Source organism: Delphinapterus leucas, chromosome 11 (genome assembly GCF_059928025.1).
Source record: "Delphinapterus leucas isolate spDelLeu-1000000601 "Yukka" chromosome 11, BTC_Dleu_Yukka2, whole genome shotgun sequence".
Lineage (NCBI taxonomy): Eukaryota > Metazoa > Chordata > Mammalia > Artiodactyla > Monodontidae > Delphinapterus > Delphinapterus leucas.
Genome location: NC_143139.1, coordinates 60,544,974 through 60,617,062, shown reverse-complemented (window position 1 = coordinate 60,617,062; position 72,089 = coordinate 60,544,974). Strand labels below are relative to the sequence as shown.

The 72,089-nt window shown below is 38.4% G+C and overlaps 1 protein-coding gene across 5 annotated transcripts; it reads left to right on the top strand.

Annotated features, from left to right (window-relative positions):
- Positions 1 to 34,592: 34,592 nt before the first annotated feature.
- On the top strand, positions 34,593 to 67,110 carry NAP1L1 (nucleosome assembly protein 1 like 1). Of its 5 annotated transcripts, none has more exons than XM_022559870.2 (16): positions 34,594 to 34,703; positions 44,941 to 44,977; positions 49,252 to 49,337; positions 51,063 to 51,165; positions 57,907 to 58,048; positions 58,298 to 58,378; positions 59,114 to 59,242; positions 60,524 to 60,595; positions 61,416 to 61,555; positions 61,985 to 62,130; positions 62,224 to 62,243; positions 63,733 to 63,855; positions 64,620 to 64,649; positions 65,160 to 65,210; positions 66,221 to 66,264; positions 66,983 to 67,110. In XM_022559870.2, the coding sequence occupies exons 2-15, from the start codon at positions 44,961 to 44,963 to the stop codon at positions 66,254 to 66,256; spliced, it is 1,176 nt and encodes a 391-aa protein (XP_022415578.2). In that variant the 5' UTR covers positions 34,594 to 34,703; positions 44,941 to 44,960; the 3' UTR covers positions 66,257 to 66,264; positions 66,983 to 67,110. The 5 variants fall into 5 exon arrangements, with proteins under 5 accessions (XP_089777182.1, XP_022415578.2, XP_022415580.1 ...); XM_022559872.3 differs by having other exon boundaries at positions 66,221 to 66,292; XM_089921055.1 differs by having other exon boundaries at positions 34,595 to 34,703; positions 66,221 to 67,110.
- The last annotated feature ends 4,979 nt before the right edge of the window (positions 67,111 to 72,089 follow it).

Genomic DNA, 72,089 nt, shown 5'->3' with positions numbered 1-72,089 from the left:
TATAATCACAATACTTTGTTTAAAAAAATCTTTTTTTTTTACTGCACTGCACTGCTTGTGGGATCTTAGTTCCCTTGAACTCAGGCCCACAGCAGTGAAAACCCCAAGTCCTAACCACTGGGCCGCCAGGGAATTCCCTGTTTAAAGAAAATCTTCATCCCAACGGGGGTTGATCCAGATTTTGGGGGCCCTGAAGCTTATACAATATGGTGGAGAAATCCTCTTTAAGAAAAATACAAAATCACAAATCTAAAATTATATATGAAAGCATATATTTATTTAAAACGAGATAAGAAATCATAACAAATTGCAATTTTTAAAAGGTGACAAATACCGCAAAACTCAGAAAAACAGCAACATTATTTATATTAATTACCTCTATAACTTTTTCCCTACATTTTTGGCTGTATGCCCATTGATTGTTTCTTTATCTGACAATAGTTTTGTTCTATCACTTTCTGTAGAAAAATAATTCAGTCTTATTTTGGCATGTTTTTCCTAATTTACCCACATCCTTCCAGTGCTGGTCACTTAGGGAAATGTCCTTATTGTGAGAGACCTCTAGCTTTGTGCCTTTTTATGGTGCTGATAAGTCAGGATAATGGGCAATTAGAATACTTCTGGAAGTCATTTCTACACCAGAAATGCTAGCCATGGTTTCCCTACACACGGAAGTGATGAGACTTACAAAAACATGTCCCAAACACCATGTATTACTACCTGTACTTTCCTTACTCAAGTCCTCAGAATACCTGCAGTTACTACGATAAACCGATTAGACATGAGGGAAAGTGACAAGAGGAGAAGTTGCAACGGAAAGAGAAAATGGTCTTAGCCAATTATGGTGAAAATATCTTTTACGAATTTTGTAAAGTCCATTTGACCATGTGAATACATCAGAAGGGTCCCTCCCAGTGCCTTGGAAGGAGATATTCAGGAGATGGGCCCCAAGACTAAAACCTGCCTCTTAACTATTGCAAGTGAAAGAGAAAAATCACTTATTCTCCAATCCTCCAATGGAAATGAGAATAACAAAGGCTGCTGGTAAAGAATGTAGTTAAAACTCAAAGGTCTATTTTGTATTATTAAGAAAATAGCCCTGTCTAATTCCCAGTAGATGTGAAGAGGAAGGGAGTGAGTAATGGAAAGAACATTGCTTTGCACAAAAATGCAACTTCCCAAACTTACGGATTCTGGAGAAAAAGGTGACTTGTAAATTAGGTAACGGTTGGAAAAATATGTTCTCCTTCCTACAGGTTTATATGACTTTAGTCTAGGAGTCATAAACTGGTAAAATGTAGGTCATGTTTAACCTGAAAGCAGGTTTTATTTACTCCACAAAGTGTCTTTAATTTTTTAAAAAATGAGCCAAACACAAACAAATCTGACTTCAAAATACAGCATTTTGGCCACACGGACCTTCATCTCTCTGTGGCAACATTCAGCCAGGCTGGACAAGGATTGCCCCTTTTAGCTATAATGCCTGATCCCCAGCTTGCACAGTTCTCACTACTTACGCATACACATGAAGGCTTTTATTTCAGCCCACTTTAGTTCTTCCTTAGACCTGACTGTTCTGTCTTTATCCTTCAGGCTATCTGTGTTTGATCCAACCAGCATGCCTACACTTCACACTTGTGAGGAGACCAGGAAGGGCCCAATTTTATTTGGAGTGACTGGGCATGTCAGAGATGGCATCACAAGACTAGGAGAGACCCTTCCATGGGAGGGGGACCCCTAGTAGACCACACTGTGCTGGTAACAGGCTACCTCCCAGGACATTGTCCCAGACTGCATGAGTCAGACTCAGGAAAACTGATGGCTGACAAGAGAGTGGGGAGATCCTGCTGGGGACGCGGACGTGCAGTGCCAATAACTGGGGTATGGAGTTGTTTAAAGGCAGGGGGAGATTCATACAGGGAAACCTAGAAAGAGGAAAAGCTTTGGGAGAAAGATGAAAACTTGAAGACAGAAGAAGCAACTTAGAACAATGGGGAAATTCAAACAGGATCAGGGGAACTTCTTTTCTGTTTCATTTTGATTTTGTTATTTTTTAAATTAATTTTTATTGGCATATAGTTGTATTACAATGTTGTGTTAGTTTCTACTGTACAGTAAAATGAATCAGCTATACATACATATATCCCCTTTTTTTGGATTTCCTCCCCATTTAGGTCACCAAAGAGCATTGAGTAGAGTTCCCTGTGATATACAGTATGTTCTCATTAGCTATATACAGGTGAACATTTTAAATGATCAGATCAGAATGATAAAATTTCACATGATTTTAATTCTTAATTTATCTATGTTTTCTAATTTTTTGAAATGCCACATGTATCATTTAATTTTTATAAATACAGGAAAATTTTAAAAGATGAAGTTTTTGGGGTTTTTTTGCAGTACGCGGGCCCTCTCACTGTTGTGGCCTCTCCCGTTGCGAAGCACAGGCTCTGGACGCGCAGGCTCAGCGGCCATGGCTCACGGGCCTAGCCGCCCCGCGGCATGTGGGATCTTCCCGGACCAGGGCGCGAACCCGTGTCCCCTGTATCGGCAGGCAGACGCTCAACCACTGCGCCATCAGGGAAGCCCAAGATGAACATTTTTTAATTGAGAAGATGACTATTTAAAAAAATAAATGAAGAGACTTCCCTGGTGGTCCAGTGGCTAAGACTCCATGCTCCCAATGCAGGGGTCCCAGGTTCGATCCCTGGTCAGAGAACTAGATCCCACATGCTGCAACTAAGAGTTTGCGTGCTGCAACTAAAAATCCCCGCACACCGCAACTAAAGATCCTGCGTGCTGCAACTAAGACCCGGCACAGGTAAATAAATAAGTAAATACACTAATATTTTTTAAATAAATTTTTTAAATAAATAACTAAATAAATGAAGATCCAAATTGGCTATCACAAGGGTATTGGAAAAATGTACAGAAGTAAAAAGTTTTCTTACTCTTGGAAAAACAAATTAAAGAATAAAAGACCTCAGACTAAAAAAATTGATAAAGAAAAATATATTACAAAGAAAAGGACAATTAGATACAGTTTAATAATATCATCAAGTGAAAAGGCATTTAAAGAATCTGTTTATGATAATAATCACATTGTTTAAAATTATTTACACTTATAAAAATTTCTTTTTAAGTTTTTACAACTTACAAGGAAATAGTTACAGATGATAAATTAATGAATAAACACACACAAATTCATAAATTAAAAATAGAAGTTATTATGGACTCTGGATCCTTATATTTTGTAAAGAAATTTATCCCGACTTTTCAACATCAGCCTGTCTTTCAATCATTGTAGTTTCGTTAAAGAGAGAAAAAGGAAATTATTACTCAGAGATGAATAATTGTTCAGGGAAATGAATCCCTCTGAAGGAATGTTTAGAAGGCATTTGCTTAGTACAGAATTTTAAGTTGCTAAAAGTCCAACATGCTGGGAGGAAAAGGCGGCCACTGGCCAGGCATTGTTTCATCTCTTCACGCAGTCACCTTAAATCCATGATACAACAAATCTTATAAGCATCCACTCTAAGATGCAGAGTGCAGCATTAATAAACAAATGAGTAGAATTGAAATCACCTTATTATGTCTTCAAACAAGTTTTGAGCATCTGCTGCACTATGCTGATCACTAAGAAAGAAACAAAAAATGTGAGGCCCAAGAGAAGCTCTCAGATCCAGGGGGAGATGGGGCAGGCAGATGAAAAAAATGGTTAACAATATCTGTGGTATCATCTGAGGGACAAAGGAATGGGCCAGGTAGTTAAGACTCAGGACAGAAGGATCTGGAAGCTGGTTTTATGGTGATATGGACTTACTTGGGCCTTGAAGGAAGAGTTGTCAACAGAGTCACAGACTAAGAGAGAAAAATTGTTGAAGCCATACACATGGGTTGTGTAGACAGCGCTGGGAAGGCTCAGGTGTAAGTGCAAGAACACTTTGTAATAGCAAATCCAGTCACACAAGTTAAGTAACTTTATGATTACATTTATGTCCACCCAAAAATATTAGACTGCAATTCAAAAGACTGTAATCTGACCTAGCCTGGGGTTTTGGATAAATTTTTTCCTTTCTATATCTTGTAAAAACTCTTTGCACTATTTTTGGTTATACAACCAATATATGCTCAACATAAAAAAAAAAATAAGCAAAAATAAGAAAATAAAAATTAGAGAAAATTTCAACTCTGAAGTTATCACTATTAATATTTTCATAGATGATATTGCTAGATTGCTCTCCAAAAAAGTTATATCAATGTATACTATCACCATGGATATTATTTTTATGGAAAAATATATACAATTTAAATTTTTTATATTATTTTTTTAAAAAAATAAAATGATTTGTCACAGTCATTTGGTTAATTCCAAATTAGGTGTGGTTAAAATCATAGTCTTCTGAATTGCCATCTAGTATTATTATGCAAATATAGTAGAAGCAGTGATCCCTAGACTAGATAGAGGAGGAAATATAACTCGTGGTGATATATTCTTATTCCTTCCTAGGGTCATGATTGGGAGAAATGCCCTTTATAAACAAAATGCTGATGGATATGGCTACTACAAAAGTTAACTTTGCCAAAATTTTTACTTTAAAATTATGACCAGGGAGGGGAGTAGAACACGGAAAAATAATTTAACTGATTCAAGCAATTTTATATTTTGGAATCAGTGTTAAATGTAAATTATTCCATGATTCATAGACCTTGAAGCATCTTCAGGAGATGTTTGAAGGGCTGGGATTTCCAGGAACTTAACAAAAAAAATTTTTTTATCTTAAAAAAAAGAAAATTGGGGGATGAGAAAGAAGGAAAGGCTGTCGATGAAAGGAGAACTGCATCTGGATAGGCTAGGTTTCTTTCGGAGAAAAGGGGGCATCTATTTGTCTATTCATTTTTAGCTGAGGGACCAGGAGGACAATGAAAAGAGATGGCATAACAATTGTCCTTGTTTGTGTTTGAGTCTCTGGGTTGAAAGGAAAGAAAACCAAAAACTGATGAAAGTGATTCCTTGATACTCAGAGAGATTATGGGCAAGATCTGAGGGCCCAGAACTGGTGGAACTAATGCTTCTTGACACTCTGAGGCTCTGGCCTAAAAGGAACTGCTCTCATTCCTGGTGGCAGTGTAGCGTGAAGTTAGAGAGGAGGCCACTCAAACTGATGGAAACCAGAGAGTCTGGTTGGAATTTCCGGATAGAAGTCAGCACCCCTCAATGCCTGGATGGCCAGCGGAGGCCACACCAGACCCTGACCTTGGTGCTCTCACCACTAACACTGTCAGGAGGGCCAGTGGTGAGGCTTCTCTGAGTCAGATCCGGGGGAGGTTTTAACCCCCCAAATTATGGCAACTTTGTAACCCTCGTTTTGCATAAATTGAGAAAAGATAATTATCATTTAGTTAATTTTTAACCTATATTGTCCCTTACAGGATTCCATAAAGATATGCACATGATCCACACATTCAGTCTTGATGGTCTGGTACCTTCAGACTAATTTCTACTCTACTTCTCTGACAAGCCACTTGTTCACTACAGATCAAATCTACTCAAATCCCCTTTGGGGATTCCCAGAAATATCTGGGGGATACTTTGAGAGGGAGCTGATTTCCTTCTGGGTAAGGTGGACAGGGGTATAGGTAGGGAGGGCAGGTGGTTGAATAAGGGCTCAGGCTGCTGAATCAGGAATAAAGGCAAGTGTGACCAAGTTTTGTAGTCAGGCCAGTGAGGCCTGCTTGTCTGAGCTGCGTGTAAATATGCCTGAATTCCATTACTTTGTCCTCAATGACTTTGGGGGAGTTTCTTCCTATAAAATACTGTTTTCCCTCCCATTTAAAACCACTAATCTTGTTTCCTTCAACACAGTCATTTTCAATGACTGTGTACTTTTGTAACAGATGGTTCTAGCACATTTGATTCTATGCTCTGCATTATTGTTGGACACTTAAGCCATTTTGTTTTCTGCTGTAATAATTTATGATACGATGAGCACTCTTCTTGATACAGTTTTGAGTACAGCTCTTATTATTTCCTTAGAATAAAGTCTCAGAAGGGAGATTTCTAGGTCAAAGAATACACAGATTTTTAGGTTTTTAATAGCACTACAAATTATCCTCCAGAGAGTTGTGCCCATTTATGCGCTCACTGGGAGGGCATAGGTGTTTGCCCACATCCATTTTAACAATTGGGTACAAATATGTTAAAAACTTTTTACACATTGAAAGAATATTGATGAATGAATATTTCATATTGGTGAATATTGATGTCTTGATTTTTAGCATATGTTTGATTATTATTAGTGAGGTTAGATATGCTTTGCCTTATTGGCCATTTGTATTCCTTTCTAAAAAACACTTTTTAAAAATTTCATAGACTTTTAATGTGTGAAGGACAAAAAGAGGTAATAAGCCTTAAATTAGAAGAGAATATTCAACATAAATTTTGGTGCGCCTTTTTTTTTTTTGCGGTACGCGGGCCTCTCACTGCGGTGGCCTCTCCCGTTGTGGAGCACAGGCTCCGGACGCGCAGGCTCAGTGGCCATGGCTCACGGGCCCAGCCGTTCCGCGGCATGTGGGATCTTCCCAGACCGGGGCACAAACCCGTGTCCCCTGCATCGGCAGGTGGACTCTCAACCACTGCGCCACCAGGGAAGCCCTAGTGTGCCTTTTTTATGTAGAAAAAAAGAAAGGAAGGAAGGAAGTAAAGGAGGAAGGGAGGAAGGAAGGAAAACTGATGGCCCAAGAATTGTCCTTCCACTGCAAAAATTATATTTCTTTAAGGATTTCTGCTTCCTCCTGAAACCATACCCTGGCGTGTGTGTATGTGTGTGTGTGTGTACATGTGTACATGTGTACACACAGACACACACACATATATATATCCTTTTGCCCTGGGTTTTGGTCAGTAATGCCCAGAACTGGCCTTCAGACCAGTCACCCTGTGACACAGTGCCCCAGAATATACTCTTTGTTAACAAGAAAGTGCTGTGTTGATACTTAAATTCTCTGCCTGTCATGTTTGCAAATGTAATATGTTGGGCTACAAATATAGCCTCTGTTGGTGTGTATACAAAAGTTTCTAGTGATTTGAATAATCCATGCCTACAGTTTGTTGCCTTGAGGCTAGGCAGGGGTGTTGCCCGAGGAGAGAGTGTTTGTCTGCCTTTCTCATATATCAGTAAGGGAAGGAAAGGGACTAACCATTAACTGAGCACCTATTATTTATTCCTTACAATTGCCTTGAGAGGTTTGTGTTTCTCATCCAAGCATTTTGTAGTTGAGGATCATGAGGTTCAGAGAAAGTAAGTAAAAATCACTGTAGGTTCCCTGGGGCAGTACTGGAGTACTGGAGGGGCTCTAAAACCAGTGCTCTTTTCTAAGCAAACAGCTCCTAAATGTCAGCCATTCAGGCATCAATTTCAGAAACTGCTATAGCTGAACACCATAGTAATAAGCATTTTAACTTAAATTAATTCACTTTAAAATTTTTAATGTTTATTTAAAAAGAAAATAGGGCTTCCCTGGTGGCGCAGTGGTTAAGAGTCCGCCTGCCGATGCAGGGGACACGGGTTCGTGCCCCGGTCCGGGAAGATCCCACATGCCACGGAGCGGCTGGGCCCGTGAGCCATGGCCGCTGAGCCTGCGCGTCCGGAGCCTGTGCTCCGCAACGGGAGAGGCCACAACAGTGAGAGGCCCGCGTACCGCAAAAAAAGAAAAAAAAAGAAAAGAAAAGAATATTGCTACTGTAAATGGAATCTAGTATCAATGGTCATAAACAGAAGTTATAAAAATCTCTGTGGGCAAAAACGCTTGGCTTTCAGCTCATCCTGAACCTATTTCCACCTCACTGTGATCTTAAAATTTCTGTCTTGTGGCCCTGTGAGGTCTTGGTCAACCCCTATTTACCACCCTGCCCCAGTCCTTCTCTCCGAGAACTGAAGGCTGCATATCAAATAAATGTGAAGGCCATCTGTCTCCAAGCTTGGCCTCAGAGGCCCTCCCTGTCCCACCTCCAGGACTATAATGCTCGTCCTCTTATGTACAGTCAATAAGCATACATACTTTGGGAAACTCTGAAACAAACAGCTTCCTATCCTTCCCTTCTAAGAAAAAATACTAAATGCAGATACTGCTGAGGGATCAAAATACAAATAAAGACTGCAGTTCTGGGCATATGAATTGCCCTAGTCATTCAGTAATGACTTTGGAAAAACACAAAGGGCTAATGTATCCTTTTTAGTAGATAACATTGCTCTTCTAAAGCTCTCCTTGGTGGTATTTATTTATTTTGAGTCTTGTGGGTAGCAAACTAGACTGGGGCATGACTGATCTATTCATTTATGCTGTCTTTCATGTTGAAGGCAGTTGTTACCATTAAATCAATTCTGTCATGAACCAAGCTAGTAGTTATGGCCACCAACACAAATGGCCTAGTGGTGCCTTGGGCTTTTATTTTGTAGGCAGTCATCATCTCTCTCTGATTCATTCAGAATCTGAAAGGAAACATTCTTTGTAGCTGAAAGGAATTTTCTTTGGAACATAAGTGGTTAAGTGTTGATTTTCTGAAAGCTTCTTCAGGTGATGACATTTTGGTTGCTAGGTATAGCCTGTTCCGTTTGGATATGCAGGTCCCTAATTCCTGTTCTATGTGTACACATGTGCCCTTATTAAGGAGTTACTAGATTGTATCCCAGTGGAATCTACCCTTCAGGACAGCCAAGATTCCAAGTTTCTTGTGTTTTGCATAGCATCTTTTCTCTGTTTTCCTTATGTGGAATCTTGTTAGGTTAAATAAAAAGATCCTTTGCAATTAAAAACAAAAAACAGGAAGCAACGAGAACAAGACTCTAAGTAAAAAAGCCCCCTACGTATAAGGAGCCCCCAACCTACATAGTAATCCATTCCCAAAGTATAGACATTGATAGTTTGGAAAACTGTAGGGGAGGGAAAAAAATCTCTTTCCCTCTACCCTCCTAGGTTCTCTGGTTAGAGCCCTGTAAATTAGACTGACAAAAAAACAGATTAACAAGAGGAAACCTGGGACTTCTCTTGTGGTCCGGTGGTTAAGAATCTATCTTGCAATACAGGGGACGAGGGTTTGAAATCTGGTCAGGGAACTAAGATCTCACATGCCTCAGGGCACCTGCATCCAAAACTAGAGAGAACAGTGCACCACAACAAAAGATCCCACGTGCTGCAACTAAGACCCAACACAGCCAATAAATAAATAAATAAATAATTTTTTAAAAAGAGGAAAGCTTACATATTTATTTAATATAAGTTTTGCATGACATAGTAGCCTTCATAAGGAAATGAAGACCTGGGAAACAGTTAAGTCTGAGTGTTTTGTTTTGTTTAAAGAAGATGTTGGGGGTAGGAGTTTATTAATGTATTTATTTTTGCTGTATTGAGTCTTCGTTTCTGTGCGAGGGCTTTCTCTAGTTGTGGCAAGCGGGGGCCACTCTTCATCGTGGTGCGCGGGCCTCTCACTATCGCAGCCTCTCTTGTTGCAGAGCTCAGGCTGCAGACGCGCAGGCTCAGTAGTTGTGGCTCATGGGCCTAGTTGCTCCGCGGCATGTGGGATCCTCCCAGACCAGGGCTCGAACCCGTGTCCCCTGCATTAGCGGGCAGACTCTCAACCACTGCGCCACCAGGGAAGCCCTAAGTCTGAGTGTTTTTAAACTAGGTTTGATGAAGAGTGGAAAGTCATGGAAAAATGTGATAGAACAGAAGGGTATGAGCTAAGGGTAGTAAACTGGGGAAATTTAGCAAGACCTGTTCACCAGGTTCCTCTGTCCATCTTAGAGACAGGGATGCTCCTTTCTTCTGGGTGTAGGAAGGCACCTCTCACAGGAGGGTCTTATGACCTGCTTCAGAGGAAGGTCAGAGAGTCCTTCCTGTACCTGACGTTTCTCAAATTCCTTTAGCGTACAATATTCAAAATGCCAAGGTGCCATATTGTGGGGTAGCGTGTTCTGAACCTCATCACTACTAAACACTTTTTTGCTTAAACAAAGGTTCATTAAGAGCCTACTGTCCTCTAAACATCTTTTCCATTGAAACAATAGAGTGAATACTGCTTGGGTTCCAGGGCTGGCTCACTAAAGCCTTTTCACCTAACTTGGAATGAAACTGTACCATGAGCTGTGCAAGTCATATCTCTGAGCCCTGGGAACAGCAGGCCATGTGATAAGACGGAGGAAGGGAGGAGGAGAGAGAATGGCACTTTCTGTTGTGGGAACTGACTAGCCCTAGGACCAATGATTAGTAAATACTTATTATTTTCATATCATTTGGGGCTAGCACTATTCCAAATGCTTTATGTAAAATAACTCATTTAAGCAGATATGTTTTGGTTTGCGCTGTCACCCACTTTCCTTCTGTACCCCTTCTCCACTCCGAGAGCACCTCTCTCCACATGACCAGGGCACATGTTGCTGTCCTGTGCTCTCTGCTCTGGCTCTTGCCCTGGCCAGATGGACACTCCACAGTGCTCCATGCTCTAAAATCCTCTCTTCTCCAACCCCTACTCATCAAAATTACCATTATTTCAGTGCAGCTGATCTTAGGTGCTAAGAAGAATCTTTCCAGAGATGCTTTTATTTGCAAAGAGGATACCTCAGAAGTCAAAGGCATTTCTGGTGGTGTTTCAGGCAGGTGGGTCTGGCAGTGAGGAGTAGACACGTATGGGTTCCAGGTTACTGAGTGGAAGGGCTTGCCCTTCTGAAGGGACAGTTGGTGGAGACCACACCTCAGAGCTGTTTCTGTTTTGACAGTATATTCCTTTCTCCACTTCTGAACACGAGGAAAGCACAGGGGAAAAGTACCAGCAGAGATAAACTGGCACACTCAGCTTCTCTTAAATTCTACAGAACATACCAAGACGGGGGAAGCGAAGGCAATGCTGTGAAATAAAATAAGAGTCTTTGGCTTCAGCTTTTCTATCATTGCTGTTAATGTGCTAACACCTGTTACCTAGGGATCACTGGCTGACCTACGTGAAAATTAATTCACACTTACCCCTTTTCAGGCAAGTTCTGAGTAGAAAAGAAAGTCTTAAAATTAACTTCTAAAACTCGTAGCCCATGATGCTATTTTGTTTGTTTGTTTGTTCATTTTTAAATATTGATTTATTTATTCGGTTGCGCAGGGTCTTAGTTGCAGCACGCGAGACCTTCGTTGCTGCATGCAGGATCTTTAGTTGTGGCATGCGAACTCTTAGTTGCGGCATGTGGGATCTAGTTCCCTGACCAGGGATCGAACCTGGGCCCCCTGCATTGGGAATGCAGAGTCTTAGCCCCTGGACCACCAGGGAAGCCCCCTGTGATGGTGTTTTTTTACCTCCATTCTTAATGATGATGGTGGACTAAAGCCTTCAAAGGCAGGAGATGCAGGAGATGCTGGTTTTCCTTAGTCATCTTTTGGGTATAACTTTCTGAAGTAAGAATTAATTATTTCACAAAGGCATGATCTTTGCTTGTTTCTAAGGCATGATCTTTGCTTCTAAACAGAAGGTTAGGACTCTATTAGTCTCTGTCTTCTCCAAATTAATAATGCAGAGGTTAAAAGCAATGACATCATTTCAACTCAATTTCCATTTTTATTATAGTAAAATTGTTTTATATACTTTCCAAAAGAATTTTAAAAACCGGAGTTCTACTGAAAGAAAAATAAATGTGAGAATAATTATAAGGTACTTCCTGATAAGTAAAAGGGACATTTATGCCTCTTATTTATTTTTGTTTTTTCTAATGAATTGATTATCAAATTATGTACAATGAAATATCAGTGTATAATAGAATTGCTGACTAATGATCACAAAGTTTACTGGCAGGGACTTTTTTTTTTTTTTTTTTTTTTTGTGGTACACTGGCCTTTCACTGTTGTGGCCTCTCCCGTTGCGGAGCACAGGCTCCGGACGCGCAGGCTCAGCGGCCATGGCTCACGGGCCCAGCCGCTCCACGGCCTGTGGTATCTTCCCGGACCGGGGCACGAACCCGCGTCCCCTGCATCGGCAGGCGGACTCTCAACCACTGCACCACCAGGGGAGCCCAGGGACTTTTCTTATTAACTGGCCCATGAAGCCAGGACTATTGCCTGGCCAGGTTATGCCATCATTTATTTACCTTTTGTGGCTGTAGTCACAATTATTAATTAATTATTTGTGTTATTCTTTATATAATCTCTTTTTTCCCTATTCAACTGTGGGCTGCCTGAGGAAATTTCTGTCATGTTCACCACCATATTTTGCATCCCAGCTGTGAACATAGCCCCCAGTACATAATAGGCCTCATAAATACTTTATATTTACATAAATATAAATAATCGTATGTTGAGTAAACAAATAATAACACTAAGCACGTGGGGTAGGTTCATTGTGACAGTTCAGCGATGAATTTGGCCAAGTTTCTTGGCAGTTAAGACCCAAGTCAAAACATATTGGGCTTTTGTTCTAATGGAAAATAACATGTACACGAAGAGACACTTTTCTTTGAACTGAACTCAGAGGCACCAAGTAACAGAGATGACCACATCTGTGGTTTTGCAGAACAACCAAATGCTATTCTAATGTATTATCTTACCAATGCTCCCTAAACATTTATATTTTACCAATAAGAATATTTTTGTAGATAACAGATTACATGGCCCAGGTACATTGATACCAGTTAATCAAAGCAGAATATAGTTTGGTGTTTAATTGCTCAAACTTTGGAGTCAGAAGGATCTGGGTATGCACACTGGCTGTACATACAAGCTGTGTGATCTGGGCAATATACTCCCTCTGAGCCTTGGTTTCCATATTGTATTAAAATGTAACACTAATCCCTACTCATAAATTTGTTGTGTGAATTAAATGAGATAACTTATGTAATCCTTCTGACAAAGAGTCAATGCTCAATAAACGAGAGCAAGTATTATTAGCTAACAATACTGAAGCAAAACTAGGGGAATCTAAAAAAGTTAATAGCAATCATAACGGTAAAAGTTTCTTCCAATCTCAGGGGCTTAAGTAAATATTATGAATTGCATATCGCAATCAATTATTGAGTGAATTTTTCTAGTAAGTGTAGGAAATGAAGCTATTTTATGTGGACGGTTAAAGGGAGTCATCTTTTAGATACCAGGTTGTAGAAAGCAAATTTGTTCTGCTGAGAATGAAAAGATCCCAAACCTGGTATTCTGACCCAGACAGAATTTCCACTCAGTTGATCAGAAGTGCAGACGGGAAGGGTGCTTGTAAATATAGTCAAACTCTTTTATCAAAAATTTAATTAAGTACTTGATTGAGGTTCCCAAGTTCTATACCACATAAAAAGAAAGGGCAGCAGAACACTATGTGATCCTGGACTGCAGGATGAGTCAGGTAAAAGTGGCACCTCCCATGCTGCTGAATGAATTGAGGTACCTTTGGTGTCTGCCTACGGGTTCTGTTAAAATGTTGCAAACTGCCACATTTTTATAGGCATAACTCTTTGAGTTTGGGGGTAGAGGCCACCAAGACCTTTAACATCAACTAGCCAATCGGTCTGATCGATTCTTAGCACAACTTTTTCTGCATGAAGCGTAAGAATGTGAACAACACAGAGGAGTCCTCACCCTCCTGTTTTCTATAGCAGGAAAGCATTTATTCCAATCACCTATTAATCATCAGAATGAAATGGCTCTATGACATAGCTTTTATTCCTAGCTGTATTCTCAATATGGTAGGATAAAGCATTATAGTGATAATACAATAATAAATGTTTCTGAAATTTGTAAACAGATTATGCAAGAAAGCTGACGTAGTTCAAAACACTAACTGATCCACGATTTAGGGATGAGAACAGATTGCACCGTCATTCCACCTAGGCTATTCCTGTATGGCTCATTAGAGTAAATAGTTAAGCAATTTTATTTCCTATCCGGCATTTAGGACAGGAAATTTTAAAATTATAATGCCTAGAGATTTTTCTGGGGTGTTTTCTTCAGATGTAAGTAATTGATTAGATTATCTAGAGCAGCGGTCCCCCACCTTTTTGGCACCAGGGACCGGTTTCATGGAAGACCATTTTTCCACGGCAAGGGCGCACGTGGCTGGGTGTGCGGGAGAAGAGTTCAGGCAATAATGCGGTTGATGGGGATCGGCAGGCGAAGCTTCACTCACTCCCTGCCGCTCACCTCCTGTTGTGCGGCCCGGTTCCTAACAGGCCAAGGCCTGCTGGGAGACCCCAGAGCTCTAGAGCTCTGCTGTCTAATTTGGTAGTCACCAGCCACATGTGGCTATCTAAATTAAAATTAATTAAAATTAAAGTATCAGTTCCTCAGTCACAGCAGCCACATTTCAGGCGCTCAAGAGCTGTAATGGGGCTAGTGGCCACCGTATTACACAGTACAGATACTGAATGCTTCAATCATTGCAGAAAGTTTTATTGGACGGTTCTGTTCTAGAATGACTAAAATCACTGGCTGCCAATTTGGGGTGGCTCCTAGGACCTTACAAAATACCAAGATCATTCTAAGCTGAATTGAGGCAAGTAATTTGTCCAACTATCGGTGGAAATCTATACTTTTGTAATTCCTCTTGTAAATGTCATGCCCTAAGTAATTCTGTCCTGACAGCTGAGAACAGTTTCTCATCCCAACGATAATGCTATGTTACCAGGTCTCTACTAAGCACAGGTTTTTTCATTAAATCTACACAATATTTCTGTGAGGAAGGTATCGTTATTTTCAAAATGCAGACGAGGAAAGTAAAGCTCAGAGTGATAAATTTACTTGTCCCAAATCATTCAGTTGGTAAAGGGACAATAGGAATTTAAACCCTATACTGTCTTAAGTCCTGAGCCCTATGTATTATTCACCACACTCTCCAGTCTCTCTATCAGAGAAAATTGTAATAGTACCTCCTGTATATGAGCCCCTTTAGATCTTTAGATTCTTAAGTCAGATTCTCACACTTAATAGTTGTGTTACCTTGAGCAAACAATTTAACTACTCTGTGCCTCGGTTTCCTCATCTGGAAAATGGGAATGATAACAGTAGCTACTTCAGAGGGTTGTGGAAGTTAGGTAGGCATATGTGAAGCATTTGGAACAGTGCCTGGCACTGGGAAGAGCTCAATAAGTGCTAGTATTATCTCACTCAGTGTTTTCTTTTTAAAAGGAGATTGAGAAAGAGCTTTTGGTACTTTCAAGTGCTAATTATTTATAGGTCTGGAAAACTCTTTTCAAGCAGTATGTTTTTCAAGATATCAAACAAAGAGATTGGAAGACATACCTTTCCTCATCTCCACCCCCAAAAGTTGGCTGATTTTGGCCAATCTACTAAGGTGTCAAGAAAAAGAGAAGCTTCTCCAAAAAGCCTGAGCACTACAGCAGAAAATCCTCAGAGTGCAGAAGGTTTAACCAAAGCCTAAACAGAGCCTATTTTCACTCAACTTTTTTTTTTTTTTTTGAGAATGTAAGAAAGGGACATAGGATTCGGAACTTTGGGTGGAAAGAATATTATCAGAAAGGGACCATGTAAGGATTGCCATCAAATGCAGGCCTTACTTAGGACCTTTCATTTTGCAGTTCTGCATCTAGAAGACTCTAGGAGAGCCTTTCTTACTGGCACCTGGGAGGTAGGATTCAGAGTTCATAAACATAGAAAACCTGATGGGTTTCTGGGGCAATATTTTTCATGAACTGGGGCAGAAAAACAGAATGTCAAAGCTGAGCAGCCATTTACTATCCGGGACAGAAGACTCTGCATTTTATGCCTAGAAAGAAGGTTGGGAGAAACTATGCCTGCTAGCGTAAGGTTATAATAGCGATGGCCATCCACTCCACATACACAGGCAACAGCAATAGCCCCAGCCTCAGGGAAGAGGGTTCTGAACCATTTAACTAGAAATAGGAAACAAATCAAGTTCCAATAGAAGGAAAACGAACACCAAAAAAACCCCAAAACACACACAACAAAATAAATATCCAGGCCTCTTCCTTTCCTTCTCCTTAGAAGTTGTGTGGTCGTAACCTTCTGGAGTCAATTACATTGTCCAACTCTTAGGATAATTCTAGGGAAAGGGGATGATGGTGGATTTCAGGCCCCTGTAGAAATGGAATAGCCCCTCACAGTAGGCCAGAGACGGAGAAGGAGAATTTCAGAAAGTGGGAATCTTTTGGCAAATCTAAAGCAGCATTTCATTTTCAAGTAGGGTTAGTTCTCATCATGTCATCCCTTCTGCAGACTTAGGCATTTCAGGCAGGAGGACAGGAAGACGAATCAGAAGCACCAGCCAAAGGAACCAAAACCACAGCCTCATTTAATGGATTGTCAGACACAATTTAGAAACAAAAAACAAATTAGAATACATTTCCTCCTTATTGCTTTTCCAGTTTTCTCCAAACCGCCCATTATTTTTAAAAATTAAGGTCATTTCTACTTCTTTCTCCCTAAAACAGTCAGTATTTTATAAAAGAAAACAATAATAACCTTCTAAATGCCTGATATGTGCCAGGAACTGTGCAAGCCACTGAAGCATGATTTCATCTCATCGTCACAAACCTTGAGCAGGATTGCTAGAAAGTGGCAGAACCAGGATCACGAACCCACACCTCAGCACCCTTTAACCAGGACACTGTTCTGTCCTATGTAGAATGTAGGACACCTCACAAATACATTAGCGAAGAGTGCATCTGCCACCCCGCCTTCCCCACCCCATTACCAGCCACTTGAGGCCCTCGATTCTAAAGAATAGAAAGTTTGCTTTTGAAGGTTTTCCTTTTGAACTGTTTGTCAGCGTGGGGTCCCTCCCTATCATTTTCAGTTCAAAGGGGACTCACACCACTGTCTCACACACACACACACACACACACACACACTTTGATGTTGGTCTCCACCTAAAATTCCTTGAAAGGGTACAGCTGCTCCTACATAAATGCCGGCAGAAGGACAAATGGGGGTGTGGGTGGGGCTGGTCTCACCTTCTCTATTTTCCTCACTTTATTTTCCCCTACATCCCACTGAAGCCTATATAGTTGTTTCAGGCTTTCCCTAAAGCTGGGGTTACTAAAAGAAATGATAGGGTTCACAGGAAAATAATTTTAAACTGAATGCTAAATATCACTTCTCCCATAGTCTAGACCAGAGGTTAGCAAACTTTTTCTGTAAATGGTCATACAGTAAATAGTTCAGGCTTTGAATAGTTTGTGTCTTTTGCAACAGTTCAACTCTGCCATTATAGGGAAAACAGCCATAGACAATATGCAAACAAATATACTTGGCCGTGTTCCAATAAAATTTTATTTACAAAAATAGGCATTGGGCTGGGTATGGCCTGTGGGTTAAAGTTTTCTGACCCCTGGTCTAGTCCAGTGATGTCAAAAGATATGTAATGCAAGCCACAAATGTGATTTAAAAATTTTTTATAGCCACATTTTAAAGAAGTAAAAAGTAATGGGTGAAATTGATTTTAGTGATATATTTTATTTAACCCAATATATCCAAACTATTATCATTTCAACATGTAATTAATATTAAAAATCATTAATGGGACTTCCCTGGTGGTCCAGTGGTTAAGAATCCGCCTTCCAATGCAAGGGACACTGGTTTGATCCCTGGTCGGGGAACTAAGATCCCACATGCCACAGGGCAACTAAGACCACGTGCTGCAACTAAAGAACCTGCGCGCCTCAACGAAAGATCCTGCACGCGGCAATGAAGATCCTGCCTGCTGCAACTAAGACCAGACACAGCCAAATAAATAAATAAATAAATATTTTTAATAATCATTAATGAAATATCTTAAATTCTTTCTTTGTTCTGTCTTTGGAATCTGATGTGTATTTTACGCTTAGAGCACATCTTAATTCAGACCAGCCACATTTCAGCACTCAATAGCTACACATGGGTAGTGGCTATTGCATTGGGTTGGACCACTCTAGACTCTTTGCAGGTATCTCTAGTTCCTCATCTGGTTCCCCTCTTCTTAGGTTTACCTGTCTGCTTACTCATTCTCTACACACAGAGCCTGTACCAGGATCCTCAGTCTTTTCCCTGAGTTTGAGTTGTTCTGCATAGAATAGCATTCTAGGATGCTGCTAATGGTCACTCCAAGTCCCATAGAACAGTGTGTATGTCTGCGGAGTGGGCTTGGTGATGTCTTAGTTCATTCAGGCTGATATAACAAAAATACTATATACTGTGTGGATTAAACAGCAAACATTTATTTCTGACAGTTCTGGAGACTAAGGAGCCCAAGATAAGGGGTCAGAAGATTCAGTGTCTGGTGAGAACTGGCTTCCTGATTCATGGATGGCCATCTTCTTGCTGTGTCCTCACATGGCACAAGGGATGAAGGAGCTTTCCGGGGTCTCCTTCATAAGGGCACTAATCCCATTCATGAGGGATCCACCCTCATGACCTAATCACCTCACAAAGGCCCCATCTCCAAATACCATCACACTGGGGTTAGGTTTCAGCATATGAATTCTGGGGGGACATAAACATTCAGTCTATGGTGGTGTCCCAGGAGAATCACCCAGCAATCCAAGTTCTGAAGGACAGCCAAAATATGTGTGCATATCCCTGTGTGATACCTTTTGAGGTTTCTCCACCAGAATGAATTTTAGACCCTCCTCTTTATTTTTTTGTCCCATTATCCAGAGAGTAACTATTGGATCTGGATTCTCTCTGACTCTCCTGTCCCTCTCTCTGTCTCTCTCTATTTCTCTCTCTCTATCCTGGTCTCACAGTATCTCTGCCTCTGTGTCTCTGTCTCTCTCTGTCTCACACACACACATAAATACTGCTAGCTTCCACCTCACCCTACACACACACATGTGAAGGGAAAATATTAGTTCTTGAAGAATATACCACGTAGTAAATTTGCAAGTCAGAAGAGAAACACATTTTTTCCCCCTACTTGTCCCGTAATTAGCAATGCTACCTCACTTACTTTGGACTCAATGCTTCACCACAGCTTAAAAGAATAGTATTCATTCCTTTCCTTCATCTTTTTACCTCCCGGTTTCCAGTTTTATCTGTTTAGGGCTGCCAGAAATAAGAAGTCAACTCATCACTGAGCCACTTACTTCTTATGGCCATACTCCTAGTTACACTAAGACACATCTGAAAGATGTAAGCCCAGCTGAATCCTTCGACCACAGCTGTATTGGCTTGGATGAGACCAAACCACTATAACAGAGGCACAACACTACAGAAGCTTAAAGAGTATAGAGTCTATTTCTCTGTCATGTAATTATTATGAAGAGGGTGATCGATCCAGATCAGAGGTAGGTGTTAGGCTTCTCCATCACCTCCTGGGGCATGTCCTCATCTGCATTGCTGAAGACACTTAGCCACCAAGCCAGGCTCTATAGCTAGAAAGTCAGTGAGAATATGGAGAAGGCAAATCAAATGTCTTAAAATCCAAGCCTAGAAGCACACATGCCATTTCTGCTCATGTTCTATTGGCAAGAACTTGGTAACACAGTCATAACTCAATGTGCAGGGGGCTGAGGAACTTAGTCTAGGACAGTAGCCATGTACCCTGGAAGGAAACAAGACTGGGTATTCGTGGGTAAGGAAAAGTCTCCACTAAGGGGTATTCTCCTCCCCAGGCTGACTGGGCTGTGAGTGTGGAAATCATTCTTCTAATTTCAACTTCATTATTTTATATAATGATTATAACAGTCCTATGGGATCAAAATTATCTCCACTTTACAGATAAGGAAATTGAGACATTGGGTTATGTAACTTTCATAGAATTTTATTCCTTATTATAGTACATTTTCCTTTTGTTATGTTTATTTGGGATATGTCCGCAACTAGATCATAAAGTCGTATCCCCAGTGTTACAAAATTCAACGTCTAAACATACCAATTGCTTAGTAGAACTTTGTTAGTTGAATGACTGAATTAATGATTAACATATATTTATGTGCTGATGCTTGAAACTAAGAGAAGAAGACTTCTTGCTACATAGGTAAATTATTTTGACATCAAAAAATTTTTTTTAATTTTTTTGGTGGAGCCATGCAGCATGCAGGATCTTAGTTCCCTGACCAGGGATCAAACCCTCACCCCAATCCCTAGTCGGGGAACTGAGGTTGCACAAGCTGCGCAGCGCAGCCCAAAGTAAAAACAGACAAACAAAAAAACAAATGACAGATTAACAAGAAAAAAAAAGACAGAATTTTTATTATATTTACATGCACAGGAGTTTACAGAAAATAAGTGGAACTCAAAGAAGCAATTATACTCCGGACCTTTTATACTTTTCTTAACTAAGGAAAGAAAACTTGATATTAAAGGGATGATAAATTGTGGGGAAGTGACTAAGTAATATATGGGGGAAACTAATAGAAGATAAGGGCTATTTTAGTAAATTCTGTTTATGCAAACTCATCTTGGTGCTGACTCTCCATCTTTGATGATAGGAGTCACTCTTCTCTCCCTGGATGCACAGGGGAGGTACCTTCCTCAAAGGGAAATTTATATCCTGCTTTCAGGCAATGAGGGGAGGGCAGAGAGCTCTCCCTTCATCTGTTGACTTTCAGTTGTCTCAGCTCAAAATAATCCTTTTGCCAAAGGGGCATATTTTGGGTGGCATAGTGTTCTGATCCTCTTCAATGTTCAGAGAGATTAAATTACTTGTCCATGTTTACTCGGGTAGTGAGTGGAGGATTCTGGGATTTAAATCCGCCTCTGTCAGCCTCTATAGCTTCTGCTTTTATAATGTAAACATTCAGAAAAAGTCTGCTTTTCCAATTTTATTTAAGATTGTTTAAATAATAGTTTCATTGCAAATAATTTGTCTTTTTTACAGTAGCATGATGCTTGTTCAAAATGCTTTTATGAAATATCTCATTTGATGGTTTAGACAGTAGGATGGCAGGACTTGATAAACTAGTTTCACAGATCAAAAAACTAAGTAACAAAGAATTTAGTGACTTGACCATGGCCAAGCAACCATTTGGGAATATTGTTGCAACCGTGATCTAGGTCTTCTGAGTCTCATTACAGTGCCTTTTTTGGCCTATATCATTACTGCCTCTTCTCTAACTGCCCGCCCAATGAATTTAAATGGGATTATTCGATTTAACCACAGACCTCTGGGGCATAGCCTTCAGGGTAGTATGAAGGTCAGTGTTCTAAAATCCCACAACCTGGGACTGAGTCCAGGTTTAGTCATTTACTGTTCTGTGGGTATAATGGAACCCGCCTTGTGGGATGAGCTTGGAAGGAGATAAGGCAGTAGGGAGTATTACAAAGGGGCCTCCATTTCCCTGGCTTCAGGTTTCCTTGTAGAAGAACCTCCACCGGAGAAACCTGCTTTATTCCTTCTGACTGGATCATTTATCCCCAGGGCAGAAGGCATGATGTACCTGATTGGGGAGTTTGGGAGAAGGAACTGGGCAAACAAAGCCCAGTCCCTTCTTGGGCTCCCTTTAATTCAGAATTCATTGTCCAGGTCTGTCTTCTACCTTGCTGGGGGTACAGGAGGGCCTGTGCCTGCAGGGAGGCGGGGGGCCTGTGTTAGAGGTGAGGTCTGAGGAAATCCACTGCAAGTACAAAGCCATGTTCTCCAATTTACCCTATCCGTACTATTTTGATCTCCCTTTGGTTGCCTCCTGCATCTGTCTTTCAGTTGGTTCTAAACTCAGGCAGGGAAAATGGGTTTTATTTACTGGCTCCCTGGAACTCAACTTGCTTTCCTTGTTATATGAGCAGGTGTCCTAAATTCATTGGGAAAAAATGTGTCTGAGCAAAGTTATACATAATTTTTGATGTGTGAACCAAGTTTTAACTTGTAGGTGTGAAATGTTTTTATGTAATTATAGATCTAAATGGGTATTGCTTTTCCACTAAAATCACAGTTTTTATTCGTGGTTCTGCTGCTAAGTATTTCAGAACTTTCAATATGTCATAAGAGCAAACTAGTTACTAGAAAAGAACACCTGAAGAAATGAAATAATAATTATAATACTAATAAAATATCACTAAAGTTGGAAAATATCACTAAAGTTGGAGAAATGGAAGTGAAATCCTTGTACCTTTTTTTTTTTACATCTTTATTGGAGTATAATTGCTTTACAATGGTGTTAGTTTCTGCTTTGTAACAAAGTGAATCAGTTATACATATACATATGTTCCCATATCTCTTCCCTCTTGCGTCTCCCTCCCTCCCACCCTCCCTATCCAACCCCTCTAGGTGGTCACAAAGCACCGAGCTGATATCCCTGTGCTATGCGGCTGCTTCCCACTAGCTATCTATTTTACGTTTGGTAGTGTATATATGTCCATGCCACTCTCTCACTTTGTACAGCTTACCCTTGCCCCTCCCCATATCCTCAAGTTCATTCTCTAGTAGGTCTGTGTCTTTATTTCCGTCTTACTCCTAGGTTCTTCATGATTTTTTTTTCTTAGATTCCATATATATGTGTTAGCATACGGTATTTGTCTTTCTCTTTCTGACTTACTTCGCTCTGTATGACAGACTCTAGGTCCATCCACCTCACTACAAACAACTCAATTTCATTTCTTTTCATGGCTGAGTAATACTCCATTGTATATATGTGCCACATCTTCTTTATCCATTCATCCGATGATGGACACTTAGGTTGCTTCCATGTCCTGGCTATTGTAAATAGAGCTGCAACGAACATTTTGGTACATGACTCTTTTTGAATTATGGTTTTCTCAGGGTATATGCCCAGTAGTGGGATTGCTGGGTCATATGGTAGTTCTATTTGTAGTTTTCTAAGGAACCTCCATACTGTCCTCCATATTCACATTCACATTCCCACCAGCTGTACCAATTCACATTCCCACCAGCAGTGCAAGAGGGTTCCCTTTTCTCCACACCCTCTCCAGCATTTATTGTTTCTAGATTTTTTGATGATGGCCATTCTGACCAGTGTGAGGTGATATCTCATTGTAGTTTTGATTTGTATTTCTCTAATGATTAATGATGTTGAGCATTCTTTCATGTATTTGTTGGCAATCTGTATATCTTCTTTGGAGACATGTCTATTTAGGTCTTCTGCCCATTTTTGGATTGGGTTGTTTGTTTTTTTTGATATTGAGCTGCATGAGCTGCTTATAAATTTTGGAGATTAATCCTTTGTCAGTTGCTTCATTTGCAAATATTTTCTCCCACTCTGAGGGTTGTCTTTTGGTCTTGTTTATGGTTTCCTTTGTTGTGCAAAAGCTTTTAAGTTTCATTAGGTCCCATTTGTTTATTTTTGTTTTTATTTCCATTTCTGTAGGAGGTGGGTCAAAAAGGATCTTGCTGTGGTTTATGTCATAGAGTGTTCTGCCTATGTTTTCCTCTAAGAGTTTGATAGTTTCTGGCCTTACATTTAGGTCTTTAATCCATTTTGAGCTTATTCTTGTGTATGGTGTTAGGGAGTGTTCTAATCTCATACTTTTACATGTACCTGTCCAGTTTTCCCAGCACCACTTATTGAAAGGCTGTCCTTTCTCCACTGTACATTCCTGCCTCCTCTATCAAAGATAAGGTGACCATATGTGCATGGGTTTATCTCTGGGCTTTCTATCCTGTTCCATTGATCTGTATTTCTGTTTTAGTGCCAGTACCATACTGTCTTGATTACTGTAGCTTTGTAGTATAGTCTGAAGTCAGGGAACCTGATTCCTCCAGCTCCTTTTTTCGTTCTCAAGATTGCTTTGGCTATTCAGGGTCTTTTGTGTTTCCATACAAATTGTGCAATTTTTTGTTCTAGTTCTGTGAAAAATGCCAGTGGTAGTTTGATAGGGATTGCACTGAATCTGTAGATTGCTTTGGGTACTATAGTCATTTTCACAATGTTGATTCTTCCAATCCAAGAATGTGGTATATCTCTCCATCTATTTGTATTATTTTTAATTTCTTTCATCAGTGTCTTATACTTTTCTGCATACAGGTCTTTTGTCTCCTTAGGTAGGTTTATTCCTAGATATTTTATTCTTTTTGTTGCAATGGTAAATGGGAGTGTTTTCTTAAATCCTTCTACCTTTTAAGTTAGAGCCATCAAAGTGATTAGCAGTAGGAATGTTCTGAGATCCTCTTCTGGTGCTAATTTTGATACCAGAAAGTCTTAGCCCACTTGGGCTTTAAATAATGATTCTTTGAACTTGTCATATTTCTTACTGAGGTCTGGGATCTCTTTCACCAAAGGGAGTAGTGCATCAACTCTGAACAAGATTAGGCTGGTAGAAATTGCCTGATTCACCTTCCTTCTTTGGCATCTCAAGTTGGGCTCTCCTCTCCCTTTCCTCCTGCTCTAGTTCTTCCTTGCTGGCTCTTCCTCTTCTGCCAACTCCTCAAATGCTGGGGTTCCTGGTCCTCTTATTTTCTTCTTACCTTGTCTATGGCATCCTCATCTATACTCCTTGCGCTGAGGATTTCTAAATCTGTACTTCCCACTCAGGAGTTATTCTCCTGAGTTATTCTCCTGAACTGTGTGCACATTTTCAGATTTCTAACTGCTTGAGGCATCACAGCTGTCTGAAACACGGCATGTCCAGAACTGAACTCATTTTGTGCACTCATTCTCCTAATATTGGACGATTCCATATAAAAGTCAGCTTCTGTTGAAAAATTGGAAAATCTTATAATACCAAGTCCATGTGACTACAGCTGGCTGGAGCTGAGGAGTTGTTCACAGTCCCTACCTCTCCCTTTGTCTGATACCTGGCTGACTTCACACAATATGTTCTTGGCCTGGCAACTGTAGATGTTTGAGTTTGTGACCATGGTCTAGACCATACTATACCATGTGCTGAATTAAGAAAAATATCGAAGAATCAAATAGCATCACTCTTTTGAGTTTATTAAATCCTTGTTCCCCCAGGTACTAAACTAATTGCATCTTTGCATAAGTTACTCGACCTCTCTGTACCTTGGTGACCTCATCTATAAAATAGTGATATTTATAGTAGCTACCTCAGAGGGTTGTTGTGAGGGTTAAATGAGATAAAATATGCAGGTAACTTAGAACAATGCCCAACACAGAGTAAGCCACAGTGTTTGCTTCTCAGCCCCTGTTCTTTGTTATCTTTTCTGGATTTCTGTGACATATTTTTCAAAACTATTTGTAAAATTGATGGCTTCATAAGATTTCAGAAAATAGATTTAATTTGGCTCATGACCTGTAAAGACTCCAACCTTAACTGTGTGGAAATATGTAAATGCATTTTCTATTACTAAGAAATCACGTTTCTGGAGTTAAGTAGAGATTCAGTTTGACAACTGAAAGTTAGCCCAAATGGAACTGACAAATACCTGAAACGAACATATTTCATGACTACATGGGAGTTTTTATGTTTGCAAAATCCATGCCTGGCCAAAGGCAGAAGTTCTTGTTTGAGCAGTTTTGTATCCATACTGTATTTCCTGTATGACCTTGAACAACTAGACCCAAACTTCTTCCAAATGGCTGTTCTCTTGCCAGGAGTGATGTCCTGCTTTCGTCATACAGGAAGTACTTCGCCTTCAAGATTGTTTTCAGTGTCGCTTCTGATACTCTTTTCTCTTTTCTCTTACACTGAGTCACAACTACTTGTTTACATGTCTGTTTCTCTTAGAGTGAATTGCTTGAATTCTGAGACATCTTACGTGCTTCACTAGAAAGGACGTGATGACTGGCTCAGGCTTTGGTGCCAGGATGCCTGGATTCAAATCCTGGCTCTGCCACTTTTGGGCTTTGTAGCCCAGGGACAGGTCCTGGATCCCTATGAATCTCAATTTCCTCATCTACAGTAACTCACAGGGTTGTTGTGAGGATTAAATGAGCAAATATTTGTAAAACTCTATAGAACAGTATCTGGCACATGGAAGATATTTAATAAATGTTAGTGATTATTATTGTTGTTGCTGTCGACTTGATTTTTTTTAATTTCCATATTGTGTCTCTAGTTTCCTCCAACTGCTCAAATTTACTCTGCTACAACTGATACAAATCTAATTTTACTGCTCTTTGCTTCTTCTAGTTTAAGAAATAAGCTTTCAAAATATGAATCACAATTTGATCCTGCAGAGACAGAATACTGAGAAATGAAAAATATTGAATGTCTAGTTTTGGCAAAAGGTGCATAGCCACATTCCACTCCTTTAAAAAACAAAAAAGAAAAAACAAAAAAAACTTATCCTGTGGGCTTCCCTGGTGGCGCAGTGGTTGACAGTCCGCCTACCGATGCAGGAGACACGGGTTCATGCCCCGGTCCGGGAAGATCCCACATGCCGCGGAGCGGCTGGGCCCGTGAGCCATGGCCGCTGAGCCTGCGCGTCCGGAGCCTGTGCTCAGCAACGGGAGAGGCCACAACAGTGAGAGGCCCGCGTACCGCAAAAAAAAAAAAAAAAAAAAAAAAAAACTTATCCTGTAACTCCTCCCTGCTCCCTGGTAAGACCTTTCTAGATTAATAAATTGATTCCTTTTTATTTCTGTACTACACTCTCCTTCCCTTCTACCCCCATTGTAATGTGTTTAATATATATATGTTTGCACTTAGGACAGTGTACTAATTAAATGAATGTACTAATTCCTGCCCCATCACATCAGGGCATACTTGACAGTAACATGACTTATAACTGATGGTGTTAACCTTGATCTGAAACCTGGTGCTGTTTGCCAGTTTTCTCCACTATAAAGTTAACTTTTTTCCCTTTCCATACTCTTCTTTGGAAGTGAGTCATTAAGTCCAGTGCACAACCAAGGGAGGGTGTGGGGAGAGAATTAATCTTTACCTCCTGGAAGGAGGAGTATCTACATCTATTCTTTGGAATTCTTCTATAAAGAAAAGTTGTCACTTCTCCAATATTTATTTATTTGTTAAATAATTTTTGTATCATTATGGACTCATAGATATTTATTTTACTCTTTGGGTTATAATCCAATACCATAATTATTTCCTTGCTGAAATTTTTTCAGCTTTGGCCATTGGGAGCTCTTTCAGATTGGCTCCTGTATCCTTTTGACATGCTTCCATCAATTTTATCTTACCTTTTTTCAAACTTCCTTCCTTTTTGGCTTTATAAGATACTCCAGACTCATATTTTCCCTCCCCTGTCCTAGAGTCAGCCGTTTCTCCTTTTCTAGGAAAATGGTATTTAGAAATCAAAATCAGGTTGCTGGTCATGCTTATTGCTGCTGGAATGTCACTGCTTCTAGGCCCTCTCAATGGACAGAGCTAGGAAATATACGTATGTATAGTAACCTATGAATACACACATCTATCTATTATCTATCTCTCTATCTATCTTCTATTTATCTATCTATCTATAAACATGAATTTCTACTGATGTCTCTGGCCCTAATCCAGCACCCCAGGCCTCATTTTAGCCTTCTCTTCTTGCTTATTTATGACATTTTCTCTAATAATGAGAGACCTGGCTCCCATTATCTACAATTATTTAATTATTTCTTTGAGCCTACTATTATGAGTTAAAATGTGTTCTCCCAAAGCTAATATGTTGAAGTCCTAGCTCCCAGTACCGCATAATGTGACCTTATTTGGAGAGAGTCTTTACAGAGGTAAGAGGTAAGCAAGTTAAAATGAGATCATTAGGGTGGCCTCTAATCCAATATGACTAGTGTCCTTAAAAATAGGGGAAATTTGGACACAGACACATGCATAGAGGGAGGAAGATGTGAAGGCAGGGAGAAGATGAACATCTACAAGCCAAAGAGAAAGGCCTGGACCAGATCCTTTCCTCACAGCCCTCAGCAGGGACTAACTCTGTCAACACCTAGATTTCAAACTGTGAGTAACCAGAGCTGTGAGACAATACATTTCTGTTGCTTAAGCCACCCAATTTGGTACTTTGTTATGGTAGCCTTAGCAAACTAATATAGATTTTCTGGTGTACGGGTAAATTAGTTTTGAAATTCCTAATACTTAGCTCTATGAGAAACAGATTTACCAAACAGAGTACAAAGTTTTTGCCTTTAGCCTTATAATATCTAGTCAAAACACTGTTTTCCAAAGTCAGTTCCTTTTCTACCTACCCCTTCAATGAGGTTATATTATATATTTATAATACAGTTAGATTAATTTGTCACAGCCTTCATTCCATCCCAGGATTCCTCATCATCTTGGTTGATTTTTTTTTAATTTGAATACAGCAAATGGATTTTGACAAATGCATCAAGTCTATAGGTATCCACTACCTGTAGAGTATAGAAGAGTTCCTACCCTAAAACATCCCCTCCCTCTGCGGTGCCTTTAGAGTCAACCCTTCACTCCTCCTGAATCCCTGGCAACCACTGGTATGTTTTCCATACCTATAATTTTGCCTTTTCCGTATGTCATATAAATGGAATTACATAATATATAACCTTTTGAATCTGGCTCCTTTCACTTTAGCAAAAATGCATTTGAGATTCATACATGTTGTTGAGTAAATTAGTAACTGCTTCCTTTTTATTTGAGTAGTATTCGATTGTACCACTATTTATCCACTCACTTGTGGAACAATATCTTTGTTGCTTCTGTTTTTTGGTAATTACAAATAAAGTTGCTATAAATATTCCCCTCTAGGTTTGTGTGTGTTTCAATTCACTTGGGTAAATACCCAGATATGAAATAGCTGGTTCTTTATGGTAAGTGTATATTTAACTTTATAAGAAACTGCTAAACTGACTTAATGACTGTATCATCCTGCATTCATACCAGCAATGAATGAAGGTTCCTATTGTTCCACATATACACCAGCATTTTGTACCATCAGTTATTTTTTGTTAATTTGAGCAGTTGTAATAGGTGTGTAATGATATCTAATTGTGGTTTTATTTATTTAATCTTATTTTATTTTATTTTTGGCCACGATGTGCGGCTTGTGGGATTTTAGTTCCCCAACCAGGGGTTGAACCCAGGCCCTTGGCAGTGAGGGCGTGGAGTCCTAACCACTGGACTGCCAGGGAATTCCCTGACTGTGGTTTTATTTTGCAAGCACCAAATTTTACAGATTCATCCCTGTTGCCATATTACATCCCATGTTCTGCTGTATAATTCTCTATGATGTGCATCTACCACATTTCACTATCAATTCTCCCAATAACAGACACTCCCACTGTCTCCAAATAATACCATGAAATTTATTTTCTTTATTCATTATGATCTCAGAGATTTCAGTATTTCTTTAGTTTCTTTTCGTCATCGTTATTTCATACATGAGAGAAAATAATATCCAAACAGTCAAACAATATCCAAACCATATCTAAAAATCTTCTTGCATAGACTAGATTCTCAAATTTTCTCACATAGACTCTATGATAAATATAGAATTGATGCAATTATCTTCAAAAAAGGATTATTTAGGGCTTCCCTGGTGGCGCAGTGGTTGAGAGTCCGCCTGCCGATGCAGGGGACGCGGGTTCGTGCCCCGGTCCGGGAGGATCCCACAAGCCGCGGAGCGGCTGGTCCCGTGAGCCGTGGCCGCTGGGCCTGCGTGTCCGGAGCCTGTGCTCCGCAACGGGAGAGACCGCAGCAGTGAGAGGCCCGAGTACCGCAAAAAAAAAAAAAAAAAAAAAAAAAAAGGATTATTTAATAAAGCATTATGACTTCTGGTTTGTTTTCAATAACATTTCTTTCTCCCTCCTTCTCTTGCTTTCCTCCTTGCTTCTTTCATTTCATCCCTCAAAAAAATATTATTGAAGGTCTTTGCCTGTAGTAGTCATTGTTCAAGCCAAGGATATACACAAACAAGGACCCGACCCTGTAGTAGCTGACAATCTGGTGTAGTGTGTGTTAGGGGAGAAGGAAACATGGGAACATACATACAGACATACAGGAAAGAGTTGTTTAAAAACAGGCAAGAGAGTGCAGCCAGCTGTGCCCTGGTGAGATAGGGAAGGTTCTCCAGAGGAGATAAAGATTTGAACTAGTTGTTGAAGAATTAATAGAAGGGGAGAGGGACTTCCCTGGTGGCGCAGTGGTTAAGAATCTGCCTGCCAATGCAAGAGACACCGGTTCAAGCCCTGGTCCAGGAAGATCCCACATGTCATGGAGCAACTAAGCCCGAGAGCCACAACTATTGAGCCTGCGCTCTAGAGCCCACAAGCCACAACTACTGAAGCCCGCATGCTGCGACTACTGAAGCCTGCATGCCTAGAGCCCAAGCTCCACAATGAAGAGTAGCCCCTGCTTGCCGCAACTAGAGAAAGCCCGCGCGCAGCAATGAAGACCCAACGCAGCCAAGAAAAAGAAAAAGAAAAAGAAAAAAAAAAAGAAGGGGAGAACAGAGGGCATAAAAACACTTGTCATGTTGAGGGGCTGGTGAGTAGTTCAAAAATTATAAAATTTGGGGTCCATGAAAGTGGGTAGTGGGAAGTATGGCTAGAAAAATAGGATGGATTCTGATTGGGATGGGCTTTGCAAGTCTTATTTTGTCATGTAGACATCAAAGAGCCATTGAAGGTTTTATAACAAAGTAGAGTTTATTAGACTTGTATTTTAGAACCATAACTTTGGCATATAGGTCAGAGAGGAATGAGATTGGTAATAGTGAGACCAATTGCAAGTCTATTACAAATAGTTCACATAAGAAATATTGAACATAGGAATGGCTTGTTTTCTCCCTAAGTCGTCTATGTGTGAGAAACAAGGAAAAAAAGTAAAATCTGGGAAAGTAGAACTTTATTTGGCATGTAAGTTAGAAAAGAAAAAAAAAACAAACAAACAGCCATCAAAGAGCCACATAAGGGATCCTTGCAGTGAAGGAACTGTATCCTGCCTGACATGATGATACAGAAACTTACATGTGATAACATTGTAGAGAACTAAACACACAAACACACAAGAGGATTGAAGTAAAGGGGAAATCTGAATAAGATTGTGGATTGTTGTTATCATTGTGGTAAACTGGGTAAAGTTTATGTGGATCTCTGCGTTATTTTATACAATCGTGTGTGAATCTACAATCATTTTAATAAAAATTTCAACTCAAAATGATAGCAAAATTAAGATATTTTCAAACCAAATATATATATATATATATATATATATATATATATATATATATATATATAAATCTCCTTTTGGATGTAGAGGAAGAGATTTAAGGCAACTTTTCCACAATTCCTCACTGGAATTTTGATTGATTTTATGTTGCAGTCATATAATAATTTGGGAAAAAAATGGAAAAAAAGAAAACCAACCAGATTCAAAACTAAGATAAGGAATTTAAATGTGTAGTTTTTTAGATGATAATTATGATTGGTGCCGTATTTTACATATTGATTAATTGTGAGGGGAGAAAATAAACATTTATTGGGTACTTAAATGCAGTCACTGCTCTGGGGGCTTACATATATTTTTCTATTTCATGCTGCTAAAAAGGCAAATTTTATTAGAATTACTAATGCACTTTTCAGATGGGGAAGCCTAAGTGTCAGAATGTGTAAGTACTTTTGCAAGGTCACAGTGTTAGGACTAAGCTAAGCCTGTCTGACTTTCAAGCCTATGTACTTTCCTACCATGTAAGGACAGTTACAGACACAAGCATATTTAAGACAGCATCTCTGTCCCTGACTTCTCTGGTTGAGCTCTACAGTGTCTGTACCCAATACTGAGAAATGTGGAATATAGTACTTTTGTGGTTATCAGTGTGGATTATTTCAGCTCAGGAAAATATGTTTTCAAATTTGTGACAAGATAGCTTTGATAAAATATTTCGCAAAAAATAGAGTCAGATATAATTAGACTTCAGGGCAGTCCCTTCAACCTTTAAACAAAACAAAAACAAAAACAAAACCTCAGTAAGAGGGTTATAACGTTTAACTATTATGGAGTGTTTACTATCTGTCAGGTGCCAGGTTAAGCAACTTACGCGCTGTTTGACATCGCACAATGAAATAGGGATGAAACTTGGGCTATTAGACTTCAAGGCCACACTGCTAAACCACTGGGCTATAATGCTGTAAGCATCTACCAGATGAAATTAATGGGGAATGAAGAAAAAAGGAACTCTAACGAAAAGTTTAGCATGATCCACGATCAGTGACCAGAGCCACCATTTATTGTAAATTAATTACATGAGTTAACTACATTGTGTGATTTGGGGGCCTAAGGGGGTCTAAGCCATGAGAAAATCTCAATGCTATGCTCAGATCGGTCACCTTCTACCCCTTTATGTGATTTTATTTTCTCCACAGCTCTTTCACTTACTAATACCTAAGATTATTTCATTACTTGTCTATCACTTGCCCCACATCACCAGAACACAAGTTCAATAAAATTAAGAACCATGTCTTTCTTGTTCAATGCTGTATTTCCAGTGTGTCAAGTTGTTCCTGACATATAAATATTTGTTGAATTAATGCATAAATGATTGCCCTTCCTGGGTCTTAAATGGTAGAGGTTTAGATTTACAAACTGTGGTTCAAAAGATCACATTAAAAGGCATGCCTTATTAGCAATTTATTCGTGTTTCATTCCTTAAATTGGCTAGGATAATTGAAAGAAAGGGAGGAGGAAGCCGGAGGAAGGAGCTGGAGTAAAGGAAAGAGAGAATATAAACTGGTAACGATAAAGCCTTTAAATATGGCAGTGGGGGTTGAAGAAATTAGGAGCCTCGGATCAGTGCCTGAAATTGGTGGGGCATCCTGGAGTGGGATGGAAACCATCATGAAGGCTAACTTCTCAATTTGGTCTCAGATGTTCAAACCACCAACGTGTATGGAAAGGAGGTGAAAGTTATTTACCTTTGATTAGACTGCGGTGCTCTTGAGGACTCCATTGAAATTAGTGCCAAGTGTACTGACATTTTGGGCACTGGTCTACCTAGTTTGTGTATTGTAGATTCTTCAAGAGGAGCCATTATTTATTTTTTATTTTTTGCAGTACGCGGGCCTCTCACTGTTGTGGCCTCTCCCGTTGCGGAGCACAGGCTCCGGACGCGCAGGTTCAGCAGCCATGGCTCACGGGCCCAGGCGCTCCGCGGCATGTGGGATCCTCCCGGACCGGGGCACGAACCCGTGTCCCCTGCATCGGCAGGCAGACTCTCAACCACTGCGCCACCAGGGAAGCCCAAGGAGTCATTATTGATGTGATTATAATCCTTATTAGCCTTACATCATTGTCAAGTAGGATGTATATGAAGACAGAAGGTTGCGACAAACAAAATAATCACATAAGAAAACCCAAAATGAATGGATAAACTCAGTCATCTGTAGCACAGAGTGGAAAAGGCAACTAATTTCAATGAGGTTGGGGAGTGCCGAGGAAAAAAAACATATCCTCTAAAATGGATTAGGGGTTGCTGCTAAACATGAGAATTACAATAGATGACTCTAAGCAGTTAGAAGTTTCAAGGAATACAAGAGAGAATAGTTCTCAAACTTTTTAATCTCAGGACCCCTTTACATTCTTAAAAATTGAGGACTCCAAGAACTTTTATGTGTATTATAGATACCTATATTATCATATTTGAAATTAAAATTAAGAAATTTTAAGAGTAGTTATTCGTTATTTCATTTTAAACATTCGTTATTTCATTTCATTTTAACAGAAAAGAATCTTTTATATGAAAAGTAACTACTTTTCAAAACAAAAAAAATTGAGTAGGTGGCATCGTTTCATGTTTTTGCAAATCTCTTTAACGTCTGGTTGAACAGTAGATGACTGGATTCTAATATTTGCTTCTGTTTTCAGTGTTTCCATATCACATGTCATGTAGCCTTTGTAAAACTCCACTCTACACTTATGAGAGAATGAGAGTGCCAAGGCAAATAACATTTTAGTATTATTATGGAAATACTTTTGACTTTCCCCTTTAAAGAGTCTGGGGACCCTCAGACCACACTTCGAGAACCACTGTTTTAAGAGTTAATAGTAGTCAATCCAGCTTCAACTGAAAAATAGCCATGAGGTTTCACAGGCCCTGAGGCTTTACATGGGATTTACTTTTTCAAAAAGATGAAACAACACTGTCCTCATTATAAAGCATCCAGACAATACACAAACATGCTATTTTCATCCATCGAAAGTCCTAAAGGATCGCAAGTCTGGTAGAAGGATGGAGAGGTAGCAATGAAGAGCATCCCCGGAAGCCACGGATACCCACTGAGTTAGGAGAAGCAAAACCAGCAGAAGACGCCGCCGAAGTGGTTAGAAGGAAAGAACTGTTGTTCTGAGGGGGAAAAATGGGCTGGGAGAGAAAATGGTTACCGGGGACCGGAGAGTTGCAGGAATTAGGCCGTGACAGCGTCGGGAACTAAGGAGCGCTCGCCGTTAGGATGCGGCAAGCCGGGACCCGGTGGCTGGCCCCCTGCCCTCACCCTTCCCAGTACCACGCAAGGGGGACGAGGTGAGCGGGGGGCGAGGCTGGCGGGTCTGGGCCCTGCCCGGGAACGTAAGGGGTTGTGAGTTCCTTTCCAGCGAAGCGGGTAGAAAAGAGATGGCTGGAGGCGTAGTAAGGGGCGGAGGCGGGAACCCGAGGAACCCAAGCTTGGCGCGGGAGGTTTGGAGGTCGCGGGGGGGAAGAAAGACGGTTCTGTTGCTAGGCAACCCGTCCTGGACCCGCCTCCCGCTCGCGTTGCTAGGAGACGGCGAGGCCAGGGGGAGGGCGGTGGCGGGGGCCCTACGTGCTGACGCTAATTGTATATGAGCGCGAGCGGCGGGCTCTCGGGTCTTTTTTAGCGCCATCTGCTCGCCGCGCCGCCTTCTGCTCCTCCCGCCGCCGCCCTGAGTCACTGCCTGCGCAGCTCCGGCCGCCTGGCTCCCCGTGCTAGCCACCGGTAACGGACGGGAACTCGAAGGGGAAGGGGGGACGTAGAGGCGGCCTGCGCGGAGGGAAGGGGTGAAGGGACGGGGAACCGCGAGCGGGGGCTGCCGGCCGCCCGGGCCTCCGGGGCCGTCCTGTGAGGCCAGAGCCCGAGCCGTTTGCGGAGTCTCGACCCCGCAGTCGGAGAGGGCCCGCGGGATCGGCCGGCGCTTCTCTGGGGAACCGATCAGGACACGCGCGGGGGTCGGTGCGGCCCGCGTGCTAGTCTGCACCGAGGTTTTGAGCTCCACCAGCTTCTCAGCGCGGACGGGAGCGAGGCCGCGGCGACGCCCGGGCGCCCGGAGGAGGCGGCGGCTGCGCCACTAGGGACCGGCAGGCGCCTGGGGTGCGGCCCGGGCCCAGGTCTGTAGCCCACCGCCGCCTCGACGCCCCCGCTCACTCAAAAATAATACTCGGAGGGAGGCCGCTGGGGGATGGAAAGAACCGCGGAGGCTGCGAATTCCGATGGGAGGGAGGGCTGTGAGGGGACGAGGCCCCTGGGCGGGGAGGGGGCGGGGAGGCAGCGAGGCTCCTGGGCTCCCCGCCCACTGTAGGCGGCGATGGGTCTGGGAGGGGAAACCCCCGGCGGCTTCCCTCCGCACGTGGCCGCCGGCGGGGCCTGATTGGAGACCCCTGTCTGGTTGTCCCTACTTTACTGGAAGTTGTGGAGATGGTGGGACGTGAAAATGAATAGTGAGCCAATAAGTCCAGCCCTTGGGTTTCCAACTCTTCCCTGCTTCTCTTTGGTCTTAGTCTTTTTATTGGTACCGGAGGAAAGTGTGAACGTTAGGTGCTGAATGATGAAGCAGGGCCTCCACTGCTAGGGTTTTAAAGAATTAACACGTGTAAAGCGCTTACGTTAGCTGTTATTAACAAGAGATTCTTTTGTGTATCTCAAGTACAAATTAGAATTGGGATGGGTATCTTGACCAGGGTTTTTTATTTGGGGAGAATTGATCCTAATCAGTCTAAGCCTGAACAGTTCTAAGGTGGAAGTAAAGGATTTGGCCTGCAATGTCTTTAATTTTTCTAGGACTTCTATTGCTTTCTTACAAATTAGTTCCTTTGTTCACGTTCCCAATCTAAGATAGTTAACCAGTTGTTTTGTTTTTAAGGTGAGTGGGGTTATGGTGGAGGAGGTATTACGGGGTGGAATGCGGCGTCAATGTAAACGTACTGAGCGAAGTGTGTAGTCTGCTGCCTTGTCAGTGCGCCCGCTTTGCCGTCAAAAAAAGAGGCAGGGCAGGGAGACGGGTAATGAGGTACTTTAGGGGAGCGCTGGGTTTTCCGAGTACAAGAACGGGGCACATGATGTCCTCAAGGAGCCCCAATTTTATTCTCTCACTGTCTGATTATACTGTAAGGACTGCGCTTTAAAAGCTCACAACTTCAAACTGCTTGCCTGATTTCAGGAGAGCTGAGCTGGAAAATGAAATTTGCCATTTTTGAAAATACGTAGCATCAAAATACCTTTGCAGAGTAGTATTTAGTTCCTATTTTCCTGTCGGCTTTAATTAATCCTACTTCTGTACGTACTTAGTAATACACTTTTGGCTAAGGGAAAAACCTTACATTTAGAAAAACTTATTTAAAGCTGACCGTTGGTAAATGAGGTTTACAGTGATCTTCTGGGGCTAAATCTCATGATTCTTTCTAAGTTTTCTGAGTTCAAATTAACGGCACAAATCTAAAATGTGCCATTTACTTTTTAAGAAGAATGGTCCTTTTATATCACTCTGAAAACTTTCATAAAATGTATATGTCGCAAAGTACCTATTTTTGATATAGGACCTATTGACAGGGAAAATTACTAAGCTAATACTAAATGTGACACCCTTGTACTCTAGAGATTAAAAAAAAAACACACCCAACACTTGTACCAGAACTAATTTAATCCAGGTGCTATTTTTTTTATTACTTACTCAACTTGCCCATATTGCCTCGAGATGACTGATTCTAAACTCCCCAAAATGTATTCATACAGCGTCCTTTTGCAGGAAAAGGGGCTAAAAAAGGTAGACTCTGATTGACTTAAAGGTATGAAGATGTCAACATACTGCTTTGCTTTTATTTTCTGCTTGATTGTAAATTTGAAATATTAATAAAAGGGGATGAACCCTGATCAATTTAGAAAACTAATGAACAATCTATTCATATCCTCAAGTCTAATCAAACCTGTAATTACTTGTGTTCTTAGTTGATTCTTTGAGTAAATATTTTAGCTCCTGTTTGGACATACACCTTATTTCATGAGCCAAACAGGCAAATTGGTTGTCTAGATATAAAGTGTTGAGTTGTGATGAGTGCCCTGAAGAAAAAGAAAGTGGGGGAAGTGGGAGATAGTGTAGTATCTATAACCTTCTTTACATGAAGGAATTTGTTAAAACGGCAACATTAAGACCCATTTCATACTAATTTCATCTGAGTAAGTTCTCTCCCTGTTGGGCAGAGTAGGGGTTAGAAGGTGAGCACGGTTGCTTTCACTCATCCTTGTAAGCAAGTTGCTTAGTACCCTGACTGCAGCCCACTAGATCACATTACTGGGCTTGCCATGGAAAGTGGCCTCTACACTTCTGGTTACCAACTCTGCCTTTTACTGCTACATAGTTTGATGTATTTTTACTTGCTCAGAAGTTTTGTACATTGTGATTTTTTTTGGGAAAGGAGGCTATAATTTTGAAGAGTTTATTAATTTGAATTATTTTCTCAGGTAAAGAGGGTACATAAGAAGAGCACAACAGGCAGAAAATATTCTTGCATGATTATTCAGGCAGTGTTTTACTCTGTGTATATTAACACATTTAATGCTCCTGGAGATAGCTGGTATCAACATTTTGATGAGGAAACTGAGGTACAGAGCAGTTAAAGAACTTATCCAAGGTTACATAACTGAACAATGATGATTTATAATAAGGATTTTATATTGGTTTAAAGGGAGTTCCCTTGACTTAAACTTACACTGTATACATCTGCTTGGAATTTAAAAGCACCCTGCTTGGGTTCCACTGGGCTTCAAGGGAAAGTTCAAGCACTTACAATCCTGAAGATTTCTTCCAACATATGTCTGATATGTGAATAAATTGTTTTAGTTTGTTAATGCTGAGTGAATTTTCAAGAAATATCAGTATGTTTCTCTGCTGTTGGGTCAGATGATCCCTTGATCCCTTGAACAGAAGATAGTGTTCTCAAATAGGAGTCCATTTGGCTTGGGAGTGTAATACAAAAGTCAGTTCTAGGTTGACTTTTGATATCCCTGAAGTGAAAAAAGCATAAAGAATGAGATGTGTTGTGCTGGAATCAAGTAAAGTACTGAGCCCCTGGACCACCGAAATTGTTAATAGAACAGCAATGTCCAAAATACAGATTTGTTTAAAATGCATTTGGGATGAGATAAGAGGTCTCAAGTAAAGGGAAATGTTTTCCTTGGGATGTTACTGGCTCCCTTGAACTCTTTTGCTTTAAAACATTTGTAGTTCTTTTCTTTTTTTTAATTCTTTAAAAATTTTTATTTTTTAATTCTTATTTTCTTACTTTTGTATTTTTGGCTGTGCCGCATGGCTTGTGGGATCTTAGTTCTCCAACCAGGGATCGAACCCACACCCTGGGCAGTAAAAGTGCAGAGTCGTAACCAACCACTGGACCGCCAGAGAATTCCTAAAACATTTGTAGTTTTTAATGATTGGCTGTTTCACCATGAAGTAATCATTTTCTGTAAAGGAATATAACTATAGGTTACTGTATAATCTGTAGCAGTAGGCTGATAGGGGAGGCCCCTTGGCTTTTGGAATAGTGGAATTGGCATGGGTATTCGAAGTCAGATTTTAATTCCTAGTTTTTTCACTTGTGTGTTGCTGAGCAAGTTGCTTACTAATCTGCAAATAAGAGGAAAGCATGTAATAATTTTCTACAGAGTAAGCTCCATGAATACCAGCTTTCTTTCCTTCTCATTGAAAGTAAGGAGAACAGAATCAGGTATACTGGAATGGTAGGTCATTTGATGTCTGGACATCTAGCTATTATAAGACCACAGAATAATCAAATGATGGTCTGATTGAATCACTTGTTTCCCCCTCTTTCTCCAATGGAAGATTTTCTTCATGTTCAAGTTCTTGGGTTAAGATTTGCCTTCAGTCATGTTATGAACTGTCTTTTCATTGAGATCTTCTGTAACATGTATTGTTTGGGTAGTGGGTTGAACCTTTTGTAGTAAGCTTTAATCTCTTTAAACTTTAAAACAGTGATACCACCTTTTGGTTAAGGATTGTATTCTACTTTGAAGCTTTTTGTATTCTTACGTTGTAGATGTGTTTCTTATAAGTGGGATGTAGTTGGATTTTGTTAAATCTAGTCTGACAGTTTTAAAAGGGAGCCTTTAGTTGATGTATGTAATCACTATGATTAGGTTTAAATCTGATTTGTGTGTGTGTGTACTTTTTATTTGTCCAAAACCTGTTTTTCTTTTAGGTTGATGTAAAAATAGGTATAATTTACTTGGTGTTCCTTGTACTTCAGAAGCTACATGTTCTCTTTATGAAATTTTGGAGTCACCTTAGAAATTATAACATGCTTACTTAACATTAGAATAATCCATTTCCTCCCCCCTTATTCTCACCACTGACATTGTTATGGTAGTTTAAATTTAACACTACACAGTGGTGATATTATGTCTTAAAATATTTGTTTAGGTATGTGCTGATATCCTTATTTCCTCTTATTTCTTCTTGTATCTTTAGAGCTCCTGTTTGGGATCACTTGCCTTCTGCCTGAAGAATATACTTAATAGCATTTATTAATGAGAGTGCTGGAGATATTTTTGCCTGATATTTCTGTTTCACCTGCGTTCTTTTTTTAATTGAAGGAAACTTTTTACTTTTATTCTTATTTTTAAATTTATTTATTTTTGGCTGCGTTGGGTCTTCGTTGCTGCGCGCAGGCTTTCTCTAGTTGCGGCGAGCGGGGGCTACTCTTCATTGTGGTGTGTGAGCTTCTCATTGCAGTGGCTTCTCTTGTTGCGGAGCTTGGGCTCTAGGTGTGTGGGCTTCAGTAGTTGTGGCACATGGGCTCAGTAGTTGTGGCTTGTGGGCTCTAGAGCGCAGGTTCAGTAATTTTGGCACACGGTCTTAGTTGCTTCTCAGCATGTGGGATCTTCCCGGATCAGGGCTTGAACCCGTGTCTCCTGAAATGGCAGGCGGATTCTGAACCACTGTGCCACCAGGGAAGTCCCTCACCTTCATTCTTAAAGGATGTTTTGGTTGGGTGTAATATTCTGAGATCCTTAGTTATTTTCAGCTCATTGAGCACACAGTACGTTCTGTTGTCTTTTGGTGTCTATTGAAGAGAAAACAGTAGTCAGTCTTTTGTGCCTTTGAAGTTAATCTAAGTCTTTTCTCTATGCTTTTTGAGGTGACTTCTGTCCCTGTTGTCTTACATTTTCACTCATATATCTAAGTGTGGGTTTTATTTATTCTGATTGGAATTTGTAGGGCTTGTCTTTCATTAGTTCTGGAAAATTCTTAGCTATTTATTTCTTCAAATATTCTGCCCATTCTATCCTCTACTCCTAGAACTTGTATTAAATCTTTTTAGACATTATTGTGTCCTAAAATGCTTTTTCAGTATTTTTTATCCTCTAGTCTCTGCCGTACTTTGGAAGATTTCTTCTAAGCTCACTTCCATTCCAGCTCACTTAATTCTCTCTCCATCTGTGTTTGGTTTACTGTTAAACCTGCCCATTTAGTTTGATTTCTGTTATTTTTATTTCTAGAAGTTCTGTTTAGTTCTTTGCCAGATTTGCTCTATCACCTTTATTTAGTAAATGACTGTTTCTTGTAGGTACTGCTACAGACATTGTATTTTCAAACTTAATAAGCATGATTGTTTTTTCTGTGTGGTCTTTTTGACAATATTTAAGTCCATTCATAGGATGGGCTTCTGTTGTATTCTTTTCTGTTGCCCCTATTGTTCTCAAAAATTACTTTATGAATTATTTAAGGTCTAGGATGAAGGCACCTTTCATTTACATTTGGATATGCAGGTGCCTAGGAATGCTGAGATGGCTTTAAGCTCATAGCTTAAGGTTTTGGGTTCAGTGCAGATGAGGTGAATTTGGGCTTTTGAACAGGAGGACTTGTGTATTATCTCTGAGAATATAGCACTTTGAGGTTCCTGCTTAATTTGGGAGGTTTGCTATAAAGATTTCCTACCTTGAATAAGTCCAGGGCTTTTGGTTTCACCAGACAGTAGTTCAAATTTGATTGGCAGTTGCCCTCAGGCCAAAAGCGGCTTCCTTCTACTTATCCTTTTGCTTCCTGTTTTGCCTTCAGTTTTGTGTTAGTAATTTCTTACTATCTTACTAACATTTTCCCATGCTTTTAAGATTTTAACAGATATTTTATTCTGTACTTTTAATTAATTTTCATTGGTAGAGTTGGTCTGAATAATCTAGCTTGTCACTACCAGGAGTGGAAATTCTTCAGAACTCTTAGAAAGCAATTTCATGTCTGATAAATAAAATTCTCATTGATTTTACTTAATGTTGTTGACTGCAATAAAAAAAAAAAATCAATGCAGGTGTTAACCTAAACTTGTGTTTTTCAGTGTGATCTGAATGTTTGAGACCACCTGCCTCAGAAGCTGGGTTTCTTATTTCAAATGCAGATTTTTGCGTCCACTCCTTGGTTTTGAATCTGAGTATGGGAATAGCTCCTTTATTTTTAGTTTTTTGATTTATTTGTAATTCTAGATTTACAGAAAAGTTGTAGTTCAGAGTTCCCATATGCCCGTTACCCAGTTTCCCCTAATGTTAACATCTTATACTGCCATGGTGCATTTACTGGTCAGTCTGCATTTGTCAAAACTGAAAGAAGCTGTTTTTAGCCATCATCCTAGCTAATTATTTTGCAGGAACACTGACCCCATGTAAAGGGTAGTTCAAAATGGACAGAATGAAAAACATTGTGTGTGTTTATTGAGTGTTAACTAGGTATCAAACACGAATCTTTTACATGAATTTGCTTCTTAATAAGAGAAATCCAATGAGGGAAAAATTTTCTCCTGCTTTTTGAAGATGATGAAATAAGGCCAGAAGTTGTTCGCCTGAGCTAGATTGCTACAAAGCTGGTGTCAACCCAAATGATCTGGCTGCAAAATTAGGCATACTTTTCTTTAAAAAACAAAAGTGTATACAACCAAGAAACCTAATTTAGCCAGAATGCGCAGATTGGAGAAGGCATCTCTGAAGAAGTGAATGCCATCTTGTTGTATCTTGAATCCTCGGTAATAAAGAATCAAAAGAATTTCATTATAAGAGTTTGAATTCTAAATGTAATGCCACAAGGTGGACACTGAGGGTAGAAGTGTAACCATTTTTCTGTGAACATGTTAAAATGATATAAAAATTTGAATTTAGAAGTTTTGGGCGTTTTTTGTTTCATAACTTTTGATAATTGCTGGATTCACTACACTGTATATTCAACCCAGCAAATTCTAAAATGTTATTAAATAAGTATCTGTATAGGAAAACCGAATAATGCAGAATGAAACGTAAGTTCTCATTTACTTCCAAACTTTTCTCTCTTATAGGTAGCTCCTGTTAGGTTTCTGGTGTATCTTTCCAGAAATGTCTTATTCATAAGAAAGTATGTACATGTATGAGTATGCACATTCATATATATCCAGATTGGATTTTGCCATACATCCTTTACCCCTGCTTTGATGCTCTTTCCATATCAACTCAGATCTGCTTTATTTTTTTATTGCACAGCATTCCATTGTATGCACATTAATACTAAGGTTTTTTCCTGTATACTGCTTTGTATACTTTCTTTACTCCTCTGGAGGATATGATGCAGTGATTGGAAAAAGCAGATGTAATACCTGTAATCATGAATTTTATGGCCTGGTCAGTTGGGGGGAGACAGACATTAGTCAAATAATCACAATAATTTATAATTACAAACTTGAGACATCGTATGATGGAAAGAAATGGAGCTTTATAGGAGTGTGTACAACCAAGAAATCTTACTTAGCCAGGATGTACAAGTTGGAGAAGGCATCTCTGAAGAAGTAAATGCCAGCCTGTCCTGTCTTGAAGAAGTAAATCTTTGAGCTGAGAGCCAAAGAATGTGTAGGACTGGGAAGAACCTATTAGGCGAGCATGAAACATTTACAGACCCTGAGATCCTTTAATTTTTTTCAAGGTAGGTTCTCATAAGTGAATAACCAAGGCTGGAGATGGACATATTTAAGGCTTTTGTTATTCCCATGGCCAAAGTGCTCTCCAGAAGGGTAATGGTTTATAGGAACACTAGCCATATTTAAGAATGCATATTCACCATAATTTTCCCTGCATTAAAAGAAAATCCTTACTCTGATTTCGTAGACAAGTTTGAATCCCGCTTGTGTTTCTTTGACTGATTGAATATTTTTCTTATTTTTGAATTAGTATCTTCATAATTTTTTGCTAAATGTTTTGTTAATGCTAACTAGTTAACCAGCATCACTAGAGAAATTTATCAATGCTGTTAGAAATTATTTACAGCAAACAGAAAGTGTATAAAATAGAGTAGGATACATTAGGAAGAAATATTTCTAAATTGTCTAAAGGGTGGATGTTGGATCAGCAATACTATTCCAAATGAAAGCACTTCACTGCTAAAATCAGTAACTCTTAATTCTCTAAGTGAAAAGCATATTAAGCATGTTGGTATGAGGAATCACATCTTGTAGCATCTTGTGAGTTAAACTAAAGTTTTAATTTTTAAAAGAGTAAAAATTGATGTTAATGTGGGATTCTAACCTTAATTTTTTAAAAAGTAATCTGTGCGTTACCTATGGCATTCAGCCATTTTTCTGGCTCAGTGTAACACATTCTGTCTTAAGTTTTGGCTTTCCTTTTTTTTTTTAATTTTATTTTTTGTACAGCAGGTTTTTATTTATTTTATAAGGTTTTGGTTTTCTAAAAGCAGAATTCTCTAAATTAATACTAATCTTATAGTACAAAAGAACTTAGGACATGCTCTGATCATTTCTAACAGTATTCAGGTCTGATAACCAAGGACATTATGGACAGTGTGCCAGCATATCTGGGGTAGGCTGGGGGCGTGGTGGTATTCAGTGATGTGACATGAGGTGCGTTCACGGAGATGAGGAAGGTTTACTTGACATAGATTGGGACCAGAGCTTTTTATAACTGCCATTAAATAGTTTAAAGGGCTGACATTTGATAACAAGAATTATTAAACTAAAAAAAAAAAAAGATCTCCAGGGGGAGCATAATGAGTACAGTACAGCATGTGGCAGATTTTGACTTTTTAACATGAATTTGATAAAAATTAATACTGTTAAAAATCAAGTGGGTTTGAGAGAGGTAAAACAGTTGTCCACACAAAGACTTACACACAAATGCTCATAGCAGCTCTATTTATAATAGCCCCCTGCCAAAAGAAAACCCAGATGTCCATCAGCAGCTGAATATTTAAACGTACAATAGAATATGTTTTCAATGGAATACCATTATACAATAAAAAGTAATGAATATTTGATAAATACTACAACACAGATGAATCTCAGAATAATTTTTCTGAATGAAAGAAGCCGGACTGGAGGAAAAAAGTACATACTGTATGATGGCATTTCTATAAAATTCTAGAAAGTATGAACTAGAGTGACAGCAGAGCAACAGTTGCCTGGGGTGGGAAGCAGGAAGGGGAGAAGGGAGGTGTTCTAACAGGGCAGGGGAAGAACTTTGAGAGTGATGGATATGTTCATTATTTTGACTTTGATGATGGTTTCACGGGTGTATATATACGTGAAAACTTGTCAAAGTAAAAAAAAAAAAAAATCAACTGGGTTTGATCTGTGAGGTACTAAGCAGCCCAGAAATTTAAGCAAAAATTGACCATTCATGGTTGTTAAAGGAATTTGAATAAAGACTCTTTGTATTTTTCCTTTCCTGTGATTCTAGCATACATTAGATTTTCACCAACAGTGCTATTGTAAAAATCCTTGCCCAGTAGATTCTGAATGCCAAGTAGTAACTTGTAAGCAGCATCCTCTGAAAAATTACTTCAGTTATTAGTGTCTGTGTTCCGTGTTTTTCCTTGAAATAGTTTTAACGTGATATTCATTTAAAGGTTTTGGTTTCAGATGTTTTTATTGGTTATAAATAAGCGTACGCTCTTTCTTTTTAACACTGATGTTTCTCTCCATAGGTATTTGGCGCTCATACAACATGGCAGACCTCGACAAGTAAGTGGCAGATAGCTGGTTCCTTTTTCAGATTTGGCATCACTTTGTACCGTGTGGTGTAGTTAACAGCAGTACAAGTTACGTACTATGAAAATGTATGGTAATGACATGCTTTAGTGCCTGCTATTTTAAAAGTTGGGTACAATGTATTCAAGACAAAATATAGTATACAGAATCACTGTCATAAATATAGTAAACCGTTTGTCCGTATTTATTCTTAGGGAAGTGCTGAGCACAATAATGAGTCATAAATATTTGGAGATTTCATTTTTACCATTTCTCAAAGATTTTACTACTTGCATTGTAAAGTATCATACATACAAGATAAAAAGTGTATGAAGCTTATGTGTAGAATTTAAAGAATAACAGTACCCTTGTGTACAAGTTTTAAAAAATGGATCATTACTTTTAGAAGCCCTGTGTGCCCCTTCTCAATTGCATCCTCCTTTTCTCTCCAGAGGTGTCAGTACTATCTTGCCTTTTGTCTAATTCACTTCTTTGTTTTTCTTTAGAGTTTTACAACCTACAAATTCTTAATCAGTGTTTACTTTTGAAAATCTGAATAGCAGTTACAAACTTAGCTGTGTAAAGAAAAAAGCAGTGTTAGTTGAAGGGTCCAAGGTAGGAAAATAAAAAGCAAAAGAGACTATCTGGGTCATGGACTGGCTTCAGCTTTCCTGAGTCTTTACAAGGGCTTATTTTGGAGAAGTCATTGGGCAAGGTCATACATCCTGGAAACATAGGTTTATTGAAGTTGGCATCTGTCAGGGTTCTAGTGTGGATGGATGTCTTGCAGAAGTATGGTGAAGGAGAATGAGGTGACCTGCACTGTTTGTTGCTATTTGTAATTTCACAATAGTCTGCCAACTCAGGAATAGGTAAAACAGAACATTTCAGGATGAAGGGGTTACGATGCGATTATCCACAGCTGTTGTAGGCAGCAGAACATGGAGGTGGGAGGGCAGGAAACTTATAAGGGCAACACATTCAAGTACTTATACGAATTTGGCCAATCCTCCCATGTGTACTGTCTTCAGCATAAAAATAAGAGTGGCAGCAGACATTTTAGTGATAATGGCTGTCAGAGTGATTGTCTCCTGAATCACACTGCTCCAGTGTGGATTGCTTGACCTTGGTTGCACAATTGTCATTGTGGATTTATTTTATCTTCCTGGGGTTTCCTTTTGTCTCTCCTCTCTTGGGTTTGCTGTTTGCTATATCCCATGTTTTCTTTTTTTGGTTCTTTGGTTTAGTACCTTGGAAGAGTACAAGGGAAGTAAATTCTTTTGAGATGGCATGACTGAAGATGACTATTTTACCCTTCTGCTTGATATTTGGGATGTAGAATTGTAATTTAGGAATCACTTTTCTTTAGAATTTTGAAGGCATTGCTCCATTGTCACCTTGCTTCTAGTGTTGCTGTGTTGAAGTTCAAAATCGTCATAATTCTTGATCATTTGTATGTAACACTTTTTAAAAAACGTAGACATGTATGTCTATTTCTGGAAACTACTGGCTTTGGAGTTCAGAAATTTTAACATTGTTAGGTCTTTTTTTTTTTTTAATCTCTTGTTAGGCATTCAGTGGTGGACTCTCAGTCTGGCAACTTGATAGCTGTCAGTTCTAGGGAATATTCTTGACTTATTTTGTTGATTGTCTTGTTCCCATTTTCTATTTCTGGAGCTTCTGTTATATGTTGGACTGGTTCTTGTGATTACCTTTTGTCCTAGTTTCCATCTTTGTCTCTTTGCTCTTCTTTCTGGGCAAAGCTGAAGAAACTTTATCTTTTAACTCTTGTATTGAGTTTCTAAATTTCTGTTGTTTTAGTTTTCAAGCGTTCCTTTGCTCTCTGTTCCTATTTTTATAGCATCTTGTTCTTACTTCACTGATTGTAATATCTTTTCTCTGGATGTTCTTTCCCCTGTATAGTCTGTTTGGTCTTAAATTTTTCTTTCCTGTTTTGGTCTCCATGTAGGAGGCTTTCCTCAAATAGGAGGTAATACTTGTTTGCTCTTTAAGACTGGGTGGGGGAAATGCATAGTTGAAGGATGTTTTTTAAAAGTTAATTGGCGAATTTGACTGTTGGGAGGGGGGGAGTGCTTTCAATTTAGGATTTTAATGTGGGCTCACCAGGGCAGACATTTGTTGTGAGACTCCCCACTGTCAGAATGGCATTTTTTTCTGGGCTGGTCACATACCCCAGTAAAGAGTGTTTGGGTAAAGATACGGCTTCCATACATTTGGGAACTAACTTGGGAGAAGGCAGCTGGGGGAGGGGTCTCTGCATTCAGCATTCTATCAATAGTATGTATATATCTGTGATCCTCTAGTCCGAGCTTCCAGTTCCGTTTCCAGAGAAGAAACTGTTCTGCTAGAGTGAGAAAGAGGATCTAAGGATTTAACTGTTTATTAGTTTTTGCTTAGTTCTCCCTATTTTATCCACCTTCACCCCCAAGCCCTAGTTCTAAAAGTGTCCTTTTTAAGATTCTGTGTTTAGGCTCGTTCTCAGCTCTACCACTGCTGACTTAGATTTCAGTTCTCGGTGAATTTGCTGCCTTTTGTCTCCTTGTCCTTCAGTATTTGTTTAAAAACCCCTTTGTCATAATTTTAGTGGAGATTTTGGAAGGATTAAGATCAGATGAGTATGTGCAGTCTGTCATCTAACCTTCATTTTGTCTTAAACTTCGAAAAAAGAGTAAGTTGGTTGTGGTAGCTTGATTCTGTCCTATGCTTCCCACCCCATTATTTACTGTTGGATGCCTGTGAGCTCTTAGGAGGGTAGGAGGAAGAGGAAGATCCTTGTTCTTTAAAGCAGGAGTCCGCAGACTTTTTCTTTAAAGGACCTGATCATAAGTATTTCAGGCATTTTGAGCCATGAGGTTTCTGTTGCAGCTATTCAGCTCTGCTGTTGTAGTGTGAAAGAAGCCAGAGACAATACATAAATTAATGTGGCTGTGTTCCAATAAAACTTTATTTACAAAAATAGGACTGGGCTGGATTTGGCCATATGACACAGTTTGTGGACTTCTGTTTTAAAGCTTTAAGTTTTAGATGTTCAAGAAATGATTGAGATGGCACTGAAGGAAGAGCTGTTCCATGTTGTCTTTATGCTTAACTTTATAGTGAATAAAAGATATTCCCAAAATAATCTGTATTGTTTCTGATGGGAAGGCTGTTTTTTTTTCCCTTTGTTGACAGAAACAGATTTTTCTAGCAGAATACAGTTGACCTTTTTTATAGTTCCTATATGAAAATTAATTTTTCAAATGCTATTTCTAGACTAACCAAATACCGTACTAAAATGTAAAATAACACAAGGAATTGTATGATGATCTGTATGTTGAGTTAGATATCCTAATTCTCCATTTTAATGCTGATTGTAATCTCACGTTCAAAACCTAGATTTTTAAGATGAAATGGGAAGAATGTTACTACTTTTTACCTTCTCTTTCAATGGTCCATCCTCCTGGCTTTACTCTAAGCATGAAGTAGACTCGGGTCTTCTTAACTTTTACTGTTCTTCCCCATCTCCCCTATGAAGTGAAGAAAAAAGGAAGGTCCAAAGATAGTAAGTACAGGCTGATGCGGTTGTTCCACAGCCACCAGGGATCCAGGATCCTTCTGTTTTTCCAGACTCCTTAATTTATTCTTAGCTGGTGAGTTCCGTTCTCTAGGATGCCTCATGGTCCAACATGGCTGCTGGAGCTCTAGCCATCATATCCCTGTTCTAGGGAGGGAGCAATATTGAAAAGGGTTCCAGCTGTTTACCATTCTATTAAGGAGGCTTTATATACATATAAAATTCTACATTCCTCTTTTTTTACCTTACTGCCAAAAGATGGTTATATAGCCACATCTAGCTGAAAGATAGGCTGGGATATGTAGACTTTTTAGCTTGGTTTATTACCATCTCATATAAAATCAGAGTGCTGTTACTAGGTAGAATGAAACCAATGGATTTGGGTAGAAAGCACATACTTTCTGACATTACATCCTCTGAATCACAACCTGTCAAACCACATTTTTAAAGCTTAAAGTATAAACTTTATATTAGACCATATGCTTTTAAATGAAAGTTTAAGTATTTCCAGTTTGTCCTTGTTTACATATGAAGTTAGAAAACTGAATCACCCTTTGGATTTCCTACTTCATATTTTTGAAAGAGGAATATTCACCTAGAAAATGAACTGAAGTTTTCTATAATTTTTTTTTTGTTTTTTTTTTTTTGGGTAATTGGTACATTTGAACCTTGGTGTGATACTATAATATTATAGCAAAGAACAGTCTGAACTTGATCAAGATTTGGATGATGTTGAAGAAGTAGAAGAAGAAGAAACTGGTGAAGAAACAAAAATCAAAGGTATTATTTTAAATTCCTTCAGGAGCCAGTGATTGCTGGCGTGTGTCTTCTGGAGGGTAGTAGTAAATATCATTCTCTTTTTGGATACTTGTCCAATTTACTGACTAGCCAAACCTGCAGTAACAGTTTTGTGTGTAAATGTATGTTTGGGGTGGGGAGGGTGAGGGAGGGAGGGAGGGAGGAAGGGAGGGGCAGAGGGAGCTGGAGATGGAGAGGAGTGGTAGTAAGCGAGGAGGGAATGGATGTAGTGACCCAGCAGAAGTCACTGTGTGCACGCTCTACTGCTGGAGTGATGTCATAGCTTGTCAAACAGTTGCCTGTGAGATTTGTCTCAATTTAGGTACGTTATAGGTGGTGGTAGGAGTTGTTTCTAGTGGTGCTTCTAAATAACACTAGCTTAGACTTATTTGAAAATGTTTAGTATTTAATATGTAGAAAATACGTAGTGTGTATGTCTGTGTTTTTAATCCATTCCAACCGATCAAAAAGAGACATTTATTAAATGTAGACAAAATCATTCAAAATTTTCTTTAGCAAATTATTTTTAAAGGGGGTAATAATGGTAGTGGGGAATTATACTGCTTTAGGATATGCCCTGTAGCTTAGGAGCCAAGAATATCAACGTACCAGATGACTCAACTTCTCAATTTTTTTTTTTTTTTTTGGTGGTACTCGGGCCTCTCACCGCTGCGGCCTCTCCCGTTGCGGAGCACAGGCTCCAGATGCGCAGGCTCAGCGGCCATGGCTCACGGGCCCAGCCACTCCGCGGCATGTGGGATCCTCCCGGACCGGGGCATGAACCCGTGTCCCCTGCATCGGCAGGCGGACCCCCAACCACTGCGCCACCAGGGAAGCCCCTCAACTTCTCATTTTTAAGTCAGGATGAGGTTTATTCTGAAAAGACTGCTGAACTTCTAGCTTCAGCTTTCATTGTGCAGCGTTTTTTTAAAAGATACAGAACTGTATCTTTAGTGGCCAGTATTGGTATTTCTGAAAGCATGTTGGTTATCACAAGCTGTACGTCATCCAATAATAAAATCAGTATTAGAAGTAAATTGATGTTTAAAAACAAATTGGAAAAATTAATGGTAATTTTTTGGTGAAGTCTGTATTGATGGAGAAAATAAGATAGCAAAATAATTTGTTCTGCATAAATCTAGGTTATTTTTAGATTTAATATAATTTTTAGATGTCATTAATAACCAAATTTTGTTTGGCTTTAGTTACAACTTTTGACTATCTCAGTTGTTAACTTTCTCTGTTCAGATACCCACAAGCACATTATACAAGCATCAATGAAACGTTCAGATTCATTTGACCATCTTTGTCCCAGGCTTGAAACTGTCATTATATTTGCAGTTTTCTTGTATGTGTTGTTTGACTTCAAAGGGTTATCAAGGATCATAGATAGGCATCTGGATGAATCTTTGAGCTTCCCAAAACACAAGGTGGGTAAAACAAGGTAGTGGGAAAAGAAAGGATAATGTTCATAGTAGTTGTGGCAGTGGCCTTGAGAAATGGTGTACGTTAGACATCATTAGAATCTGAACTTTTCCTGTACACTGGGTTTTCCTAGAGTGAATTTTCTTTAGCTTGCTGCTCGTCTCTACTCATACCAGTGATTTATGAGCTAGTCAGGAAAGTTTCATGATTGGATTGTCCTATTCAAACAGCATGATACATTTTCATAAAATCCTTCTTTCAATGCCCTTTTTTTTTTCAAAGCGCGTCAGCTGACTGTTCAGATGATGCAAAATCCTCAGATTCTTGCAGCCCTTCAAGAAAGACTTGATGGTCTGGTAGAAACACCAACAGGATACATTGAAAGGTACAAGTTCTTCTTTTTCATAGTCCTTATTTATCTTTCTATAATCAACGTTGCAGGTGTATATTTCTAAGGCCATCTGGGACTTAATGTATGTCACAGTGGAAAGCTAGTGTTCATTAGTATCTAGTATAGGATTATTGGGAGTTTAAAATTTTGCTGAGTACAGATTTAGAGTTGGTCTTTTAAAGTTTATTTTGGTTCATCTCCGTAGGGAGTATACTGATCTTAAATCATTTCTGAGATTTGTTAGAAATGCACAGAATTAAAAGAAATACAGATTTCTTATTTATTTCATTGGTGATATAAATCACTAATAATAGCCCAAATATCTTATTCTGCTTATAATTTTTTACATAACTTTATAATTCTAAGATCTCTCCACATTGCTGTCTATATGTATCTCTCGTCATTAGTTTCTGGCTTCTGAATGTTTCCTGGTTCTCTGTGACGTGTGTCCACCATGCTTTATTATATGCTTTTTCCTTGATGGTCATCCAGTTTGTCTCCAAGCTTCATCAACACGAATTCAGTTGTGATGTTGTTCACGCTTGTGTATGTCCTCTTAAGGAGCTGTGTGGGAATTTCTTGGGATATGTACTTATCAGTGGAATTGTTAATTATGGGATATGCAGACCTTCAGTACCTCCAGGTGCTTTCTGCAATGCCTATGTCCAGTATGTGAAGGTCGCTTTACCCTTGTGTCCTTGCCAACAATTGACATCATTCAGCTTTATCGTTTTTCTGTTTTTACCAATCTAAGAGGTGCAGGCTCATTTTGTTTTACTTGTATTTTCTGATTTCTAATGGGTTGAGCTTGCTTTCATAATGATTGTGAGTGAGCCTTTTAGGTTGCTCATTTTGTACCCTTTTGCCCATTGACATTTTGGGGTTTACTACCTTTTTTTTAAAATTAATTAATTTATTTTTGGCTGCGTTGGGTCTTTGTTGCTGCACGTGGGCTTACTTTAGTTACGGTGAGCGGGGGCTTCTCTTTGTTGCCATGCACGGGCTTCTCATTGTTGTGGAGCATGGGCTCTAGGCGTGTGGGCTTCAGTAGTTGTGGCACTCGTGCTCAGTACTTGTGACGTGCTCAGTACTTGTGACCTGCCCAGTACTTGTGGCTCACGGGCTCTAGAGCGCAGGCTCAGTAGTTGTGGCGCACGGGCTTAGTTGCTCCGCAGCATGTGGGATCTTCCTGGACCAGGGTTCGAACCTGTGTCCCCTGCATTGGCAGGTGGATTCTTAACCACTGTGCCACCAGGGAAGCCCTGGTTTACTGTCTTTTTCTTGTTTTGTAGGAGTCCTTGTGTATTCTAGGTTTTAATCCCTTATCAGTTTTAGACTTTGTAAATAATCTATTGTCATTTCTATTAATTTTGTCCATGGTGTCCTCTATTAAACAAATCCTTAATTTTTATGTTTGTTAAATTTTTTGACATACGGCTTGTTCTTCTGAAGATAAATCTTTCCTTACTCCTTCTGCATTTCCTATTGACTAGTTTTACCTTTTACCTTTAGGTCTAATCCCTTTAGAGATCACCTTTGTATTTCATATTCAATAGGCATCTTTCTTTCCTTTCTTTTTTGGTGAGCTAGTTTTTATAATGCTTCACTAAACAGTTCATGCTTCCCCCATTTATTTGTGTTACCACCTTTATTGTATATCAAATTCTTACAAACACCTTTGTCTCTGAGCAGCACTCTTTTTCATTGGTTTTTTTCTTGTTCTTTTGTCATTGTCCCACTTAATTACTCTGGCTTTATAGTATGTCTTAATATCTGGCAGGGTGAGTTGCTTTCTTCTACCACCCCTCATCCACCATGAAACACACTTTTAAGGTTGATCTTACCATCTGTAGCCCTTTATCCCATGTATGGTTGAGAGTAAGTTTATCAGGGTTCTCTTAAAAAAACAAAAACCCTCAAAATAACAAAAAACTAGAATTCTCTTAAGAATTCCAATATCTTTTTAGTATTAGATTGTCTCATCCATATCCTTGTATTTATTCAGATCATATTCTGTATCTTTTATTACAAAGTTTTCTTCTTGGTTAATTCCTCTATATTTGTGTTGCTGTTGTGAATAGTGTTTTTTGTTGTATTTTCTGGTTGGCTGTTCTTGATAAAGGAGTACTACTGATTATTATTTTTTTAAAGTTGATCTTGTGTCCAGAAACCTTGCTACTCTTACTGTATAGTAATTTGTTCTGTTATTTCTCACATAGCCCCAAAGATCTTATCTGCAAGTGGCAGTTTTAACTCTAATCTTCCACATTACACCACACTGCATGTTTATTTTTCTTTCTTTGTAACATTGGCCAGGACTTTCAATACTGTGTTAAACATTAGCATTAAAAATGGGCATCCTTGTCTTATTTCTTATCTTAACCAGGAATGAGTATGTAATCTCTTCATTAATGTGTCTGTTTGTGATTTATTATGACCTTTTTTCCTTTATCAATTCAGATAGTCTTTTGACTTTTTCTTTGAATCTACTAATTGTATATTAAATATGGTTTTGGAAACCTTAGTTGGGTAGTTAATATTTTATTTGGGGTCCTTATTTATTAGTGAAAAGAGCTTGTGTGTGCCTGTACACACACACACACACACACACACACACACACTCTCTCTCTCTCTCTCTCTCTCTCTCTCTCTCTCTCTCTCTCTCTCACTCTATCCCTGGTTTTAGAGTCAAGATTTCAACTGCCTAGAAATGAACAAGATTGCTTTTACTTTTTTCTTTGTTTTCTGGAACAACTTGTATAAGATAGGAATTCCTTGAACAGTTGGTGGAACTCTTCTAAAAATTGACTTGGGCCTTTGGGATTTGGCAGCTAGAGGTCCTGGGGAATTTATCCTTTTTCTTCTTTTTTTTCTTTTTTTATAACATACTAACTGACCTCTTCAATTTCTCTTGTGCCAATTGTGGAGTTTTATGTTCTCCTAAAACTGTATGTGTTTTATCTAGGTTTCAAATTGATTAGTGTATAATTCATATTTTTAAAAATCTGATTTTTCCCTTTCATATTCTGTATTTTGTATCTGCATTAGTTTTGCCAGTTGTCTCAATCTTAATGTTTTGGTTTTCCATTTGCATTTTTTTGTTATTGCTTCTTTTTTCTGGCTTTAATGTTATTTCCTTATGTGGGTTTGCTCTATTCCCTTCCCAGTTTCTTAATTGCCTGCTTAGTTCATTTAATTAAAAAAAATTAATGTGTCTCTTTTACAGCCATAAAACTTTTTATAAATGCTGTGTGAATAAGTATGAAAATTTATATGCCGAAATCAATAGCTTAGGCATATTAGTTGTATTGTTCAGATTCTCTTTATTTTTGCGTATTGATTGACTGCTTGATCTAACAGTTTTTGGGATGAATGTATAAAAAAATCTTCTTAATTTATCTTTCTCATCCTATAATTCTGTCAGTTGTAGATTGTGTCATAGATTTTGTTTTGTCTGATACTAAGATAGCTGCTCCAGCTTTGTTTTGGTTTTTATTTATCTGGCGTGTCTTTTTCCATCCTTGTATCTTACTCTAGTATGATCGTGTTCTTCTTTATTAGTAATTTCAAACTCTTTACATTTCTTAGAAGTGGTATTGTTTTGGAGTTAATTGCTCTTCTCTTTTCTTATTATCTAATTTATGGTACTTTTTTCTCCTTTTCTGTTTTCCATTGAAAAGATCAAGTTGTCTTCTGCTGGTTTCAAAGTTAATGCATTTTGTTTTTTGTTATTACGGTAAAATGGATCATAACCTAATATCTCAGTTTATTTACCCCTATTGATCTGTTAAATTCACCAATAATATACTTCCTCTAGGCCTCTTTTTTTTTTTCTTTCAAGGCAACAGTAAAATTTATCAAGATATTTTTGATTCACCCATATGTTATATAGCATCTGGGTTTTTTTTTACTTCCTCAAAATTATTTTTCATGAATATAATATCTGTGGCATACTTCCTAAAGCCTCATATACCTTATACAGTTTTTATTTTGCCTTCATATCTGAAAATTTTAAGTTCAAAGTTCTTAAATATCTTAAAAATTCACTTCAGTTTTTCTTGTCTGCAGTGTTCTCTTTGAAACCCAATATCCCTCTGAACCTTTTCCTTTGTAGGTTGTTTGCTTTTTTCATTGGATATCTTTAGAATTTTCTTTTTTCTTTGATAGTCATCAATCTTATTAACGTGTCTAGTGGTTCGAATAAGGGCTTTCATGTTTCTGTAACTGAGAAATTCATTACCCTCATTTCCTCAGATATCCACCTCCCTTCTCTTTTTCAGCTATTGTTTCATTTGGCACCAGTGCCTCCATGTTTCATAGCTTTTCTGTCTGTCTTTCCTGCTGCCTTTCTGAAGAGGTTTTAAACCTCATGGATTTTTTCTTCAGTTGAACATACCTTGTTTGTCCAATTTTTGGTTACTTTAGTTAACTGTATTTTTCATACTTAATATTCCCACCTTGTTTTAGCTTTCTTGGTCTTGTTTCAGAGTTAAGATGTATCTTTCTTCAACGCTTTAAATGTATTTACATTCTTGATTAAATCCTTTGTTTAATAATGCTTCAGATGCTAACTATTTCATTCTTTCATAGTACTCTTCAAGTGTCTAGTTATTTTGGCCTTATAGCTCCAGCACACTGGGCGATATCAGTTACTCTAGTAATGAGTATTAAGGGAGGAATGAAGATTAGACTTCTGTCTGTAACAGTCTCATGGCGAAAGAGAAAGGGGACTGGTTGAGCCTAAGGAGAGCTCCAGTCACCTCAGACTCAGACTTGGCTGACAATTACAGGCAATTTTCTTGGCTGCTTTGGGAGGAGCCAGTCTCCTTTGGTTGTAATCCATTGTTCCGGGATTGGAGGAGGTGGAAGAGTGAGTGCTTACGGGCTCTGAGCCAGTCCAGCTTTCATCAACTCTTCATGTTATCCTAGGAGCAATGGCACTGGGCTCTGTGAAGGGTGAAGGGGACAGGCAGTGAGTGTTGAAGGCAAGTGTAGAACTTTAAAACTTTTCTGCAAAAAGCTTTCTTCCACCTTGTCCTCACTGCTGCCCACTCTGGTCACCACCACCCACCTACCCCCATCCCTGCCTTCCAAGTTGCAGCTCACCCTGTCTGTATCAGTTAAAGACAACCTTCAGTCTTACTCAGAAATTGCTCATGGTGTGATGGTGTGTGTGAGTGTGTGAGAAATAGTTGTTTGCTTCATGGTTCTAAAGTTTCCAGGGTTGATTTTTTTTTTTTGAGATGTGGAGTTGCAGGGAGGCTAGCTGACCAAGCTATTTCACCACCCTGACAACATTTTAATTTTAATTGTAAGAATTAAGAGTTTGTATTTTAGGTTTTTGTTTTTGTTTGTTTTCTGATTACCTTAACTAAAGTGGTTAAGTAGAGAATTAATTTGCTTTACACTAATCTGTGTATGGCAGGAAATTCTAACCTGGATTTTGGATCTGTTGTACAGATTCCCTGAACTTAGGGAACTTTTGAGTGTGAACATTTTTTGGGTGGTAGAGGGATTCATAATTTTAATCATTTTTTGAGGGGCTCATAAACTAGGTGTGTATAACCTTTAAAAAAATCTATGCTCTATAGTGAATTGTATATGAATTATATCTTAGAAAAGCTGTTATTTAAAAATCTACCTCCCCTCTTCATAAAATTTTACATACTTATTTAATGTAATTTCAAATTCCAAATTAAATACTGAGACTAAAAAGAAAATAACGGTGTAGGATACCATTCTTTTTCCAAAAACACATATGTTCCCCTTCTTTCCCCTAATAATTGACACAGGTGGATATGCAGTTGACCCTTGAATAACACAGGAGTTAATCAGTAGTCATCCCCCTGTGTCTGCGATTCCTCCATCCATGGATTCAGCCAAGCACAGACTGTGTAGTACTCTAGTATTTACTATTGAAAAATACCTGCATATAAGTAGACCCATGCAGTTCAAACTTGTGTTTCAAGTGTCAGCTGTACATATTTTATTTTATTAATTTATTTATTTAATTTGGCTGTGCTGCGCTACTTGTGGGATTTTAGTTCTCTGACCAAGGATTGAAGCTGTGCCCCCTGTAGTGGGAGCTCGGAGTCCTAACAGCTGGCCCTCCAGGGAATTCCCTCAATTGTACATATTTTTAAAAATTATTCAGGTTATTGTTAGGATGGTTAGTCCATGACTTTTTTTTTTTTTTTTTTTGCGGTACGTGGGCCTCTCACTGTTGTGGCCTCTCCCGTTGCGGAGCACAGGCTCCAGACACGCAGGCTCAGCGGCCATGCCTTACGGGCCTAGCAGCTCCGCGGCACGTGGGATCTTCCCAGACCGGGGCACGAACCCGTTTCCCCTGTATCGGCAGGCGGACTCTCAACCACTGCGCCACCAGGGAAGCCCAGTCCGTGACTTTTTAACTTTTAGACTGCATTTTACAACTGAGATGCCAGCACTGACGAGCCCAGTGCTGAACTTAATTACAATGAAAGATTTAGGGTTGGTGATACGGTTTACATTTTCTTATCAATTTACTGTACCTGGTTAAATTTCCTCTTTTGAAATGTTTTATGGTCAAGAGGTCTGTGTATTTATATCTCTTGAATTTTAATTACTTTGAATGTACCTTTTGCTTCAAATAGGAAAGCTGTTACTAACTTTTATGCTGCAATTTCAGTATGCTAAAAGAAGTGTTACTTGGGTTTTACTGTGATGCTATATAACTGGTGCTTTCTAACCTTTCAGCTTGCCTAGGGTAGTTAAAAGACGCGTGAATGCTCTCAAAAACCTTCAAGTTAAATGTGCACAGATAGAAGCCAAGTTCTATGAGGAAGTTCATGATCTTGAAAGAAAGTATGCTGTTCTCTATCAACCTCTATTTGATAAGGTAATGCTTTCTAATACTTTGTTTTTTTAATGTAAAATTCAAGAAGAAGATAAAGCTCTGGAAATATAAACAAACTTTTGTTAGAACTGTCAGCAAAATGGTTATTAGAGGAATTTGGGAGAACTATCAATAATAGCAATTCAAGTTGTATGAATTAATTAAATCTTTAAGCATTCTTAATGAGGGACATCTAGTTTTTAGCTTCGATGCCAGTGTTTTTATGTAAATTTTTGTTTTTAATCATTTTAGCGATTTGAGATCATTAATGCCATTTATGAACCTACAGAAGAAGAATGTGAATGGAAACCAGATGAGGAAGATGAAATTTCGGTTGGTATTAACTTTAATTTAGTGTGTTTTTATACCTTGGAAATAATTATTTTTATTGTGAGATGGATAGTGAGTGCAGATGATCCACTGTTAGCCCAACTCCACCTGTACCCAAATTCACCTTTTCCTTGCATTTTTATAGCATTTAAAGTTTATAGATTCATATAAACTTTTCGTTTGAACTTCATGATGACATACAAAAGGATTGTTCCCATTTTTTAAAGTGCAAATGGAGGTCTCTAAATGTCCTGCCCACAACTTATAGATGGCAGAGCTGTGATACAAATCCAGTGCTCTGTTACATGACCTGTTTCTCCAGCATTGATGTTTTAACATTGGTGATTAAGAGAATATATTTTGATTAAGAACACCAATGGGTGAGGCAATGGACAGGGTTTATATTTCTTTTGCTTTTCCTCTTTACTGTGCTTAAGTCTTATTTTTTTTTCCTCTTCTCTCCCATGAAGCTGAATTTTTTTTCCTACAGCTCATGGTCCTAGTGGCTTTCTTTTTGGAAGGGGTATGGTAGTAGAAATATTATGGAAGTAAGGTCTGGTATGGGTAACAGCAGTGTTTACACAATTAGACTAGAACTTCTTTGGCTAAATGTTGAAATTAGTTATTGAGGGTTTGTTGGGTTCTCTGCCACTGCATGCAAGTTAAGGGGATGTGAAAAATTTTATCAAGATGTCTAATCTGGGTATCCAGTAATGATGAATGCTGTCTTTTATTAAGGAGGAACTAAAAGAAAAGACCAAGATTGAAGATGAGAAAAAGGATGAAGAAAAAGAAGACCCCAAAGGAATTCCTGAATTTTGGTTGACCGTTTTTAAGAATGTTGACTTGCTCAGTGATATGGTTCAGGTAATTTTATTCATAAAAACACCAGTTTACCTCAAAGGGTAAACCTTTGAAGTTTAAATGGCTCTGATGACTAGTCTCTTTATTATTGATTTTTATAGAATGATTGCTTTCTTCTTTTTTTTTTTGGAGAGGGCCCATGCCACGCCATACGGCTTGTGGGATCTTAGTTCCCCGATCAGGGATCGAACCCGGGCCCTTGGTAGTGAAAGCGAGGAGTCCTAACCACTGGACCGCAAGGGAATTCCCATGATTGCTTTGTTTTGAAAGAGCTGTTATTGGTAGAAGGAAAATTGCAGCTTTGATTAATGTAATCAAATAAATTATAATTTGTTTTCAAAAATTAGATAATGAAATAGTCCCTTTGGTAATTGCTTATCTCACTGTATGATGCTTTCTCATATATCCCTGTGCCTTCTGTTTTTAGATGTGGAGTGTGGTGGTAGGATGGGGGAGTTTCAGTTGTCCTACCCCAGAGACCTTTTCAGTCTGAAACAACTACTCCAAGGGACATTTGTATTTTAAAAGAATACTGTAAAAATATTTACCTATTTTAACAATTGTCATTTTCCCTGGGAAACTGACACAGATGTCACCTTCTCTGGGAAACTTTGCCTCTCCTAATCTGAATCATTTCTTGAGCCGCTATCATCTGCATTGTAGTACTTGCTACCTTGTATTGTGATTGTTGGACGTTGATGTCAAGAAAAAGAAACTGTCTCAGAACAATGACTGCTTACTGCATTTCTACTTTTTAGCAAAGTAGAAAAGGAACAAGCAGCTGGAAAAGGCAGCAATTAATGATTGGGGAAGCTTTTTTTTTTTAAATATTTTTGGCTGCACCACACGACATGTATGGTATATGCATCTTTAGTTCCCCGACCAGGGATCGAACCCGTGCCCCCTCCAGTGGAAGCGCAGAGTCTTAGCCACTGGACCGCCAGGGAAGTCCAGGTCTGGAAACATTTTTAAATCAAACATGAATTATTTAGACTTGATTTTGAACTTTTCAGCCCATTCAGTCTATATAATGATGTAGTTCTCTATTTAGTCACCTTTTTTCAGCCAATGGTGATAGAAGGTAGAACTAAGTAAACTAGCTTCACTATAAGGCATAACCTGGAGAATTAAGTCTTTATGGTTCATAATAGTACATAAAACTGAACAATAAAATGTCTGTCAGTTAAGTGCTTATTGTCTAATAACAGAACACTAGTATGCCATTCAGATACTCATTTTAATTTTTTTTATTTTTATCAAATTAATTTTTTTTTTAATTTGAAGGAACATGATGAACCTATTCTGAAGCACTTGAAAGATATTAAAGTGAAGTTCTCAGATGCTGGTCAGCCTATGGTAAAAATTTTGAAATATTTTCAATTTTGTAGCATTAGCTGTTTTCAAGTAGATAAATGGAACTTTCTAAAGAAGGGTGACATTCAAGGGTTAGACATGGGAGTGGGAAGAAATTAAAACTGATACTTAATTGATGGTAGGAAATAAATGTTTGGACGTTGACAGTTGTGATGCAGTATTTATTCCTTTTCCTCCCTCTGTAAACTATTTTTGAAATATAGTCAATTTTTGATCCTAGATTAAAAATGTATATAAAAATAATAGCAAAGGAACATGAATAAGAAAATGCTTATTCTGTATTAAAAGACATGTGTCTGGGAATTAAGTAAAACAAAAATGTTAGAGGGCTCCCACTTCCCCATTATGAAAGATCAGCCAATGGCTTCTCTCCAAAACCATCACTATTATGTAAAGCATGGGCAAAGGCTCTGTAGGCTATTAGTTCTTATATTACATGTGATACGGTTGGGCTTTTTCTCTGTCAAGCTAGGTTCTAGTCTAAGGTTTAAAGTCCTCTCTGTGGAGATGGGGGGGTGGGGGGGTGGTCAGTTTATTCAGCTGTACCTAACCTATGTCATAAACATGTTACTAAATAGTAGTGTTAGCTGAACTAAGTTTTATTCAGTTTATTTTGTGCCACATTTTGCTTTTAAGATACTTCGGGATTTATCTGACCCTTTCTTTCCCAGAGTAGGACTTTGTCACTTAAGATTTTATATGTTTATAAAAATCATAGATTAAGCTTTATTTACTGAAGCATTGAAATTTATCATGTAGGAATTTAATTACTTTTTATGCTTTTTCTTTTTTTTTTTTTAAGAGTTTTGTCTTAGAATTTCACTTTGAACCCAATGAATATTTCACAAATGAAGTGTTGACAAAGACATATAGGATGAGGTCAGAACCAGATGATTCTGATCCTTTTTCTTTTGATGGACCAGAAATTATGGGTTGTACAGGGTAAGTTTAATTTTATTACTTTAACAGCGTTATATGTGCTTTTGCTTTACTTATGATTTGTGATATTTGGTATCTTCTAGTGTGTCTGCTTAGTACACACATACATTTTTACCTCCAAACATTTCAGTAAAACGTTTGCTGAGAAGGGCTTATTCATTTTCCTAGAATTCTCCATAGACCATTACAGATATTTTTCCAAAGGAGTGTACATTTAAATTTATTGTGAGTTTGTGGTAATTGTAAATATATTTATTGAAAAAGTTTGTTTAGAAATAAAAATTTTCTCTTTGTACTGCTACAAAAAGCAGCACAATTTCCCCTCTAAATTTGAAATTAAATAGAAATTTAATTAGAAAAATCTCATCTTTCCTAGCAATTGAAAGTAATGTGTTAATTGTGATAGACCATCTCTCCCCTTTGTTTTGGAAGGTGCCAGATAGATTGGAAAAAAGGGAAGAATGTCACTTTGAAAACCATTAAGAAGAAGCAGAAACACAAGGGACGTGGGACAGTTCGTACTGTGACCAAAACAGTTTCTAATGACTCTTTCTTTAATTTTTTTGCCCCTCCTGAAGGTAAATAGTGTTTTACTTTGGGTATTTATGGTTGTTTTATTGTAAGCTTTGTTTACTTTTTGTTCATTTGAATTTCTTTTCTCAATTTTGCAGTTCCTGAGAGTGGAGATCTGGTAAGCTGAATTGTTATTTATTTGTTGAATTGTTTACTAAATATGAAATTAAAGGACTGGTTCTTAAATGTAGGGAGTAGAATAGTTGCTACTAGTATTTTGTTCTGAGGCTTGCAATGCATAGAGGAAGACCTTTACGCATATGAAAAATTACTCCATTTAAAATGCTTTTGAGGCTTCCCTGGTGGCACAGTGGTTGAGAGTCCGCCTGCCGATGCAGGGGATGCGGGTTTGTGCCCCGGTCCGGGAGGATCCCACATGCCGCGGAGCAGCTGGGCCTCTGAGCCATGGCCGCTGAGCCTGCAGGTCCAGAGCCTGTGCTCCGCAACAGGAGAGGCCACAGCAGTGAGAGGCCCGCGTACCGCAAAAAAAAAAAAAAGCTTTTGGTGCTTCTACTGAGAAATGGTGAAAGGCTAAAGAGAGTCCTTTCTTCTGAGACTTGCGAATACTGCTGTGAGGGATTCAAGTTTTCAAGACTAGTTTTCTTCCTTATTGAAAATAGAATGTATTAAATCATTTATACTATTTACTAAACACTAACCAGATTGTACTTAAGAGTTCTTTGTGTGGTTATTATTCCGATGGAAATTTGGCTTTATATATGTGGTCATATAGCCGAAAACTGAAATGTGCCTAGCACACAGCCAGGAATGAGGAACAGCCTTAAAGAAATCTACACAGGCAAGGTAGGCTAGTTCAGTTTTGAATTTGGCTTAAGTCTGTTACGAAATATTGATGGTACCAAAACAATCTTGAGTTATGGATAGAACACCTCTGCCTGTGATTAGAATCCTTTCCTTCAAAGTCTTCCCCCACGACCCTTTGGTGTTTTATTGTTGTTGTTGTTAGAGTGGATTATGTTGATGAATCAAAATAAACATTCAGGAATTCACAGAATAGTTACTCAGTGTTTAGTATCACAGAACTAGAACTTTAGTATCATAGAATGATTTTAATTTTGAATAATATCAACAGCATTTCTGTGCTGTACTTTGCCATTAAGTAGAAATCTTAGATTGACTTGGTCTTTATCAAGTAGGACAGTATCTCACTTGGCATTACACAGACGCTTGGATGCTGTCTTTTAGGAAGTGTGAAATGATCTTCTCTGGTCTTATGTGCCATATACATAATGTTATTTGGAAAAGCCTGAGATTCTTTCTTACTGTTATTCCGGTTGGTGTTTTCAGTAATTAATATTTTAAAAAGAAAGTTGTAGTCATATAGCAAAGTTGCTTTTGTAACTTTTAAGCTAGAGAAAACTTAAGCGATAACCAGTATGTATACTGGCCTGCTAACTTATTTTTATTAAAAACCTGTAAACCTAGGGCATATGTAGAGACTATTTGATCATGCACATGTAAGATAATTTTAAAAGTTTAAAGTTAAAAGTGAAGTTGAGAGTTTCTGCATATGATTTAAATCCAAGTCTCGCATATGCCAAATTAAATAAGTTATTAAATTCTGTGCTTTTATTTTTCTTTAACAGGATGATGATGCTGAAGCTATCCTTGCTGCGGACTTTGAAATTGGTCACTTTTTACGTGAGCGCATAATCCCAAGATCGGTGTTATACTTTACTGGAGAAGCCATTGAAGATGATGAGGATGATGTGAGTGAATTTGAATCCAGCAGTGAAATCGTTTGGTGAGGGTGTGATAGTCAGAATCGGTGAGAGGTTTAGTGAATAGATGCAATTGTTAAAAATTTAGCAAGGCAGAATAATTCAAAATTAGGCTGATTACTTATGTCCTTTTAGATAACCTCCTTGAATTAAGTAGGTCCTTTTAGGATCTTTGGGTTCATTTATTGTAGTTTTTATTTTCCTGCTATTAGGAAGGCTACTTTCTCTGAAGTAGTAAAACTTCACTATGTTGGGTTAGTGTTGTAAATCCATTACACATCTTTGACCAAACAAAACGTAACCTTGTACATTTTCTACTACTGATAAAAATCTTTATTAGGAAGCATGGAATTTTTATCCATAGGAATATTAAGTAACGATTAAGGTAAAATTAGGCTGCTCTCAAATATTTTGTATATCTTTCTTGTTAAATGGCAATCATTCACATAGACTTTAGGTCCTTTTTGTACAGGCAAGTAATATTTACAGTCATAGTTATCTGATCATACTTCATCCATGATTGTACTGTGTTCTTTATTTTAATTTTTTAAAGTGTCAGGTTTAGATAATGGCACTGAGCTGGGTGATTCCTGAAGCTATTGTCCTTGTTTTAATTTATAATCAGTCACTATAGGGGATGTATTTTTTCCTCTCTTTAGATATTAGGGGATACAATGGTGGATATTAACTAAATGCTACTTTCAGATGTTTGTTAGTGTCATTCAAATGTCTCCTTTTTTCCCCTTTTTTAGTATGATGAAGAAGGTGAAGAAGCGGATGAGGTAATGTTTACCAAATGAGCAAATAATTCTGTTTAACACATTGAGAAGCAAATTGAGTGACTTATGTATTCCTTTGCTATAAATCATTACTCTGTGATATGGGATAAAAACGTTTTTGGAAAAAAATACGGTTTTAGAATTCTACAGCCAAACAATGTATGTATGAGGTTTCAATAAATAAATTGCAAAACTCAGAACATTTTTTTTATTTCAAATAATTCTGTTCTGCTGCAGGGTTATCAGCTCTTTGAAGAAGTCAAAAGCTGCAGTAAACTTTTTCAACGTTGGCTGCAGTAAATCTTTTCAATAAAACCTGTCTGGATGTCTCAAGTTGTGTTGGGAAATCTTTCATATTAGAAGCTTTCAAATTAAATTGCATTGTCACCAAACTCTGTAATCATGAAAATCTGTTGACTTATAGAGTAATTTGTATTAAATTCTCCCCACATTATGAGCCGTTTCTTCCTATTATGTACCTACTTCATGGATGCATTTTGAACTTTAATATAGGAAGGGGAAGAAGAAGGAGATGAGGAAAATGATCCAGACTATGACCCAAAGGTGAGCAAAATTAGTGCTGCTTTTTCTGTTAAATTTAAGGCAGGTTAAATATGAGTTAGTGTTTCTTAATGTAAAGTTTATTTTAGTCTATTAAAGTCTTTAATAAATCTCTCCTCACTGGCATTTCAATAGTACATGTAATTTCAATGCACCTTTCCTAAGAAACGTTTATTTTTGGTTCTGACCTTTATTTTTCCTACTTTCAGGCGAAATAACCCTAGGTTCTATTTTAATGGCACATTATCTTGGGCATTTTTTTTTAATGTTTTTTTTTAGAAGCACTTAAAATTACTTATTGCTTGTGTTCTTTAGGTTGTTTTCTCCCCAAAGGAAAGCTTATAATAGGTCAGTTTTTAAATCATCTGAATGCGGGAGTGCACAAGAATAGGGGAGCAATACTCCTAGGTTCTCCCAGTCATCTCTTTGCTCCATATCTGAGAGTCCCAGTTTCTTATTCCTGGGAAGTTGTCATGTGGACTTTATCTCCCACAGAATGCTTAGTATGTTATCAGAATTCATTTGGAACTTCTGGTTTCTCTTTAATGTATTTATTCATTTGCTTGTGCTGTAAAAATATCCAGAAGATACTTTAACCTAGTGAGCAGGTAACAGAGGGTAGTTAAAAAAAATCAAATATTCTAATAGGTATGAATTGGGGTTAACAGCTAAATATGAATGGAATTAGTATTTTAGAATAACTGATCTATTAAAAGGCAAAAATAATTGGTAATATGACTTAACAAATTGCTTGGCTATTTTAAGATGATAGCTTAATGTGTTCACTTTATGGAGTTCATTCTACAATGTAAAATTGGGGCTTTTATTTTTTAGCATTTTTGTGACTTGATAATATTTGAATAAATAATTTGCCATCATTTATTTTTTTTAATTTGGCAGAAATTTTGACAGAACAGTGAGATAATGTGATAATTAAGATAGTTAACTACTATTGAAAAATAAACTGAAGCAGGTAGAAAAAGATAGATTGACTTGTTGTTTTCCTTTAACAGAAGGATCAAAACCCAGCAGAGTGCAAGCAGCAGTGAAGCAGGATGTATGTGGCCTTGAGGATAACCTGCACTGTAATAGCCTAAACACAACTATTATTTACTTACAGCCTTATGTTTTTGTATTTTCTTGGTAGACTCAAGTTTATTTTTAAAGGAAAGGAACTGATATTTTAAAGACCAAATTTGTTCTACTTAGCATTTTAACTAGTTTTTCTGCCAGATACATTGAATGCACAAATTCTCTCACGCATGTTTGTTCATTGCTACATATTTGGTTCTTCCTGGAGTATTTTTATCTTGTAACTACTAGATTACAGTTATGAAAATGAACAGAACTGTGAAATGAACCAGATCTTTTGTCTTGCTAATTTTTTTCCTGAAGAACCAAAGTATTTTTTCAGCGGGTAGTTGAATGGGTTTAAGTTCGCTTGCACTAGCTGTGCCTTTCATTACTTTGTTACAGAAATACGGTGACTTGTACTAAGACAATTCATCATTTAAAAAACAATACTTGTCAAGACAAGTATATGGTTAAGAATTTCCAGTAAGACCACACCTGATAACTTAAGATTGTTAATGGATTTTTGTATTTCAGGTGACAGTTACTATAAAGAAATCTTATTAACTAATAGTATGGTTATTGGTTACCACAGGGAGGTGAATAAAACCTAGTATTTTCAGAAGTTAAGTCTCATTATTTTTATTTTAACTGTACTTTTAAAATTTAACCTCCATTAACTAAGCATCTTTTCTTTGTGGTAGGGTCTACCTTCTGCTTCCCTGGAAAGGATGAATTTACATCATTTGACAAGCCTATTTCAAGTTTTTTGTTGTTTGTTTGCTCGTTTTTGTTTTTGCAGCCTAAAATAAAAATGTCAAATATAATTTTAGTTCTCCAGAGATAATGTCTTAATTTTGTACTAGTTCAGGTAGAAGCAGAGGCCTAGCTTAAATTATGTACCCAGTTTACCGCATTATTGAAAAGGGTGCCAACTTTGGAAGAGGTACTACATCTACTAATGAGAGAGTATTAAAAAAGAAAACAAAATCTTAAATGATTTAATGTTTTTAATAGAAAGATTAAAAGGGTAAATTTTATTTCCTTTGGTCAGAACTAGACAACAGGCCCCAAGCCTCTACAGTTAATTCCAATTCTTATTCCTTAAAGTGTGAGTGTGTCATTTACCCACGCCTTTTGTTTTACTATCTATTAAAATGGGTAGTACTGTTTACTTAACTACCTCACAGATGTGTTAAGGCATATTAAGTTAAATTTTATGAAACGTTTCTCAGTCTCATCAAGAGCTCAAAAGTTTGGACCTATTTGTACCACAAGTATGTGATATTCGGCATTTTATTTATACCAAGGTCTGATAGTTAAACTGGAAAACAAAGATTAAGGACCTTTATTCTGGATCCGGTCAGGCAACCCTTGCAGATCTTTGTGTGGCTCCTATTTTAATAGAAGTGGATGGACGAGCAACTGTTTGAAAAGGTCCAAGAATTTTTTTTCCAGCTCTTTTAATTATGACCATATTGTAGTAAATACTGCAGATATCATGGGGCTAAAGTAGAAATAAGACCATTTTTAGAGGGGGGGAAATGCCATTAAATTAGACTGTAGAGCCACGTTTAAAATACCTCAGGCTAATTACTGTTACTTTTGGGGATGAACTTTAAAGCTTTGACAGTGAGGATGGACTAATTGGGTTGTAATTATAGGAAGGCCTTAGAGTTCCTTCTATATTAATAAAATTACATTGCGTTCCTTTTTAGAGGTGATAGAGCTTCTGTTTTAAAAATTTAGTATTAAGGTCTTGGAATGTAAACACATTGTGTTCTTTGTATAGTACTGTCCTTCGTTCCTCTCCTGAGATTTTAATTAACTACTGGAAATCCTTAACCAATTGCAGTAGCTTATAGGGGGGGAACGGGGAAAATGCCATGAAAACACCTGTTTTTCCTCTTTATTTTCAAAATGATTTTGGTTGTTTTGATTAGACATTCTGTGACTTTTTTTTTTCTTTTGTACCCATAGCTCACCTGAACACAGCTTTTTCTGAACTTAAAATTTTTAATCTAAAGATAGAATCCCATTTTTAATGAACTTAAAGAAGTAGAAAAATCACTACTTTTTTTTTTTTATTCCTTTAGGAAATAGCTGTTGCCAAAGTGAAGAGGTAGATACCATTTCATCTTGTTATATAAGGGGGAATATGGTTTGCAGAGGAATTGTTTTTTTAAATAAAGTTGGCGTTTCAAGGGATATCAGTGTTCATCTATGCCATCGTTCCAGTTTCAAAATGGTTCTATTCCATTCTAGAAATTTGACATATGTAATTTGAAATCCTTAATAAAACTGCATTTAATTTTATAAAATGTACTGGTGATATTTTGGGTGGTTTTTAAAAAGAATGAGTATATACTTTTTTTTTTTTTTTTTTTTTTTGAAAGAGTGGAGAGTAGAGATGTTTTGAGTAGGCTATTCAATGCTTAGGCCAATGATGGCCTGTAAAATGTGTCATTTTAAGAGCAACCTCCCAAGCTCTGCTAAATCGTGTTTGTTATTGGAAGACTAGACAGAAAGGAATTCCCTAGTTCTACAGATTATACTCTGAGTTAACTATAGACGTTTTTGAGGCCCTTCGAATTTTGTCTTTACATTTTCAGTTTATAGTATTCTCTAGCCCAGGCAGTGACTACCAAGAAATTCTCTTTTTCTCTCTAGAAATGGTAAAATCCCATATGATCACCTGTAAAGTAATGCTTAAATTTTTTTTTATTCAAATATGGTTATAAGCAGAGAACAACAGTTCCATAAATTGATTGGTTTTTAGATTAACATGGATCTCTGAACGTTATTTTATCTAGTTCACTGAAGCTGTATTAGTATTTATGTGACATAAAAATGTCTTAATTGTGTGGAATTGGCTTACAGAGTAGTGCTTTAAAACGTGGGATTCTACCTCTGTTTCCTTTTTAACACATTTAATAACAACACGTAAACCTTAAAAGGACACATTAGCTTCGACAGAAACATTTTAATTATTCTGTGAACGGGTTATGGTATTCATTGGTGTATTTGATAAGGCCCTTAAGATAACTGAATTAACTGTATATTACTGCTGCTTGTAAGACAGTGAATTTGTGGGTTATCTGAGTTGTAGGCCATTCCCATCATTGAAAATAAAAATAAAACTGAATCATTGTGAAAACCTTATTGTACCATGCAGAAGTATTAAACTATTTAATATTCAAATATTCTTTGCTTGGTTTTAGGGCTTGGTTTAGAATTTGAGTCCTTTTTTATGAGTTAGTCTTATAAAAATTTTAGCCTTTATATTTTTGACTATTTAAGTCAAGCCAAATGTTATTTAAATGTACAGAATTAATGGATAGTTTAGAAGAAGCATACATTATAGGAACCTTAGGAAAGAGAAATCATATGCTAACATAGATTTTAATCTTCTGCACTGTATATATACTTGGTAATTGTGAACTGGATTTTGTTTTGAAAATCCGTGTTTATAATTTAGGTAGTTTGCTACTTAAAGCACTAAGTTGCTAATAGCTGAAAAATAAATGTAAATGATAATGGTGAAATTAACTGAGATTAACTTATATAGTGGTGATTTTTGTATACGGGTTTAAAAATCCAGATGCTAAAATTATAACTTGGAGAAAGAGCCAAGTTTTTGTATTAAGGATTACTTACTTCAGAGAAATGGGAACATCTTTGTTGGAGTGTAGAATTATTTAAGGATAAATGTTTATTAGAAAACTTAAATTGTATTCAGTTAATTTTATTTTCAAATAATACAATATACGCGCTATCTTGTGTTTCTTCCGTTTGACATTATATACCATACTTTGTTTTTCAGTTTTTTTAAAAATTGAGGTATTGACTAAAGTGTAAAGTAAACGAGAAACGGAGCACAACAATTTAGAAATAATGAATTGGCGGCAGGAAACAACCAAATTGCTTACTTTTCATGTTGAGAGTTTATAGCTTTTGTAGATCTCTTATTTTGAGTTTTATTATTTTGAAACTCGGGATGTGTTAGTTAAAAGCAGTACTTTTTAGTTCTTCATCTGTGTGGGTGCTTTTTGTTTTTAAGGAGAAGTCTGTGTCTTCATTGGCCGGCAGGCTATTTGAGGCGGATGGAGTGGGAGGGGTGGGTGGCCCCGTGCTGCGCCGGCCGTGCTGCACAGGCGGGCTCTTAGGTGATTGAGAACTTGCCTCGGTAGTGCCCAATCATCGCAGGCTTGATTTCCACCTGGTTAAAGGTCTTGCCGTTGTAGACGCCCACCATGCTGCCCGTCACGTTGGGCTGGATGATAATGTTGCACAGGTGCGTTGACCACCTCGGGCTTCTTCTTGGGCGGTGCCGCATACCTGACCTTGCGCAGGCGCTTCGGCAGCCAGTGCTGTTTCCTCCGCAGGCGGCGGTGCGGCCGCCGCCACTGCCTCGCGCGCCATGAAGCTGCCTTAGCTGCTCCTAGGAGTGGGTCGAGGTCCAGGCCACAGTAGGTGAGCTCGTGGAAGGTCTGCTGCTTTCCACTTCTGCTGTCTTGTCGGTTCTTCAGAAAGGCTAGGTTTTCATGTATTTTACGTTTGAAAATAAGGAACTGGGGGTTGTGTTGAAAAATGCAAGTGCCAGAAGTGGACAGATTTCATAGTATTAATACTCATTTTTCTTTCATAATGAAGTTAAGCAGTTGTTGCTCAGAAACTTTCATGGAGTGGTAAAAGTTTCTGCCAGAATACTCAAACCTTACGTAAGAGCTTTTAGCTGGGAATTCACGGATGAGTAGGAATTTGTGTAGTGAGGATGGAGCCTCCGAGCAGAGAGCAGTTCAGGTGAAGGTTTTAGAGGAGACACAGCATGAGGGTCCTGAAGTAGGACAATCCATGGCACTTTCAAGGCAGTGAAAGAATGGATGACATAAGGGGCGAAGCCATGGAAGGCTTAGCTGTAGAAGTCCTTTTAAAGGGGTTTTCAAGTGATGATGACTTTTCCATGAAGATAACTTTAAAGTAAGACATGATTAAGAGTCAACCATTCGTAGGTAAGAACGTTGGGGCTGGTTAGAGGCTGGGTCTAAAAGTAGGGTAGAGTGTCAAAGTAAGGGATGAAGGTTTTTGGGTTTTTTTTGTTTTTTAAATAATAGATTCAAGGTTATCTGCAATGAATCCTCTTAAATTCCAGATTGCTTTTTGCAAGGAAGCCCTTATGGATATTGCAACTTTTCTCTAACTCTAAAGTTACAATAGTTGAAAGAATTCCTGTACATCCTTTGCTCAAAATCACCATTTATTGTTTTTGCTACATGATTCTATATTCATGCATATATCTTTTTTCTATAGTACTTGACAGAGTTGGAGGCACTGTGCCCTTTTAGCCTCTAAATGCTGTATTTTTTCATTAGGAAGACACTCTTACAGAATCACAGTATGAGTAATCAAAGTCAGGAAATTTTACTGTGTAATCATAATTCATTTTGATGCTTCAGTCATCTCAGATTTGATCAATGGTATCCTTTTACAATTGGTTCCTGTGTGCTTTTGGTGTGTCCTGCATCATTTGAGCTCTTGCATACTTTATAGCTCAGAAAGATTTTCTGGGATCATCTTAGGCTTTTTTGTACCAGCTCTGAAACTGGCTATTTCCCCAAGGATCCCTGGTTCCCTTTAATGGGCAGTGGTACTTAGAAATCAAGTCTAGGTGATGGGTTTGCTTGTTCTTGGGATGTTATTATTTCTAGGTCTTTTCAGGTGACAGACTTAGGAAATATATTAAAAACTGAGTACACACTGAATATTTCAAAGTTAATCCAACACAATAGGATTTTTTTTCCAGCCTTACCC

Coding starts and splice junctions, on each gene's coding strand:
- NAP1L1 (XM_022559870.2), top strand. Junction 62,131..62,223: donor TTTTTTTGCCCCTCCTGAAG/GTAAATAGTGTT, acceptor TCAATTTTGCAG/TTCCTGAGAGTGGAGATCTG. Junction 64,650..65,159: donor AAGGTGAAGAAGCGGATGAG/GTAATGTTTACC, acceptor ACTTTAATATAG/GAAGGGGAAGAAGAAGGAGA.